Consider the following 62,035-nt stretch of genomic DNA (forward strand, 5'->3'; position numbering starts at 1 on the left):
TACTGGTACTGTTATATACAAAATAAAAAGGTCAAACTCAAGTACATTAAAGGTCACCATAAAACCCCTCAAAATGTATATTGGATAATGTCTTTTTTGTTTCTTAAATGCTAATAACGCTACTCGGCTAGTTTTTTTTTGTTTTGGACAGGAACGTTCTAAATGACATCTAGCAAACGTCAAAACGTTTGACTTGGAGAACAAAATGCAAACTGTATTGACTCTATTTGTAATCGCGTCGCGAGATTAGCTACGGAATATTTTGCAACTTATACTGAGTGATGAAAGCTATTTTGAATTAGAGATAAATAATAATAATTAATAAATAATACACCTACTGTAGGAAGTGTTTTTTTTTTTTTTACATAAGGCAAAAAACAGATTAGCTTTCATGCTCACATATACACTGTGTTATGAGGCGGAGCCAATCTAATGACGTCGTTGATATATCGCGTAAATTATGACAGAGTCATGCAGCGATTTTGCATGAATTTAAAAATTGATCGATTTCGATCCACTCGATCACATCGGTGTCAAGTCCAGTAAAAAAAAATCTATTTTGTACGAAAAGTTTCTCACCATGTCGTCTAATTTGGAGCGTTGCACCTTTACCCAACCTGAAGAATAGCTGAAAATAATTGTTGTTGCGTAAACATAACACAATTGTGGTCACACGCCAAACCAGATCATCCGGCATGCATAGTAGGTGGATCATTTTTATTTATTTTTTATTTTTCACGAATGTGTCCCTTTCTGCTCCCACTTAGCGGCTGAGAAATGCTAATTGGGGCGCATGTGTCAAAGCAAACAAAAAGGCGAAGGAGGCGGCAACGCGAGTGTGTCAAGTGAGGCGCCGTTTATTTTCAAACGGGAAAAGTGTCGCTTGATGATGCAGTCAACGGAACTCGAAATGTGTTGGCGTTTTTTTTTTGTTTTTTTTTTGCATATTTGTTTACCAGAGGAGTAAAAAAAAAAAAAAGTACATCAACTGGCCAAAACTTTAAGTACTCTTGTAGAAGTTTCCTGTATAAATTTGGCCTTGCCTTACTCCCAAGTAAAAAATAAATAAATTTGTATGCATAAGTAGTTGAGAGTGAGTCGTGTGGCATCCATTTTGACTTGAGTTGAACAAATGTGCAATTTGTCTTTTCAGACGAGATCAATAACCATCTCAGCTTCCCAGATGAAAAAAAAAATGAAAGACCTTCCACTTAAATGCGTCTTCATTCTTGTACTTGGCCCCACAAATAAATGCAGAAAGCAGCCCCGAAAAGGTTAAAAATTAGAATTTGCATGCATAAACGTGACTGTACCGTCAATGACATCTGATCATATTAAAAAAAAAAAAATCCCAAAAGTGACACAAAAAAGAGAGGTGGGGATTAGGAGGGTTTAATTGCATTGTCAAAAGTAACGAAACCTGTCTTTTTTTTTTCTAGGCGGCACACGTGAAAGCAGTCACATTCTTTTAATTACGTCCACTTATCTGATAGATGTGTGCAGATAGCTTGTGTCAAAGTTTGTCTTTATTAATATTTCTTGAAGACATATAGCGTACGTATCCTCATAGCGTGTCAATGTGAGAGCGGCCGTCATTGATTGGAGATTAGCGACGTTATTCTTTTTTTTGAAGGCGGTTCAAAAAAGTTTTGAGTGGGGAAAAGAAATGCGCGGCTCTTAAATGTGCACCATGCAAGCTGATTTATTCATGACCGTTAAGAGGTAGGCATTAACATTTTTTGTCATCATCATTTGGCCCATTAACTTTGCCGTGACGATCAGTGATAAATACTTAATAATATAAAAATTATCCTCTGAGAAGCCACCTACTTATACCAGCACCACGAAAAACTAAAAATAGTTTAAATACAGTGTATAAAGCTAAGAAATCATAAGTTACATTAAAAGCACAAATATATTGATAAAATAATGTTCCAAAATAAAATGGAAAAATTAGATCATGAATAAATGAGACATACCATCAAAAATAAAAAATCATTGACTGATGCAAATGAAATGGATAGAAAAATATTTTTTTATAAATAAAATTGAATTAAATATATGAAAAATGTATGCAATTGAAACAAGTAAATTGATAAACAGAATTGTTTAAATACAAAATACTTTTCAAAATGAAATTAACTAAAAATGCCACAACACATTAAAAAATTAAATGCATATAATTTTTCAAATTAAAATATTTTAATTAAAATCTTCACACACTGCCTCTCACCAAGACAGAAAGGGCGTGTATGATTGATTGATTGCAGATTCGGATGCGTTTCTATTTTCGGAATCTTTAAAACCCAATAAAAGGGAATAGTGGACGAAACACATGCTGGCCGCATTCTCATTCACATGCAAGCGTCTATAATGCAAACTTACTAATTACACGACGTGACAGGCCTTTTTGTTACTCGGTATAACAATTCACACACACACACGCACACACACTTGAATGCAGGCACATTATGAGCTTTCTCTCGGGACCCCATGACCCCCCCTGCTGGCCCAACCTAGACTCCTCCAAGGCAACCTTCAAATACAATCCTTCCTTTTTTACAATAGCATGCGTTTCCAATTTCATCTCGTTGCAACTTGATCTCAACGTGTGCTGAAATACAACATGAAGAGAAAGGCGATACAAGAGCTGTATTGAAGGCAATCATCTGCATCTTACTCAGGGGTTCCTAATATTTTGGTGACCCCGATTTTAGTATTTGTGCATGAAACATGCTGGTGACGGTAATAAGTCGATATATGTTTTTCATCTTATCTGTGTAAGGAGGTGCATATTTTGTATGCATCGTAATGAAATGCAAACATATATATATATATATATATATATATATATATATACACATATATAATATTGTGAAAGCTCAAAATGAGGATATCAGTACATTTTATTTTTAAAGTGTCGAAAACACGCAAAAATTTAAATTAAAATTCAAAGTCAAATTATATTATTCAGTCTTATTCGGGAAGAAAATGTGATTTAAAAAACAGGAATAGGTTCAAAACATTTAGAAGTGAAAATGAGAGTGAGAATCATTTAAATTGTGATAGGCACCTCAATTCTCTAAAAGTGGTCCTTCTATTTTTTTAATTATACATTCAAAACAAACTGTTTATTCATGAAAGCTTAAATTTCAATAAAGTCTTAAAAACTGTATCAACGCTCCTACTTGCATCAAGGTCATGATTTAAATTGTAAAAGGCTTCCCGTTAAAACTAAAAAGTCTTGAACAGTAAGGAGTCATCCAATGTGAGATAAAGACCCCCTCCCCTCACCCCTTCATCTCCCTCAACCCCCCCGACCCCTCTGTAGTGACGTCACCGCTCTCCGTCAATCAGCGTTGCAGGCTGCGGTGACAGACGCGGATGGACACGTGTTGTGTTCCGAGGGCGGTCCTTCCCTGTCGCCGGCGCTCATTAGCGAACCTTCTGTCGCGCGTAGCCGTGGCGAGCACTCACCGCCAAGTTTCTCCGTCCGGCTGCCGTGTAATAATAGTCCCGCTCATTGGAAGCCGTCCTCCTAAATGTTCATCCCCCCGCCGAGGCATTAGCGATGTAACCCCACCGCTGTTTGCCCGCTTTTATAAACACTTTGCTAACGCTTGGGAACGGCTGGCTAACGTAGCCGAACACACACACACACACACACACACACACACACACGCAATCCTGGTGGTGGTAGATTGGGGGAGCCCCTCCCCTCCGCATGCAGCCGCTGAAGAAAGGTGGAACCAATTCATCCGCCACCTCTTTTGTGCCGCTTCAAAAAAATAAAAATTCCAAATGCTATGCCGTCTTTAAAAGTATCTCTTACTTTGAGACTTTTGCGTTATAAATTAAATCTTCCAGGAAACAGAGTCAAAGAAACGTTTCTTAATTTGCGGGTTCAAATTCAGAGGTCTTTAAATCACGGTTTCTTGATCCGATTGAATGTTCTGGCAGGCTGTTTATGGCCCGCATGCCTCATGTTGGACACCATCAATGTAAATTAAAACCCTGGCAGACTCACTCAGAGCGACACTTAAAAATTCTCAAAGTAGACATTGTTTTTAGGATTAGTGTTTAAAAATTGAATGATACAAACGTTTGGTAACTTTTCCCCCCTCCATTGTGTGTGTATTTTGCGAGGCATTACTTGTGTTGTTTTTCTTCATTTAAGGCCATTTTCATCTTCAAATATATAATTGCACGTTTAAGCTTAAAATGGCATTTCAAGGTGAATGTTAATTGTCATAGTAGCTGCATCAGAACTCAATTTGGTGAAGGTACAAAAGGAAAAACTGCACACACGTTTTAAGATTGTGTTTCGAAGTTGTAAACCAAACGCTATTTTAGTTTGTTTTGACTATTGTTGCGTTCAAAACAACATATGACCCACAATTAATATCAAACAGTTCTTCTCTTGGAAATTAGCTTCTGACACTCTGTTGCGTCATTGTTAAAGCTGTTCAACCAATCAAGGTCTCGATTGACTTTACCACTTTCAAGTTATGAAAGTTTCAAGTTGAAGATCGATGTTAGTTATTGGCCAAGCGTACACGCTAGGTGTGTTAGCAGCTGTGCTAACTGGCTAAGGACAATCTTATCATCATAATACTTTGATAGTTTACTTTTTCTGATGGTATGAGTAACACTATTGCGGTAGTTTGAGTGACACACTCCAATATGACTAAAAATAATGAAAAAAGAAAAACATGAACAAAAGAAGAGCGTATTATCGTAACTGCGTGTGATCAGCGCAATTAGCTTGATGTAATTTCTGCTGAGTCACGTAGCTCACTTTTTGCTCTTCCTGTATATGCCTAAAAATGTTTTGGCAACAGGATTGCATGCATTTTCGCAGATAAATTATTCAGATTTGAAAATGCATGTGCAAATAAATGCTAAACAATTACAGTCCCCCAATCTGTTGCAGAATAGGACAACCTCTGCAAAAGTGCATGCTTGCAAATTTGGTGCATTGATTGTTTGATTTGCCATTGGGCTGGGGCGACACAAAATGGCCTCATAAAATATTTTTTTTAATTTTAAAACGCATCATCGTTTTATAACGTGTTTGCACTTTGCCCCCTTGATGGGGAAAACAAATCTTTCCAAAGGTCTAACCGCATCGACTCGAGTGTGTGTTTGTGCGCGTGTGTAGGTGGGCGGGTGTTGATGTCAAAGTGACGCCGACTGGTAAACACTCGGCGGCCGATTGACGGACAGGTGGGCTCCGACTTGTCAGGGTGACGCGCCTTGAAGGGGTGGAGTAAAAAAAAAAAAAAAAAAAGCAGCGGAGAGGCCGGCCCCGACTGCGCTGCGTTGTGTGTGTCCGTCCATCAGTGCGAGGCGCGCCGTCATCCTCCTCATCCACGCCGCGGAGGAGCTCTGCCGCCGCTTCTTTTTCTTCTGCTTCGTCTTGTTGTGCGACGCTTTGTTTGTTTTCAATTCGCCAACAATCATATTACCGGAGAGCGCGCGCGCGCCTGTGCGTCTCGCGGGCTCGCGCACGCCCAATGACTGACACGCCGAGCGAGCGCTGGCACTAAACGTGTCACTCTCTCTTTTTTCCTCCTCGCTCCCACAGAGTGTCACGGAAGCTCCCACGGGCCGCAGCACGGAAGCCCCCCACGCCCCCCGCCGCCGCCGCTGCTGCCGCCTCCCACGAGAGTTCCGAACTGTTCCTCCGTACTTCTGGGGCCGCTAAGGTAGGAAATAGTCCCGTCAAAAGAGGCTCTTTGAACGGAGGGGGCCCCCCCTCGCTTGCCTTCCCCGAGCCACCTCCGGTACATGCGCGCGGAGCCTCCCGGCAACTTCGCGGACCTCCCCCCCCATCGTTTTTTTTTTTTTGGGCGGAAATACTCACTACGAGTAATGAGTTGCAAGATCAAATTTCTTTGAAAAATTCCCAAGCAACGCGAAGGAAGGATCTACCCGAAGACTCCCGGGACTCGCAGCCGCTTTTTTTTTTTTTTTTTTGGTTGAGCAGTTCGAGGTCTGCATGAAAAGTCCAGCAGCGGCAGCATGCCGAGGAGGAAGCAGCAAGCACCGCGGCGCTCATCAGGTACGTCCCGGTGTTGTAAACAAACACACCCTCACACACTACACGCATTTTAATTGACGGGAATTAAACCTACTAGAGATGTCTTCGATTTATACTAAGAGTACCGCAGAACTTAGAAATGTATTTTTTAATGTAATTTTTTATGGAACATGAATACTTTGAGAAGTGTAATGGTAAAGTTAACATTTTATGTTTTATTTATTCCGGGAGCGTGCAGTTATTTTATGGACATTCAAATATATTTAACTAATATCTGAATCAGTGTCTGTGGTAACCCAAAAAGTCCTGACTTCTCATTAGTTCAGTTGTTTCCTCTTGTTTTCATGTTATCATGAAGCAAGTTCTCCCAACTTAAATGTATTTTTTTTTTCAGTTTTTAGTGTCAAAGCATTTAAAGTTAGAATAAAACAGCGCCCAAAAAAGAGCAAAAGTGTCTTATTTTCAGCTCGCTTCAGCATTGCCATCCTCGATTTGATGCTTGATTGATCGCCTGTCACGCCGCCGCCTTTCATCTATTCATTGGTAATAAACATCAACCGAATGGTTGGCTACGCATGCGGCCAGCAGCTGCACTGGATGGGTCACTCCTTTTTTGTTTTAGTTTTTTTTTGGGAACCCCACCTGACAAATTGAAAGAAAAGTTCTAAAACTGAGGATGAAAACAAGGCTATTAATTCCCCCAAATAAGGAAGGGTGGGGGTTGGTAGTTGAGGGGGGGGGGGGGGGCTCTTGGTGGGTACAAAGGGGGTGTACGGTGAAGAGGAGGAGGAGGGTGCTGGGGCGTAGCGAGATCACAGGGGAAGAAAAAGCCGGAAAAGCAGCCTCTTAACGCCGTGACCTGACCTCTGTGTTCGGGAGGTGTCGGACGAGCAGGAGTCACGACCCGATTTTCAAATTTATGAGGAAGTAGCCTAGCATGTGGGAATTGATTCTCGTTTAGTTTCACCAAAGTGGTTTTCATCGGAAAGATTGCACAAATATTACCTGTCTGGTTTTTGTGGGATCACGGACATAGTAGAAGTGATGTTTTATCCGGGGTGAAGAGAGTGACCGTCGCCCCCCCCCCCCACCCTCCCCATTTCCTTTGTTTATCCAAATGCATGTATCATAATGGGAAAACCGTGACAAACTATATGCTGGAGTCTGACCTTACACTTAGTGCACGTATGAACTTTTTTCTTCCTCAGTTTGTGTCTGAATAGCCTTTTTTACCTCGAGATCCCCCAAAATTGCTGCGTCAGATTCCTAACGGAAGCTCTGACAGCTTCTCACCTTTGCCTTCCACACGAACCCCAACAAGGAAGGATGTCGCACGGCATCCGTCATCAGAAAATTTGGTGACGTCAGTCGTAGCGCCATCAAAATGTCGCCCTATGCATGGACAGCAGGGTGAAGAATAAAAATATATGAATAATATGTTAAGAGAATTGCGGATATCGGCCACCGATACTCAAGTCAATCAAACCGTGACATTGAATCAGTCTTCCGGAGCAGTAGTTGGCGCTATAGTGCAGAAGTTTTCAGAATGATCATCTACTTTGGAATGATAGGTCTTTGATCACATTTTTTTTGGTCATAATGTTATTTTTTATTTATTTTTTTTAGCAAAAATACTCGAGTACTGTTAGTACACTGAATTGGTGAATACTTAGTCCGACGAGTATTGTGCTGGGAAAAAGTTCTCTTGGCCATCCCTGCGTATCTTAATCAGCTCCATAGATCTGATGATGTATCGTACATGATCAAATAATGCGCAAATTCCGACTCTTGATACATCAGTATTGTTCGAAAAATATTACACGATTGCGTCATGATTTCTTGGAGTCATTACATCCTTTCAAAGTCACTCTGACGTTCCTTGCCGGGCCTTTTCAGGCCTGCCTAAGTTTCCTGCGCGAGTCTCACGTCCATGTGATTGACACCCAAATGGCGGCGGAAGCCGTTTGAAGTCCACGCTGCGATGACCAAAGCCAAGCGAACGGAATGCTAAGCAGGCAGGCGTCGGCGAGGAAATGTGAGGTTAAGCAGACTTAATCAAGGTTGCGGACGCCGACACTTTGAACTGGTCGTGGCTGTAATGTCTAATTGACAGCAGGCTTCGCTGATGGAAGCGCTGCCGTTTGAAGAGCACGCCGCAAAAGAAGGGCGTCTCGGTGCCGAGTGGAAGCCGTTGACCATCGCGGTTGTTTTCACTCGGATTTGTTTGTGCGCAGCTTTTGATGTCTGGCGCCGGATTCCTTTGTGTATCTCCGCACGTTGGCGATGTCACCATTGTGTACACGCGATCAGGAGCAGTCATAGCCAAGCAAGTTTGTTCCGGATCTGATCCAGATGATTTAAATGTCGCCATTCACGGTGCACGGAACGATATTGAAGCCATGTGATTGCTCCCGGCCAATCAGCAGAGCTAGGCAATGATTATACGGGAAAAAGTTTAAATTGAAGAAGACAACAAATGACTTTGAAAAGGTCTTTAATTTGAGTAAACAAAATGAAAGTCAATCCTTAAATTATCATTCAAAGAGTCATAAATTAGTCCTTTGGCCACAAATGTAAAAAGAGAAGTTACTTAAGTAACTAAGTTGTCTTGTAATGCACTACATGATTTGAAAGTCATTTATTAAGTGCCGGAAAGTCATCACCAATTTAAGGCCATTTTACAAAATTGTTTTATTCTATTAAATTATAATCACGTTCACATAAATTAATCATAATTTACTGTTCTTAACTCATTTAATCCCAGATATTTTCACGAGAGGAAACCCCCCAATTGCAGCGTTTTTTTTGGATTTTGACTGAGTTAGCGAGGCCAACAGAATATTGTGTTCAAATGCTATAAAAACACGGAGCTATGATGTGGAAAAAAAAAAAAACTACGACGTATAAATACGTCTACGGGAGGCGGGGACTACGTTTTTGAAAACGTATATGTATGACTTATGGATTGAATGAGTTAATTAGATTGAATTATTTTGTCATCCTTACTTTATAACTTTCTCCCGCCTCATAATGCCGCAGTAGCGCCCACTCCAGAAACCAAATTTGGTTCTCACTGCCTGTTCATGCTGTCAGAATCTCCTCAAATCAGGTTGTCATCCGTTGTTGGACCGTAACCATTTTTTTCACATTCTAAACTCTGATAAAAACTTGCAGATAAGCTCCAACATGGCGCACTCGTTGATTTCACAGTAGGTTTTCCGGTCTACTGAGTGACCAACACGCATCCGAGCCTACAGCAGCGCCGTCCCTCCCAGGAGTGTGTTTACATCCTTGGCCAAATATCACCAGATTTGTCCCCTGACGAGTAAAACAAAAGCAGCCTCGGCTCCTCGAAAGGAAAGGGGGGAAATTTCAATGTGTGTGTGTGTGTGTGTGTGTGTCGCTTCCAAGAGACTTGGTTTCATCAGTCACAGGGATGCTTTTACACCCCGTAATGGCACTCGGGCCTATCTCCTTTATGGCCGCTGACAATACATCAGTGTTCCCTCATCTGGAACCACATTAGTGCATCTGTTAGTTTTGGCGACACATTTCAGCGCGGCGCCATTTGAGCACGATGTCCGTTTTTTTCTTTTTTAAGTCACTCTTTTTTTTTTTTTTTTTTTTGCTGCAGTCATTTGTCGTCATTTTCGTCAATATGCGGAAGATGGCTGATTAAAATCCACGCCGCAATGTCAAGTTTTTTTGGGTTTTTTTCTCTAGTCAAGAACAGGACGACAGCAGCCGGGCCTTTTTGCAGTACCGCCGAGAAACATCCAAATTTAGTGAGATTACTCCTAATGTACTGCATTAAAAGTTGAGCTTCCTATATTTGTCCTTATCACCCAGCGCCCCATTTTTGTTCAAAGTCCAAAAAAAAAAAAAAAAGCATGCCAACTCTCTCTTTTGCCAGCCACAAAATCTTAAATCAAAGTGCGCCACTCTTTGTAATGAACGTGTCAACTAATCACTCAAGGTGGCAGAGTAATTACACAATGACACAGATTGCGTTACAGTCACAGGAAGTGAAAAAAGAAAAAAACGCTTGACGAGCGACGGTCTCATTGTACGCTGTGAGGGCGACGGGTCGCAGTGGGTGCCTCGTGGTTCTTGAGCGAGGCACCTGCGACGTGTTCATGTTTGATTGTTGACTATTTTGCAGCTCTCTCAGGGTCCAGATCATTCAGGCGCCGAAATGGGCTGCAAAAGTGGAGCGAGAGCGTGATTAAATGGCGTTCATTTGCCGGCTCACGTGTCATTCGGCTTTTGTTGGTGTCACCGACATTATGCCGTCATCACTCTCTCGACGTGATAGTTTTCGGGTGCGATTCATTCAGGCCCCATTGAGTGTGCTGCCTAAACAGGCTGCAGATGAAATCAACATTGATTTTTGAGCTTGGAGAATTTTGTCAATTGGCTGTAATTGAATCCATCCAGTGTTTATTCATTCGGACCCACTTAGTTTGCTCCCTAAACGGGCTGGGGATGATGGCCGTGATTTGCTGAGCATTTGATTTAGTCAATGTTGATGTTTTTTGATGGAGGCATCAGGCAGCAGGGGGAGCAACAAATGTACCTGCAACCAAAATGGACTGTGCAAGGAAATCCTCAGAACCTCAAGCCAACTTGAATTTGCGCTTGTTATTTTTGTTGTTGTTAGCTCGCTCGCCGATGTAGCGCACGGCAGCTGCCACCCAAGGAAAGCGGCGAGCGTCACACGACGAGCGTCTCGCACGACACTTCTATCTGGACGCCATCCGATAATGCCTTTAATGACATTTGTCAGGGCTTGCTGGCGTGCTGCAGGAGGAATTTTGTGGAATACGCACAAGAACGCCGTGTGTGTGTGTGTACACATCGCAGAGTTTGTGCAAGTGTGATCCGCTGATAAGAAAGCATATGCAAAGTATCATGAAGGGGGTGACATTGACTGAAGGAGACGGTGGATATTCGGAGTTTCTGCAAATAGTGGTCGGGGGGGGGGGGTTATTTACTTAACTGCAGATGGAGGCGACCTTTATTTGTACACGTATGATATATTCCAATTCATGTCAGGTGAAGCTGGCAAACCGGTGGCAGATGCCACATTTTTCCTGATATTTAATGACCACCCGTTTTTGAGGGATGCTTATTTGTCGTCGATCCGACACAGCGTCTCCTTCAAAGTAGTCGAGTCCGAAGCAGAACAAGTCAACTATTCCTGAAATGTGTCCGTCCAGCTGGGCGACGACGTAAAGGCATTCGGGCCTCGCCGCCGCGAGGTAAACCTATCCGCAACTTTAATGAGGTTGAGGGGGGAAACAGGAAAGCCTGGCTTTCCACTCGACTATAACAAAAGAATCCTTGACAAGGAAGCAAGGGCATTTTGTCCTTTTTTTTTTTTTTTTAACCAAACGAAACTTTGAGGCTTGAATACGCCCTGCAGGTCGGACATCGTCACTAATCAGCCAAGTGTTTGATGCTAATTTGCTCTTTAAAGACATGAAAAGGACAACTCGAGTGAGTTCCGAGGCGCAGCCGCATGAGATCATTGCGCATTTTTAGGAGTGCAGGTTTTAGTGCGTGGGACAAAAAAGGAAGGAAAAGTGGAAGAAAAGTGATGAGTCATGATTTAGGGGAGACTTTATGGGCTTGTCATGACTGTTGCTTTGCTCGCAGCAGTTTGGCATTTTTACGATTGTTGTCCACTTTCGGCACCGTGTTACATTTCAATGTGTCCTTGTGCGTTTGGTGCTCACTTATTGCCACCTGATTTGTTTCATTGCTCGGGTGGGTTTTTTTTCCCACTTTTCCTTCATTTCCAAGTGGTGATTCCGTGAATTATAATGACAAAACGTAGGCGTATACACAACTCAGCATTCTTTTGTAATTTCTCTTAATTTAAATTTGTACATTAATCATAACGACAAAATTTCGCAATGTACGAGTTTAGTTCGGTTTTAAATGAGAAAATACCACGTCATCGAAAATACATACCGTACATTATCTTTACTGTACTGACGCAATTTTGACCTGATCTCAAAGTGACTAATTAAAACATTTTATGTCCTGTCTCAAAATGCCCTTTTTGCCCATCCAGAGTGTCTACTACATGCTACGCTCCACTTGCTATTGATGCTAGGCTAACCTTAGCTTTTCATCTCTTGGCTCCCCGCTGTTATCGTTCAGTCTCCACTTAACCAGAATCTCCACTCAATAATGTTTGCTTACCAACTTGGTGAGTTTATCGTGTTTGCTCTGCGGACCGCAATCGTAGTTTAACACGACAGCCAACTTAGCGCAACGGCGCTAAAGTCGTCCTGGTTTACCTGAGGTAGCCTCCAGCAGCCTCGAACATGTGGGAGGGCGAGGCGGGAGACACCAGACGGCGACAGTTGTCCCGTGTGATTGAAAGCTATCGAAAGTGACAGATGAACAGCACTCGGCAGCTGGGACTGCTGCCGTGATCGTGACAGGTGTCAATTAAGAAGTGGCAGCGCAGAGGCAACTGATGTCTTTTGCTTTTTTTTTTTCTATCTCGCTGTGAGCTCTTTTTGGGAGAAACGCTTTAGCCTTGTCAGTGTCCTTTGCAGCGCTAATCGATAGCCAGTGTGTTCAAATTTTTTTTTTTTTTTTTTTGGGAGACTAGCCTTAGTATTAGGCAGAGTATTTTGGAACTCATCACAACTTCCTGAGAAATAAACAAAAATCCATGCATCATTTTGACATCGGGTATAGTCAAGGGTAGGAATACTTATAAAATAATAGATCATTTTATATTTTCTGCAGATGGATTATGTTTCGATTTCTTTTGAAGTTCACGAAAATTCCAGAAATACAAAAATTCAGATGTGATGAAAACTCGGTTGTTCTTTGACGCATTTTGGAGTCTGCGATCACCTAATCAGATCAAGACATGTCAGCGGGACACGTCCACCCCGTCCGTAAGCAAACGCAGAAAATGCTAATTGGGCCTGTTGAGTGAAACCCTCAATTTCCCGTCTGATTTCTGTCCCGACACTTCGGTCACAAGCTTTCGTGTCAGTGACTGAAAGAATGAGATCGTCTGGATGAAGCAAGCCGCCTCCTCCTCCTGTAAAGCGACCGGCCCGGGACGCCCATTCGCTTCCCGTCAGGCACTGCTACGGTCTCTCAGCTGCCTGTACAAGTTATCATTTTGACAAGACACTCACTTGTCTTGCTGCAGTGTTTTGTTAAAAAATAAACAAAAATTGTGCAGCCATAAAAGCAGCACACACTAGCGGAATACAATGCACCCGTTGTTGGCGTCCTCTTGTATTGCTATCACTGTCTACGTTTCACCCCCTAAACTAAAGCATTGGTGTTTTTAATAACTCATTCAATCCATAAGACGTATATATACGTTTTCAAAATTGTAGTCCTCGCCTCCCAAAGACGCATTTATACGTCTTAGTCTTTTTTTTTTTGTGTCTTAGTGCCATCTTTAGAACACAATATTCTGTAGACCTTGCAAAATCAGTCAAAATTGTGTTTCCTCTAGTGAAAATAGCTGGGATTAATTAATATAGACGGCATATTGCATGAAAACCATAAAATTATGTAAAGCAATCAACTATTTTAATAGTGTGATTGAATGTGCGCCCTGCGGTAGTATTACTTGGGCTACATCCGCTGGGGGGTGGGGGGGACCTCTTTGCAGAGCTGCCTCATCTTCAACAAGCGCATAGATTATAGTTTGTTGAGTGTATTGGGCAAATGTGCATGCATATGAAAAAAAAACATAATAAAGTGAAATTCTCATTGGATTTGTTGAGTGTTTTCCACCAGTCTGCATTGGCGTTGAATTCCTCAATCTTAACAAGTGGGAACATCACAGCCAGACGACGCTCTTTTGAAGTCCAAAAACTCATGACTGTCACATATTTTCCGAGAGGCCATTTCCCTCCGTGCCAGGCAATAAAACATGTCGCTCGCCGAGGGAATCAAAGCATATTTCTGTTGGCGGCGTTCAACGTAAAAGGGAAGCCATTGATCGCTGTTTGCTCGAGGTTACACCAAAGTCATGGCTTTGTAGTCTCCTGCTTCATCACATTGGTCGGGTGCGGGGGGCCGCTAGAACCTTGAGATCCCTTGTCTGTTTGACGAAAAGATGCCACTACATAAACCCCCCACCCTCCCCTAAAAAGTTAAAATCTTCGTCTCAGACTTCCTACAGGGTACAGGCGGGGGGTCCTAAGCCCGGCTGTGTGCCGCTAAGTCGTCTGACCGAACAAACAGCAGGACATCTCTTTACCTTTGTATGCCATTTAGCGAGGACGCACATCAGTCGTCATTTCTGGGACTGACAGGAAAAAAAAAAAACGGTAAAATTACAGAAACGTAATTAGCAAGGCAATGCGTCCACTAATTTGATGTAACGACATCGTGTCAAAGGAGGAGTCACTTTGAAATGACTCGCTAATTAACAAGAATTGGATCGGGCTGATTAAGGGCATCATTTTCGCGACTTCTTTGCTCGTCTTCGATGCAAGCAATTATCCCGAGTTTTTTTTAAGGAATGTTACAACACTCTAAAAATTTTCAATAATAATCGATTGAGTGTTAAGAATTGATTGATTATGAGAAAAGCTGTAGTTTGTTGATGAATCATATTCGAACGCAACTGAGAGAAGTTGTTTTGGGAACGTTCATGACGCAAAGAGTGACTGAAGTACCCCCTCTAAAATATTTATTAAAATTGTTTAAGATTCGACGTTAATAAGGATAAGCAGTTCGAAAAATGGCTGTATGGATGACCAAATTAAATTGGTTACAAAATTCGGGAAATGTAACCAAATAATTTTCTAAAAACCGCATTTTCTAACAATTTGTTCATTGCAACTCTTGTGTTTGGTGTCACTAAACCATTTTCCAATTTTTGTTTTTCTTACCAGGCGACTGAACTATTTGATTTACTTTAAATGAAGAACAATTTTGGAGGACTTTAAATACCCAAATTTGAATTAGACCGCAGATTTTGTACAAAATCTTACGACTTACCTCGCAGTAGCAAACATGGGAACTTTATAAGAGTAAACCATAACAAAATATTTTTCCATAAACATTTGGATCATCTGACCTCTTGCTTCTTGCTGTGTTTTGTCTGATATACGCCAACAATTTGATAACGTCTTGAAAACCTGTCCTTAGCAGACATGGGAACTGTACCCAGATGTGAGTGGGCAACCCTACTCCGGGTCTTTGGATTTTGGGCATCTTTTATGTACGGAGTGAGTGCCTACTTGGGCCTAGACGGGTCTGAGTCTGTGAAGCCCCGGCAGGACAAGGGGAAGAATGAAAAGGGGGGGGGGGGCAGAGTGACAGCAGACAAGAAAGAATGAGAGGAGGGCGGGGGTGGTTGGCAGTGGAAAAAGAGGAGGCGACAGAAAGAAGTGAAAGAAAAATGACTTGAGCGATCGGTGAAATAAAGCAAGTGGGAGAAAAGTATCAAGGAAAATGAGGGTGGTTGGGGCAGTGGAGGGATGGGAAAGGGGGGGAGGGTGAAAGCATTTGGACGTCGGAGCAGAGAAAGAAAAAGAGAGGGGAGGATGTCACCCATGGCTGCCACTCATCACTCACAGCCTAATGACGCTGTTTTTTCTTTTTCTCCTCCCCCCCGCCAGTCTCCCCTCCTCCCCTCTTCCCGCCGTGGGAGAGAGGACGCTATGAGAGGAGTTGAGTAGGAGGGAGCTCAGCCTGACCAAACGGGGTCACTCAGAGTTCACAAGTTCCAGGTGGGGCTCTCCTCCGCCACTGCTCTTGTTGTGAAAACTGTCCGGACGGGGACGGTGATCGTTTACATGAGACGTCGCCGTGGAAAAAGTAGTTATTGTTTGACGGATTTTGAGAAGTGTCACAAACAGACGCTGTCAAAACAAGCCCTGTTGTAGAATGTGTAGTATGCACGCCCGGCCACTAGTTGGCCACTTTTGGGTCTGATCCAAAAGTGTTTTACGTTAAAGCTGGAATTAGTTCAATTGCTTCCGTGGGTCATTGCTACTTGTGGGCGACATTATTTTCCAGGCGCCCTTCTGATAATCCTCATGCCAATTAAATGTAACACCTTAATACTATCGGAACGAAATGAACGGAATATTTTGGAGCTAAAAAATCCCAATTTTCACTGAAATTTATGTTTTCTTTGAGAAGAAACACGTCAATGTTATGAAAGTAGTTGTATTTTCCCAAGAATAAAAAGTAACTCTTCACAAGTACAAATAATTGTTTTATTGGATTAAGACGTCATTTTATATTGAGAAGAAAGTCATATTCCAAGGAGTGAGTTCTAAAAGTCCGACTCAATTCAAGAAATAGTCGTCCTTTGTTTGGAAATATTCTGGGAATATTCTGGGATTTTCTTTTGGGGGGGGACTAGTGACTTTATTCCTGTAACACTACGCCCTCTGTTTGAAAAAAAAAAAAACTTTCTTCATGTATCAGGTTTATGTGATGATAAGTCATAAAACCTCAACGTTTGAGCCTTTAATTAGCCCAAAGCAAAAGTGGGGAAGAGACGTTGGTTTTGTTTGCATGTTTGTTTTACTTGCACACTGGTCCTCATTTGTACGTACTTTATGCAGTTTTTTAAAAAAAACATCTGATATAATGGCCTGCAAATTATTTTGAGCTGTGGGTGGTTTGCGAAGCCCCTTGGAGGTCAAGGGACCCCGGTTTAAAATCGTCGGTTTAAACAAGACCTTAAACATATACTTGGTTTGGATCGGACATGGTACTCGCGTGTTATTGTTTGTTTGATGCATGTTTGCGTGCGGAGAAAACACTTCCTTCTGGGATTGGCTCACTTCCCATCCCGAGCTTGTGTGTGTGTGTGTGTGTGTGTCAGCTCCACTTGTCCTCGCCGTTTCTGGGAAGCGTCAGCCGTTTAGAACTCAAACGGCCTGATTCCCCCCCCCCCCCCCTCTCTCTTGCTCTCACTCTCTCTCTCTCCTCCACCACCTCCCCCTCGCTCTCCTCCTCGCACCAAATTTGGGGAACAGCTGGGGCGGCCGTGACGATGATTTGTCTCCCTCTGCCCGTCCGCTTGACAGCTTTCGGAGCACGCACATGCTCGTACGCCATCGCTAATAAGCACACACACGGCGATACACACTGTAAGACACGTCGCCTTATACAGAGGCCATGTTTTTCCTGGCCGCTGCCAAAACACGGCCATTTCCTTGAAGCCGGGGCCAGCCGTACATCAGCGTGGGGCCTCCCGGCCCGGATGGCAGGGGCTGACAGAATGACACGTGTCATTTATCAAACGAGGGAGGCGTCAGGCGGGGGTCTCAGACGGGCTGCGTGACAAAGCCCTGCATCGGCGGCGGCGTTTAGTGTGATACATGCCCACAGACCATGAACGAAAGTCCCATTATGGCTCAAAAGTATGGACGGTGAAGCTCAAAATCCATAAGGAGAAACCATATGAGGAAAGAAAATGTTTTCAAACTCTTTATGAAGTATTCCTTGGAGCCTATTCTCACTTTCTTGCTGACGAGAAAAGGCAGACTTTCATATATCAATTTGAGAAAACAAAAAGACTCGCAGATTTCTCCGTAAAGGGGTCAAGCGTGCTCGCTTCAAGCCGTTTGTCACTCTAGCTAACAGCGACATATGAGAAAAACAGAAGTAACGTTACATATTTCAACATCTTCATTTTTGTTCATGGGAATTTTGTTATACCTACAAAATACATTACACAAGAGCAAATAACTGCAATTTTAAAACACGGCTATTACTGGCTATTAGTAGAAATTGCAGTAGTTGGGGGACCTTCTCTGCCTATTTTTTTTTTTTTTTTTTTTTACTGTTAATTACTCCTCAGTGCTGTACATGTTGTGGCACAACAAAGATGCTACACTCTATAACAATAAATTTGTCCTTTTTGTCCTCCAAACTGTTATCGGTTGTTGCAAATTGGAAGGCCAGCTTGGTGAGTGACGTGGGTGTCAGCGAAGGAGTTGACTGCACGTGAGCTCACGTGCACGGCTAGCTGTAACCTGGCTACCTGTTCGCCAGACTGCTTGTCGACTGCCCGGCCGTTAATTGTGACGGGAGCGGCTCGCACATGATTGGACTTAATAGCCGCTTATTTTTTGTCACCGATTGTTCAAGCTGTCGCGCTGTTTTACTTCTGCTTTGCAGTAGACACATTGCACTGGAGCTTCCTTTGAAAGTCTGAAATGGTTCCAAAACACCAAACATTTTCTCTCTCTCTCTTTTTTTTTTTTTCTTCAAACCCCAAGCCTGCGCTCTGTTCTCTTTGCATGCACGCCGCCACCACAGTCCCGCCATACGCCTCTCTTCCTCCTTCATCACGTCCTCTTCTGTGATCTCACCCTCACCCCGCCACATTCCCTCCCGCCCTCCACCATCGTCTCCTCTTTCAAGCGCCCGTTCATTTGTCTTCATAAGCCTAATTTATTCGCTGGGCCCGCAGACGCGCGCTGACACACATCAGTCCCTCTCCCACGCCGCGTGACGCACACTCCCTGGGCGCACACCTGACCTCCCAACACGCACGCAACGCGCACACACACGTCATATATTTTGTTCCCGCATCGCACGCACCCGCTTCACCCACTCAGGCCTTCCAAGCTCCTCCTCCTTTTTGCATTCCTGCACTTATGTTGCCATTTGTGTGTTTGTGCATGTTAATGTTTGCGTGTGTACACAAATATGTGTGTGTGTGTGTTGGGGGGGAGCTAGACGGCACTTTGGGCAGGGGGGGACAAGTCGTATTTTTCTGGCGTTTTCCACACCCGCACAGCCGTTGGTTGTCTGTCCGCAGTCGGATATTGTGCTCCGTTGAAGGATGGCTTCCTCTCTTCCTGCCTCGCTGCTTCGAGCCAACACACACACGCAGACATGCAGAGTCGCATACAGACCAATTAACTGGACACCAGCGCACCGGTACATCATATACTCCTCGCCCCTTCTTGTTCTAAAAAAAAAAAAAGAAAAAAAAAATCCTCCCATGCTTAAATGTTAGTGCTGAGACAAAATACGATTATTGGTATCGTTTCGTTTTGGCGTATGATCCAGTAACGATTCAACCTATGATAGCGAGTTTTATCAGGTCTTCCAATACAGTAGTGCCTTGACTTGCAAAATATTTAGTTTTCAATATAGATGATTTTTATTTCTATGCTTTTTACTTGCGAGCTCAAATTTGATATAAGAGTGAAATATTTATTTAAATTAACCAATGGAGTTATTGATGCAATCATCAATTCTTCTCTGCACACAGCCTCGTCTCGAGTTGGCTGGAGGCTGCAAAGTACTTATTGCGTAATCGCTTTCTTGTGATATTATTGAAATTGCTGGCAAAATATCGTGATTTGTTCCGTCAATGCATCGTAATGATTTCTTCTAATAAATGCATGATTGCGCAACTGTTTTACTCACTCTGCAACTCCGACCTCTATCAATTCGTTGCTCTATTTTATTTTGTTATTTGTGATCGATCCCTCCCAACTTAATCACGCACACTAATGTTGAAACGACAACAGTGAAAACTTTGGCTAGTGGAACGTCGGCCTTCAGCAGCACTTTGTCACTGGGTTAAAAAAAAAAAAAAAAAAAAGCTGCGAAAACTTGGCCGAGCATAAAGGATAATGGCTTTCACGGTGCACAATTGGCGGAATTTCCCCGGTGACACATGCGGTTGAAAGCGTTCAAATATTTGGGGACGTCTCGGTCGTCTCGAGTAGACTTCCACCCGGAGGCTTTTTGTGGTTCTAATTAATTTCCCTGAAGTCCCTTTTATGGTTTTTCATGTTCCTTTTTTTGTCCCTTTTTTATTTTCTTTTTTTTTTTTTACTGTCCCACAGAAGAAACACTTGTCATACTTGCATTTTTAGCAGTTATTTAATGGCCTTATTTCAAGCTAGATCAAAATAAATAGGGACGTGTCCTCGTTAATAAAATAATGCAAATTCCTGACACTTGAAGTTCATCACATTCACACCAGTTCAAGGGTTGAAAAATGCGACCAATCAAGCTGACTTAGCTTATTCACTCATTTCATTGTATTCTCTTCTTGCGAAAAGACAAATAATCTGCTTGCAAATCTTGGTCATGAGGCGAGTGATGTAATAAAACTTTTCTGTGTTCTAGCAACCTTGCTAACTGATGCTCACTTGCTAGCTGGAGTCCGGTGGAAGGCAATCAGAGTCTTCGCAATCACCATTGTCAGACTGGCAGCCCATTTTTATTGACATTTTCAAACTTTTTGACGGGGGCACTTTGGCTACTTGTGCATGAGCAAAGATTTTTTTACGATGTTAAATTGTTGAACCTTTGAATTGTCGCTTTATGAAGGATCCTGTTGAAATCCAGCCAAAAGAAACCGTTTTTTTGGACTGGCTCGCGTTAGAATAGTCACGAGCAGCTTTTTGGTCACAGATGTTGAGCAAAATGGTTATGTGGCTAAAAAAAAAAAATTTAAAGAATGTTAAGTGATTATTATACCCCCCTTGGATGAAGTCGAAAGTTCCAATTTTCTTGACATTTTACAGATTTTTATCTCCACAAAATACATCACTGCCCCAAAACCTAACCGCCATGTCTTAAACTATTTAGCACAAACATTTATTTAACTGGGATTATTTTTAGGTGTGCGTGTGTGTGTGCCTGTTTTTTTGCTGCTTTGCTCATCAGTGTTTTACGAAGCGAGTGTCCTTGGCGAAGGCTGATTGATGGCTTATTGTGGAAGCGGACTCAACTAGCTTTTGGCCCGACGCCATCTCATCTTAATTTTCATTGTGCTCGATTATTTCTTTATTTACATGTTAATACTCAACCTCTGATGCTAGTATCTATTTGTGCATTTAATTTTATTAGAGGTTATTGTTGTCGTTTCATTCTTCCTTCCTCGGACCTTAACTTTGTTTCCTTCGTCGCCGCTTGGGTCCCCTGAGTCGAAAAATTCCATTTTAACGCCTCTATTCATAGGCCAGGCAGAGGCTCCCATTTTTTTTTTCACAAGTCCTATTGTCTTCAAGAGTCGCAGAGCAGTTTTCCCCACCGTGGAAAAAGTTAAAAACTCGTCAGTCAATGCTTTTCCGCTCTCTATTGTCCACGCTGGCGTGGGTGATTTATGGTAATTATCCATCTTTTGGGGGTCATCCGTCAAGCGGCTTGTTGCTAGGCGATGGGAGCAGATGTTGTTTAGTCGCCGGCAAGACGGGAAGATGGTCCGGGGCAGCGCAGGTGAACTCAAACTGCGTGTGTGGTGTGCTGGGGTGGAAAGCGGGATGGGGGGGGGGGGGTTAACAAACGTCAACGTCAAGACGGCGCATTCTTAACCTTCAGCCATTGAAAGAACTGCTATCTGGAATAAACTACGTCCATTTGCAGTAAATTGCATTTAAATATTGACTTTTATGTTCGTATATATTATCAGAAAATATTAATAAACCAACTGGCTATTCTGTTATTTGTTTTTAATAAAAAAAAAAATAGTATCAACTATTTTACTTATTTTTATTCATTACTCATACTCAAGGCAAAAGAAATCGCAGTCTATTTTTTTTCTGTGTTTAATTATAACTTTGAAGACTATGATTATCTCCCTTTGCTGATTTGCTGTAAGTAAATTGCATGCTTTTAAGAGAGGCGTCCGTTTTCCAGTACGACTTGGCTGCAACGCAAACGAGCGACGAATGCGAGCGGTAGTGTACGGCATGTGTTTGTATCCGATACACACGTGTTGTTTGACCTACATGGAGTCAGCTGAGCCAATGTCTCACAGTGGCATCGTTTTTAATTAGCATTAGTAACGCTTTATGTGCACTTTGCCTCAAAAAAGCAAACCAGATGGTTTGGAATGCCTGTGCAGCACAAGAGCGCAGTTGTCGTTCCAACCCTCCAGTGTGTGTTCGTGTGTGTGTGTGTATACACATGGAGGTGGGGGGTTGTGCTTGTGATGAACTAATGGTTGTTGTTTAATCTCATAACAAGCGCTCGTTTCACAGTGTAGGGACAAAAAGTGGACAACTTAACTCAAGTGGTACCTTGACTGGCGTGTTTGATCGGTTCCGTCACCAAGCTCATATCGAAACTTGTGGATGAAATAAATGTTCCCCATTTAAATCATCTGTTCCAGCACGCTGAACGTTAACGAATATCCCGGTAAATAGGCGCACCAGAGGCGGGGCGGTAGAGCTCGTCCCATTCCGGGAATTGGATGCATGGCCACGTCAACAGTCACACAATGTCGTGTGGACTTCACTCGCTGTTGCGACGTCGGGACAGACGAGCTTAAGTCAGTCATCTTAAAAAGCGCTTCGGGTCCAAAATAATTAGCAGACCAGAATCAATCTTTTTAGTGCTATTGCTGTTTTTTTTTGTTTTTTTTAAATGAGTGATGACTAACCCTCCTTGAAATTACGAATGTAAAAACCTTTTGCTTCGCCTTGAAAGCATCAAAATATGAGAAACATTTTTTTTTCCCAACCTGTCCAACATCAGTCAAAACTAGTTGAGCTGTTATTGCATCAAATGCCCCCCCCCCCTCACCCCTTTCCTCGTTTTCATCGATTGCAATTATAAAGCAAAACTCACAAACACTATGTAGGACGAAATATTGATCCGACAGGCACTTTTTGCCCTTGTCTCGGATGTCATGACATTGCGCAGGTGTCCCTAAAAGAGCGTCCCGCGCCGAACCTAGACGTCGTGACATGCTCCGCGTCGACGTAATTGCCTATCCTGCGCGTATAGGACGAGGGAAGTAATAATGTCATTTTATTTACAGCCTCTAGCTCCCCGCAGGTCAGTGACACCCACTGATCAGGCCTGTCCAAAGCCATCAGAGGTGAGTGGCAGCAAATGGAGGGCCTGGTGACAAAGCGAAACGGGATAGAGGGGAAATAAGGGCTGCCCGTTGCGGAGGGGGGGCTCGCTAAACGGCCCGAAGGCGTGGGGGCGTTGGGCTGGAACGCGGCGGGTAAATCAGCGGGGGTGAAAGCTGGCGGAATTGGACATTAGCGCTGCAAATGAGAGGCGGGATTGCCCTCTTGGTCGAGACGACATGAATAAATGAAGATGCGTTACCGGCAAAAGGTGTGTGTGCGTGTGTGTGTGAAGGGGACGTTCATTGTTTTTGTCGCCGTGACACAAAATGGCTGACGTATGACAAGTGCTACTTTATTGGATCATAAAACACTTTGGACAAGCAGAATTAACTCAGTAATTTTCGGAATATTGTTCACGCAATTGCAGAAGGGAAGGGTGTCCAAAACTATTTGGACAAGGATTGTCCTGTATGTCGCGTCAAATCATCAATAATTCTTCAACTTTGTCAGGATGAGAAAAAAATGTACCTGCTACAATTTGGTTGAATTCCCTTTTAGAAGTTTATTCAAGTACAAGCTGTGGAATTTGCTCCAAAATGACAGCTTTGAACCAAAATGTCCAACTTCTTGTTCAGTTCCTTGAGCCTTTTTCCGCTCATCCTGTTACGACACAAATGTCTGCCAATTTTTGTCCGTCGGTGAAATTGTTGCTGGGGGCCAAGATTATTTGGCGTTGGCAAAGGAAATCTTGGCGATTTCGGATTTCCCATCTGTCTAGCATACGTACAATTTCCTAGGAGGACTTTGTCCAAAACAAGAGCCCTCGAATCTGACCAAAATGGCTGCTTGGGATGGTATGAATTTTTCGTCTAACTTTCCCGAACATAATTGAGGAAGTTTTGGGATTTTTCCTTCATAACCAAACAAGGAAGTGTAGAGTACGCAAGACAAAATGGAGTCCACTTCTCAAACAGACGAAGACTGTCATTGTCCAAATACCTCTTGACCTAAACCTGCGTGTGTATGCGTGTGTGTGTGTGTGTCGTCCCCTTTTGTTAATCTAGCATGTCAGTGTATGTGTGTGTGGGACCTGTTTTGTAGGACCTCACACATCTCCCTGCCCTGGGGGAGGTACTGTATGTTGTTCTTTGTGGTGTGGGGGTGTTGTGGTGCCCCACTGTGGTGTCACCTGTCTCCAGCAGGAAATCCTGGACTGTACGTAACAGAGACGGGCTGCACTCCAAACACACACGCAGATGGCGTTTCTATTTACAACACACACACACACACACACACGTGTATTTAATACAGAGCGTCATCGTCATTAAAGTGTGGGATTACGCTGTCTGTGTGTATTTATTGTATTGTTGTTACGGAGTGGTTAGCCCGGTGTTTATTGTTCCTGTTCCTGCACACGAATGGGCGTTGAACATTGAATCAATTTATTGTGTTGTCGCCTTTGAACGATGCAGTGGCGCATAATTATTTCTAGCGTTGGCGTTTTGGGCCCTCGAATAATCTTGTCAGTCTGTTCCAGGTATCACTTTTCTAGATGCTTTTAGCTTTTGTTGTCGTCTCAGGAGGGTACATCTGAGGCTGTGGACTTATGAGGACGTAGCAAACTTTTGACAATCTGATATCAGGACACATTTTGCGAATTGAGTGCTTTGTGATAGTTCACCACCCTAGCGGGCGTAGCTAACGCGTGGCAATTTTTTTTCGCTAACCTATGAAATGTGCGTAGCTCACTCTGTTTTCGCCAGTGGTCTGGATTGGGCTTTTTCATCTGCGGCGTCATCCTGCCGATTTCTTGTACTGGCGGAGCCCACCGTGTGAAAAACAAGCGAGACGATTAAAGCATTTTTTGTGGTGTACGGACATATCGGCAAACTCCGCCCCCTCCCCCGTGCCCGCCGACAACCAAGTAATCACATTTCATAATTGTCTTGATTTTGTCATCTGACGAGAAACGGTCAATCTTCGATAACATGTCCCTTAACACCAGAAGTGAAAACTCTCTTGTCCTCCCGAGTCTGTCGGCTGTTGTTTCACTTCATTCCCACATCCTCCCCGAGTGGGCTTTGTACATTTTTGACTGACAACCACAACAGACACCTCCATTTTAACGCCCCCCCCCACCCCCGGCCCTCCTCCCTCGCCATCTTTTGTTCCGCCCGAAAGCAGCCGCGTCAGCATCTTTCCCCATCTCTGATTGCCTTATTAGCCGGAGGTGGCACTCGCGGCTTTTATTTATTTATTTATTTATTTTTGTCATACACAGATGGTAGAGAGGAGTTTATTTGGGGTTTTTGTCATCGTTTTTTTTTTTTGTTTTTTTGCCCCTCCCTACCCACTTTCACACTCCCTCCTGAAGTGTGGTTCCCCCCCCCCCCTTTTTTTTTTTCCACCCACTGTGTTTGTTGCGCTGTCAGCTTAGCTTTGTCTTTAAATTGAACTTGCCCCCTCGGCTGTTGCATGGCTTCCACCGCTGAGATGAGCGCATATTCAATGGGCCCAAAGTTTGTGAATGGCCCAAGACGAGTGTAATTATAATGGTTTATTTTTAAGACCAAAACGGATGTGTGTCGAGTCGTTCTGCGTCGGACGCACGCGGAAAGAGAAAAGAGGGAGGGGTGGTTGCAACTGTTGAACCTCCAGCTTTTCCCAGCCAGGCAGCTGTGACTGGCACCTCACACACATCAGGTATTATGTCCACTCCTATTACGGGATGGAGTGCAACACGCTGTTTGAAGCTGACAGCACATCTGCCTCCTCGCTGGAGACTCATTCTGGCACCTCAGACAAGCATCTTACCCGTGATGGATTTTGGGGGAGGGAAAGCGAAGGGCTAGGGGGTTGCCTTTTTTTTTTGTTTTTTTCCCCCTCCCCTCCTGGAAATATTTAGTTTCTTTACAATGTCGCCTTATTTTCAGTCAGGCGTCTTTCAAAGCGCGACCAGGCTGTCATGTCCGCTGGCGCTTTTCCCTCGCCTCACGCTGGGAAGACTTCCACCGCCGCTGCCAAGTCCACTCCTCCCTGCCAGCCACGGCTTGGCGAGGCGGACGGAACTGGCATGCTCTCCCGTCCTCGCACTATCTCCATTACTTTGGAGGCCAAATTGTGCGCGCACGTCCAGTCAAATCGAGGGATCGTGTCAGTTTTCCCGTGTGAGCCAGTACGTTTGATCGGGTGGATGTTTTTTAGTTGTAAATCCATCTTTCAATCCATCTTTTTCCTTGCCAAGTCGCAGAATTAGAGGGTACAGTATCGGCAGTATCAGTTAATCAATCGCATTTTTTTTTTTTGTTACCTTTTTTTTACAGAGGTGCATCTGTCGTCTTCAGTTAGTTATGCCCTTTAAAGAATATCACAAATATTTAAAACAATTTTTTAAAAATTCCCCTTTTAAAAATGGAGGTTTCCATACATCTCTTATGTCTCTAATCAACACCCTCAAAAAGCATCCCAAATTCCCTTGTACACTTATCAATTTTTTTCTTGAGAACTTTTCAATAAAGTCAAAACTCTGTTGTCGTTTTTGCACGGACTCCTTATTTTCGTCTGTTGATATAATGACCATGTGTCCAAATACTTTTGTCGATATCACGTGTCAAGCCTCGGGGGCCATCGAGCCAGCTGCATCAAATAATGTGGCCCTCTAAAGTTAATAAAATATGCGTACTTTATTTCGATCTGAATGGATTGCTTGTTTTCGGGGCGGCATTTAAAAAAAAAAAAAAAAAGGCTTTCACCAAACCTCTTCTTAACAAGAATTGTAATCAGTTGTTTACTCAAATATTTGCTTACCACATGACCACTGATTCAAGATTTTCATAATTATAACTTTTTGCGATGTAAATGAATTTCACACCCCTTGTCTGTGTAGTTTCATTCACAACCTTCAAAATAATACAAAAGACTTTAAAGGTGCGTGGAATTAACAAAATATTGTTTGCTGCTTTCCAGCTTACGGTCCCGAAGACGAGTTCGGATCGGAAAAGGCCGATGAAGAGGAACCCCTTCAGGATGACGGGCTTTCTCTGGACGGACAGGACACTGACTACTTGTTCAATGACGAAGAGGACGCCAGAGATCGCTTCAGTTGCCAGAACTCGCCACTCAGCAACGGCACCAATCCGGACGCCGGCTATGCCTCGCCGCTCAGCACGGCCAGCGACCACCTGGCGGACCTCAAGACGCCGCCCTCGGTCAATGACGCTGGGCAAAAACTGGAGGAGAAACCAGAGGAGAGCGCCGAGCCGCTCAACGGCCTCTCTTTGCAGGACAGTTTGGCCAAAATGAAAGCCGTCTATGCAAACTTGATCTCCGACGCCTCTTGGTCGAGCATCGCTTTGGACATGCTGAAAGGTAAACAGGACGACGACGTCGTGCCCAGCAAGAACAACAAAAGTGAACACGGCGAGAGCAACGGGATCCCAAACAACCACAGCCAAGCAAGCGTCCCGTCAAAGAGCAGATTGAGCAGCACCTGCACGAGCACTAATATGACGACCAGCAGCACCGCCACATCGCGAACCGCATCCAACAACACCGGCGTCAATTCAGGGTTAGCCTACGACTGGCACCAGGCAGCTTTAGCCAAAACCTTTCAGCACACGCCCTACCAGCTTTTACCCGAACCGAGCCTCTTCAGCACCGTGCAGCTGTACAGGCAAAACAACAAGCTGTACGGACCCGTGTTCACGGGTGCAAGTAAGTTCAGGTGCAAGGACTGCAGCGCAGCCTACGACACCTTGGTGGGCCTGACCATCCACATGAACGAGACGGGCCACTACCGCGACGACAATAAGGACACGGAGGACGATCGGGGCAAAAAGTGGTCCAAGCCCCGCAAGCGTTCCTTGCTGGAAATGGAGGGCAAGGAGGACGCCCAGAAGGTTCTTAAATGCATGTACTGCGGCCACTCGTTTGAGTCCTTGCAGGATCTCAGCGTCCACATGATCAAAACGAAACACTATCAGAAAGTGCCTCTGAAAGAACCGATGCCGGCCCTCACCTCCAAACTCGTCCCGCCGACCAAAAAAAGAGCCTTTCAAGAGTTAATGCCCCCGAGCTCCCCCGACTCGGTGTCCTCCGGCGTCCCGCTCGGAGAGACGCCCAAAGACCAGAGGCTGACCAATCCATACGTCACGCCCAACAACCGCTACGGCTACCAGAACGGTGCCAGTTACACGTGGCAGTTTGAGGCGCGCAAGGCGCAAATTCTCAAATGCATGGAGTGTGGCAGTTCCCACGACACCTTGCAGCAACTGACAGCGCACATGATGGTCACGGGCCACTTTCTCAAAGTCACCAACTCGGCGTCTAAAAAGGGGAAGCAGCTCATTTTAGATCCAGCCTGCGAAGAAAAATTTCAGTCCATTCCTTTACCTCCGACGACCACCAAGCTCCCAGCCCCCAATGGGAAGTCGCAACCTGACTCCCCTTTGCAGCCGGTAAGCCCCGAGGAGGAAAATAGGGAGGGCGAGGAAGAGGAGGCAGAGGAAGAGATAGAAATGCCATTGGAACTAGACAAACAAATTAAAGAAGAGAAGGAAGATCCACCTGAGAAGTCAGATAAGCCAGAGAAGGCAAAGTCCTACCAGTATCTCAGAGAGGAAGACTTGGAGGAGGCACCTAAAGGGGGGCTGGACATCTTGAAATCGTTGGCGAACACAGTTTCAAGTGCAATCAGCAAGGCCCAGACGGGCACCCCGACGTGGGGCGGGTACCCCAGCATCCATGCTGCCTACCAGCTCCAGAGCTCCCTCAAATCCAATCTGCCATCTTGCGTGCAGGTTCAGCCTTTATTCAGCAGCAACCCCCTAAAGGTAGCGCCTTCTGACTTGCTGCCCGGAAGCCCATCGTCATCGCCGAGCCACAAGAACAACGTGCAGGCCATGGAGAAACTAGTAGAGAAAGTTACCGGGAAAAGCTCGGTGAAGAGTGAAAAAGAGGAGAAGGGCAGGTCTGCAAAGTCACCGTCGCCAAATTGTAAAGACAAACGGGTTTCACCCAATCCGGAAAAGTCTTCAGTTGACAAATCTGAGACCAGACGCAAAGAGAGTAGAAAATGTATGCAGATCAAGGAAGAGACATTGTCACCCAAAAAGCTCGTCAATGACTCCCGCACCAACCTGAGTATCATCACCGACCACTCCCCGGAACAGCCCCTCGTCAACCCCCTCAGCGCCCTGCAGTCCATCATGAACACCCACTTGGGAAAAGCCGCCAAGGTGACCACGCCCTTCAGCGACCCCTTCGCTTCGCTTTACAAGCTCAACGGCAAGTCTGTTCTAACGAAGCCGGTCGAGCCGGTGGTCGAGTACCAAAACAATGACCAGCCCATGGATTTGACCAAATCGAGAAGCACCAACGGAGCCCCGGTGAACTGTACCACACCAAACCGACAAGCGAGTTCCAAAAGCGTCTCCCAGTCGTCGTCCCCACTCCTCCGGGAGAACGCTTTAATGGACATATCGGATATGGTGAAGAATCTGACTGGCCGCTTGACACCAAAGTCCACCACGCCGTCCTCCGTCTCGGACAAGTCCGACGTCGACGGGGGCACCTTCGAGGACAGTCTGGAGGAGCTTTCCCCCATCCAGAGGAGGAAAGGCCGGCAGTCCAACTGGAACCCGCAGCACCTCCTGATCCTCCAGGCGCAGTTTGCCTCCAGCTTGCGGGAGACCACCGAGGGGAAGTTTGTCATCAGCGACCTGGGCCCCCAGGAGCGGGTGCACATCTGCAAATTCACCGGTCTCTCCATGACCACCATCTCGCATTGGCTGGCCAATGTGAAGTACCAGCTAAAGCGGACAGGCAGCACCAAGTTCCTCAAGAACATGGACTCCGGCCAGCCGCTGTTTCTTTGCGGCGACTGCGCCTCCCAGTTCAGAACTCCTTCCTCCTACATTCGCCACTTGGAGTCCCACTTGGGCTTCACCCTGCAGGATCTCGCCAAGCTCTCCATAGACTTCCTGGAGCAGCAGGTCGTCAGCAGGACGGACGAAAAGACTCTAGGCCCATCGGAGTTCACGGAACACGACGACGACGACGGCGGCTCGCTGAATCAGTGCAAACTGTGCAGTCGGACCTTCGTGACCAAGCACGCCATCAAACTGCACCTGTGCAAGACGCACGGCAAGTCCCCCGAGGACCACCTGATCTTTGTCAAAGAGTTTGACAAGCAGTGACTCTCGCCCACCTTCAATCTGTCGAAACAGAGATCCGCAACTGTACAAAGCGTCGTCACAGCACACCCGGTAGCTTTACCAATCGGTGTATTATTCGTTCTTTCCATTTGAAGTTGCCAATAAAAAAATCAAAAGAAATAAACCGTGACGAATTTTATTTGTTGTTGCCGGGGTTGGAATGAGTGGAACTATGGAGGAGATGATTTAATATTCTTGTAAGACGGATGAGCAACGATACCGCAAAGCAATGTACACAGTGGTTGTTGAAAGAGTATTTAACTGTTAACTGTCATCTTCGGTTTGAAACAAAACAATTTTTCATGAGCAATTAATAATGGAAATAAAGAATGATGCACAGATTTCTACGCCACATAATGTAATTACTCATTCATGCATTATGGCCATGCAACGGGAGCGAGGGGGGTGGTCTTGTACCGTTCCAAACTTAAAATGTCCGGGGTGATGTAATTTGTACCAAAATGGTGCCGCTGCCGTGTCGTCTCCAACCGATTGCCGCTCTCGCTGGCGCACTAAATCTTTTATGAGCCTTTGGGAATTGTCCATCTGTTGTTTTAAAACTGGACCAGCGCTCCCCTGTTTCTGTCACGGTCAACTTGCGTATTATTTATGAGATTGTTTGTGCATGTTTTAATGTAAAGCAGCGGGCAAATGAGAAGCGTTCAATTTTATTTTTTTTTTTCAAAAGAAATTGACAGCCTATTAAATATAGTTGAAGGATGCTCTCCGGCTATTAAAGAAATGGAAAAGAATGAAGAAACAGCAACAAAAAATATCGACTGAATTGTTTCAATATGTACAGCATTTGCATTCGTTGGAATAACTGTTGTAAAATGAATGAAGTTGCGTTGTGAATAATGAACAAGCGGATGTGTGGGCATATCTTGCTCGTTTTGATTCCACATTATTTGTACTGTGTGAATTTTTATAATGTTATTTTCTAGACAAAAATGGCTGCAAGTGTATAAAGTTCAGTTTTGGTTTTCTTTTTCCTGATATGTGGTTTACACAAAAGCACTCGTGACAACGACAAAAGAACAAAATTCTCAATGTTTCTCCTGACGTTCCTCCTGTTAATTTGCAATGATGCTTTTTTTTTTTTTTGGTTGTAAAATAAATGCCATGGTTTCAACTTGAACATTGTCACTGTGTAGAGTACATTTGAAAGGTTTGACGACAACAGAAAAAAAACTGATGAAAAAAAATGTTAGTATCAACTGCCTAAGGGAGTAAAATAGTCATGTGACGGTTGAAAAAAACAAAACAAATTGACCTCAATTTAAATATAACCGTTTTCCCCCAAAAAAATTCCTATTCAGTAAGTTTGTGTTTTCTTTTAATTTTTCATGCTATTAAGGACACCTGATTGACTTTTGTTTTGACTTTCAGAACCCTGAATTTGTGTATGCGTATGTTTATGGAGCAAAAAATAATAATCCCTTTATAGTGAGGCATTGTAGATAAAATAGAGAGAGCGCTAAATGAGCTTGTGACGCGTATGTTTGACGTGCCGCTTGGTTTTGCCGTTCAGCACCTCAAGGCACCTGATGATAAAAAACGAAGAAGCCGCGCCGCATTTCCACCGAGGGCATTTAAGTCGACATGGTCCCGCCCCGCCCCGCTCTGCTCTTGAACGCTCGCCTCAGGCGTCTTCACTCCCGAGAACAATGAAGCTTGCCGTGTCTCTCCGAAAAAAATGGACCCCCACCGCCGCCCTTTTCGCCAACTGGGATCTGATGCCTTTTTTTTTTGGGTGCTCAGAAGTCCCTACCGCTTTGGCCTTGCAGGGTTTGAGGGCCATTCAGAATGATGGTTGCTTGAAACCCCATTTTCGGGCGCCCGCGGAGCTGAAAACATCAAACTTCAAAGAGGCAAACATTTCCAAAGGATCGTGTCAAGTTTTTAGGTGAAAAAAAAGAAATAAAATAAAATGAAAATAAAAAAATGAATATATATATATATTTTTTTAATATATATATATATATTTTTAAATAAATATATATATTTTTTAATAAATATTTTTTAAAGAAATATATATATATACATATATATATATATATATTTTTTTTTTTTAAATATATATATATTTTTTTTAATTTAAATATATATATATATATATATATATATATACACATGAACACGAAATGTGATTATTTGCATATATGCAGCTGAAATGGGTAGCCTTTAACGTAGCATTTTAATAAATAATCATCGCCTTTCTAAAAATATTTTCGGGGGTAGTTGCGGTAGTGCACAATATGCGTCAGTAATGCGGGCCAACATTTTTGTCCTTCAAGTTGAGTCAAAGATTTTGAGGTGGCGTGGATTCATCTGATTAATTATTTCATGACCGCAAGATTAATGAGAAAAACGTGTTGAGACTCGCAGAGCACATAAGCCGGAATACTTGCATTACTTTAACTTTTAGACTTTAACTTAAATTAAAAGCTAGTGTTGCGACCTCTACTGATGTCTTTTCAAATCCTGATTTTTATACTTTGACTTGAATAATGAACGCGAATAGTTTTGACACCTCATGGTGTTAGTTTTTTTTTTTTTAAGAGAGCGGTCTGACGGCGGAAATTGCCAAGTGATTGAGCATTAAAGCCATCCAATCGGTGTAGTTGTGAAACATAATGCGATGGTCTTCTTTTTTCAAATCTGTTTCCAAGACCTTCCTTCTTCGAATTTTGTCATCTTTGCCAACAAGCGAGTCTTTCATTCTTTTGTCTGTATCAAGTCACGTGAGGAAGTGGCAGACAACAAAACAATAAAGCACCTCGACACGCCGAGTGTGAGAAACCAAAGTTTTCCAAATCACCAAGGACGCTCGCCCTGACGAATCGCCCCCGAATCTCCAAACTGTCAGGGGAACTTGTTTTTTTTGTTAAGATACCACGCGACATCATATGTCAGGCAAGAGGAGGCTCTTCATTCAACAAGTGACAACGTGGAGAGTAATGACACCTGCCTGAGCGGCCGATGGATGGAGCGTTTATGCTGATACATCACGGACCTGGGCGGAAAAAGAAAACAATTTGAAGGCCAGAAAATTTGCTTCACAAAAACGGATCACCCGCAATAACGTCAGCTCGCCAGAGGTTTAGCAGCGGTGTTGTTGTTTCCCAATGGAAATGTCTTCATGCTCCCTTCCCGCCAAAATGTCGCTTCTGAACGTTTGACAGACTTAGCAACAGTAACTAAGGGAGACGAGGCCTCATAACAAATGAAAAATGGCGACATCCACCTGGAACATGTTGACTTCTGAAGGTTCGACAATTGTGCGCCCGTCTGTTCTTGCTGGCCGTAATGTCGGAAAAATATGAATTGTCGGAACGTGTCACATGAAAAGTAGGTTCCCGATGTCTCCGGATGACCACAATGCAGACGGTGACATCACCCTCTCTCGGAGACATTTGCACGCGTGATACAAAATAAATAGGTTACAACTGTCGCTGCTGCCATTTGCTCATTATTCCCGACTATTCCTGGTCGGAGGGATGTCAAACGCGTTTCATCCGGCAGCCTCGGCGGACAGTGTGACGAGCCTCATTCACGTGTGGTCCAAATGCTTTGCATGAGAAAGGGGCCCCCAAACTCTGGCAAAGTGACACTCGGCCGACAAGCCGTCACCAGGCGGCTGTCATATTAGGCGGCTAAATTCAGGTGACACCCATCCGGCGGCCTCACCCGGGCCGACCTGACACCGCTTCATGTTCCCCGCTGTCTTTTTCTGAGGGGCTTTGTTAGCCGGGGTGGGAGTGGAGAGAGGAGGAGGCGGGGGGGGCGCTTTTAATCAGCATGACGAACCCTTCCCTGTGCGCGCGCACACACACACGCACACACTTTACGTGGGAGTGGGCATATGCTGAGGGCAGTGGGCCGGCCGGCGTGCCATCATTAGTCCAAGGCGACGCGGCGAGCTCCTGACACATGTCGACGGGAGTTTTCATTCGACCTCCACAAGGAGCATCCGCATTATGCATAAAGGCGACGGCGAAGCGCCACTGTCACCAGGCGGGAAGAAGACGAGAGACGGAAGGAATTTTATTCGGGGCGGAACGCTTCACGTACAGGAGGTCCTCGGTGCACGCCGATCTCCACCTGCAAAGTTTTGAGGTTGCAAACGGCACCAAACAGAAAAGCCATGGCTTTTTTTTAAGCCATGGCGTCATCAAACGTAAAATAATAAACATATGTATCCACTTATACAGTGCTACTTTTTCGGGACTTCTTTTCTACTTTTCAGGTTCTTCTCATCGGCCACTCGGGCAGATCGTTCTTGCGCTCGCATACAAGACTCACCACAGCTTGTCTTTTCGATTCTTGCCCATCTCTGACCTCTTTCCACCTAATCGCCTCTTCCTGTTTGCCCGTCTCCGGGGCTGTTCAGTGTGGTGCTGCGATTACAATTTTGCGGCCAGTGGAGATGCAAACGGCTCCGGAACACCTTCCCTACAGAGACTCTTTGTGTGCACTTATTAAACTCTCTTCCTACTTGGCTGTTTTTTTTTTCCCTCTGGAGCTGTTAGATTGTACATTAAAAGTCCCATGCCACACTTGTCATTCCCCCCCCCCCCTTCCAATCTTTGATTTACTTTCATTGAGTTTGCAAGATAATTAGAGTCGGAAATGCCTTTTTTTGAAGCTATTATAGTCTGTCCAAAACGGCTGTCAAATGACATGGCTGCATTTCTCATTATCTGACATGTAAATAAAAATTGCTCTATTATCATCGCTGTTTTCTATAATTCGAGTGTGGAAAAAAAAGGTTTTGCGCTTATGAGTATGTCTCTGCGTCTTGTTGCGGCCAATGTCGTGTTTTGATTCTTAGTGGGCTCTTTAGATCATTCAAGCATTTTATTGATTGCCCACTCGTCGCATCGTGTTACTTTTACCCTACTGATGTCATCAAAGTGTGTGTGTGTGTGTGTGTGTTGCTATTGATGGCATGGGACTTGTAAAAGTTTGCATATTACTGTTTTTTAATGTCCTTAAATTGGAAATCGCCATAGCATATTTTTTCCTGTTTAATTATATAGTAGTAATGTAGTAATTACATAAGTAAGACGTTTTAGTTGTGAGCATAACTCCATAGTCCAACAAAAGTACACAAGTATGTTTGTTTGTTTTTCCTCACCATCCCGCATATGTTCCTTTTTAAAAAGGTTTTCATCATTTTTTTGAATAAGATTTCATAAACCCTAAATGAAGTCCCTATCGTTTATCTGGAGTTTGACATCTTTTAATTCACAGCTCTCCACCAGTCACGGCGGTGGAGGATGACAAGAGGGCGGCGACAAGAGAAAGGGCTGCATCACGTTGCAAGGATCGTTTCTCATCATCACTGTCGGTGAGCCACAGCTTCAGCGTCTTTGTATCGTTCCCGTCCAAAGTTGTCCGGCCTGAATTTGTCTGCGTGTGTGTGTCCAAGTTTGCCCGTCGTTACCTTAAGCAGACCTCGAGAGAAAGACATGACAGGAGCACGTAATGGGAAATAAGACTTTTGACAATCATTGGCTGTCATCACATCCCGATCGGACCTGTCAACACGCGCACGTCGCCAGCCGACTGTCATCTTCCGAGTTGTGTTATTTACGTACGCGTAGCGGCGACGCACGCAAACGCGTCAGACGTGTCGGGAACCCTAAAAATAAGACACACTCGCTGACACGGTGTGCAGTCTCCACGGAGACCGCCACCAAGGGAGGGAAAAAAATGTGTTGACTCGATTAAGATGCAACTTTTTTGCGTGTCCTTTGAAAAATTGTCCAACTAAAACACGGGACAGTAAATATACGGCCACAAATTGTCATGATCTGCATTTGTTGTTTTTTGGGGGTTTTGTATTTAGTTTCGTGTTTTGGCCTTGTCTATTGTGTCCACCTGTGTCAACCAATCAGGTCCTTCCAACCCTCCGTGTCTTGTCCAGGTGCTCCTCGTTGTCTCGTCAATTTGTTTGTATTTAGTTCCCTGGTTGCGTTCACTTCTTGTTGCTCCGTTGTCTGTGTCACTTGTCCTGTCAGTGTCCAGGTCTGCGGCCTTCCTGCCGGTCTCGTCCCGTTTAGTTAAGTCACGTCGTTGTTTTCTACTTCTATGTTCTTTTTTTGATTAAATTGCTATTAAGTTTCGCTTCTCTGCGTTTGGGTCCTCCTCTACCTCCACCTCAACGAGACACAAATGGTCGAAAAAAAAAAAAAAAAAACAAGACCCAAAAAGTGTAATCATTTCATCTTATAATGTAGCAGCTTGAAAATAAATGGATCACTTTTTTTTATTTATTTTTTTTCATGCAACAGTTAAGATTGTAACTTGCCAATCGGTCCTTGGTCCTTTTAATTCTGTGAAGCACGTTGAGTTATCTTGCATATGAAAAAAGCTGCCGAATAAATATTCAGAAAATGTGTTTTCATTCATTCCATCTGAAGTGGAGGGAATAAATATAGTGTACTCCAAAAGTCTTTTTTTAACGCTTTTAAAATGTTACTCGATGCTGAATTGTGATCTTAATTATTATTTTTTAATTAATATTTTTATTTATTTTTTTTTTGCAGGAACAAAATGCTCTCCCGCCTTGCCCGAAGTGCACGTCGTGGAAGACCTCCGTCCGGTGTTGACATTCTGGGAGGTACCAAAAAAATTTTTTATTTTTTTTTATTTTTTTATTATTGATGCTCAACCCACAAGCTTGCAGATGGCTGCCAGCCTGTTTTTAATTTCCCAGAATTCCCTCCCACTCAGACGTCACGTTTTGTTTTGCTGCGCGATTATTAAGCGACCAATTAAAAATGACAAATTCAAAGGCTTTAAACAAATATGCAAATATTCCGTCATCGGGCCGATAACGGCGTGCCTCTAAGCTCTTTTAGTCCGAACTGCAATTTTCCTGATCCGCCGTGACAAACAAACACAGGCGATAATCCTATTATATGTATTTTTATGATATTTTTTTTTTTTCTTTAATGCTATGCTTTTTGTTTCCCTTCTCCGGTCGCTCATGTGTTGTTGTTTTTTTTGTGATTTTCAGAATCAATTTCCACACACTTGCATCCCAACGCAGTGTTTTTTTTCTTCCGCATTGCTGTGATTCGGGGATGACCGCTGCCCGTTTAGCATCATTTAGCATGAGTCGATTTTCTCCACGAGAAGCAGAGGAAAAATAAGTCTTGTCTTTTTGAAACCTGCAAAAACAACTTTCAGTTAATTGCAAAACAGATCACGAGGTGAGATTAGTTTTAATTTGGAGTTTTTGGGAGGAAAGATCCAGAATATTGTGAGTTTTTATTTTTTGATTTGTTTTTGTAGTCAAAAAAAAAAATACCACTCTTCAAGGAATAAAGTAGAAATAGTTTGAGAATATTCATTTTCCCCATGACAACCAAATCTTATTTTGATGAAATACCAAAAATACATAAAAGTAAAAAGTGAAAGAATGAAGTAATTACCCAATGAAATGACTCCTCAGCTTCCAAAAATTTGAAATTGTATCAAATTTATTTTATTTATTGTCCATAAACGGTGGTAATTTTACAAAAATAAAGACCTAATTGCAAGAGAAATCCTATTCCGACAAAATAAATCATTTGATTAAATAAAATTGAATAAAAATGACAGATTTTACCACACGAAACTTTTGTCGGGAAGTTTAGTAAATGTGAGCTGAAATCGTTGTTGTAATCCTGCTGAAGTTTTTTTTCTTTTGTCTCGTCTGGTCAGTTGAGCGCTTTTTGCTCGTCGGAGACGGACGCAAAGCCAACTTTGCGAGTACGCGAGAGACGGGCACTTTTAAAGGAAGCTTTTCGAAACGTTAAGCCCTAAAGTGGTTCAAAAAAAAAAAAAAAAAAAGAGAAAGTGAGTGTCAGAGGAACTTTGGCATGACGACGACACCTTCATTTCCCGACTAATACCTGAACTAAATACCCCCGCTCGTTCGCAACGCGCGCCCTTTAATCGCAGAATAACGGCCTCGGGGTGTGCGTGGTGGTGAGGGGGGGGGCGGCGAGGGGTAATAAAAAGTGACAATTAAAGGATCCTCACCTTCGCCTGCGGCGTTGAAGAAAAGTCTACTTGTAATTATTGTGGAAGTGTTTGTTGGAATCTTAGCCGACAAATCCTTGAACCCCCGACGACAGAAGACGCCAAGACCCCTTTCATCTCGGGGGGTGAGCCGCTGACAAGCTCCGGCGACGCACCTTTCATTGGGAATGTTTTAATGTCTCGTCACGCTCCGCGCGCCCTCCGCTTCCCGCGTAGGCGACGTCGCTCGTATTACAGCGAGTTCAAGCAACTTCTGAAGAGCAGCAGTCCAACTTTAAGCGGCGCTTCATTTACTCAAGAGCTTTCTTCCATCGTTTAAAACGTTTTTTTTTTTTTAATTCCAGTTTTATAATAGCAGAGATAAACTAAATAAATCAAATTCTGCAAGTCCATGTACGACCAAATCTTCAGATTATCTGGAATTTTTTTCGGAGCAGCTAAATATTTTAATCCACGGGCGGCCATTGTTAATTTTGGGGCTACGTGACAAAAGGACGCTATTGTCTTCAGTGCAAACAAAAGTACGGCTAGAATTAACTTTTAAAGCACAATTATTTATTTTATAGCGCGCATGTGTTTGCCAAAGAAACCAAACCCACAGACCGAACAAAATAAAGTATTTAATCACCCCCCAAAATAGAAAATACATAAAGTTAGCATAGATGCTAGCTAGAGAGCGTTCCTTCGCAGTTTTGTCGTGGAAGTCACTGTAAAATGTCCGCCGTTTTCATTTCCAGTAAACAATCTCATCAGTGGCATCGTTGGATGAACGCAGCCACTTAATATCTCTTCATCTCGTCCATATGGTGCAGTGGGGGGGGGGGGCGGAGCCTCGTGTCCTGTGGTGAGCACAGTGGGAGGCGGGGAGGGGGTCCGGACCTGTCATCATCGCCCGCCCGCACGCCCATAACCCCTCCGTCAGACCTCAAAATCTTCCCGCTGTCTCATTAAGAATTAAACGTGATGCCTTTCAATCCTCTTAGAAACGTCTGAACTGTTTGCAGACAAGCGCGATGTGCTCATTAGCTAATTGATTGAAATAAGTCGACGGTCTTGTACGATGACGTTCAATACGTTTGATTTTGTATCATTGTGATGTAGGCCCCAAAATAATTTATTTACGGCGTTTCTCTCAATGAATCTCCTCAACTCACATAAACAGTAAAAAGGTGCCACAAGCACTACTTTTGTGTAAACTCCTCAACTGAACGTAATTCCTTGGCACTAAGTAGCCACTAGATGGCGGCAAGGTATAGTTTTGTCTAAGTGAAGCTCCCTCGCGCTCGAGCATATTTTTAGCCCAAATGAAGTGCCAATGGCTTGGCTCGGTTTTGGATTAACCGTTGAACTCAACTTGAAGGTGTCGCCAATTTCCCTGGATGACATTCTCGTCTCCTCAGGGTCAAACGAGACCCTCAGCAGCCTCTGTATCAATTATGAAATATTTGAAGCGCGTCTGTTGAAGACGGATGCCGTTATCATTTGAGTCCGAGTCGCTTTCCATCTGCATTTGTCACCGGCGCGCACATTTCGCACTTTTCAATCGGTGCGTCGGAATGCAAAAATAAGCGATGTTGTTGGAGATGCGACGCGACGGGACTATCGGGGGGCTTTCGATCAATGCGCAGCTTTTCTCTCTCCAACTCTAGCGACGCACGACTCGCTCATCAATCTTCGAGCTGGTGCGGATGACAGTTGCCGTGGCTGTGCGATCAAAAGTTCCGCGTTCAGGTCAACCAACGCGCTATGGATGACTTTGAAGGTGTTTGCACCTTAATGTGCCATGCAGCGTGGATTTATCACATCCATTACATACAATGTGGTGAAGTAAACAATTTCAAAACGTGTTTTTTTTTTTTGTCATAGATAGACTGTGCTGCTCCTTGTAATGGGCGTACGTTGCTGACTAGGGGGCAGTATATTCTGGACATATCGATGCTAGTTTCCTTAACCGCCGTTGTGTTCCCGAAAAGATTGACAACGTCATTAACTCATTCACGACCAGCCCAGTAAAAAAAAATGGATTTTGACGTATTTATCCGTCAATGGTATTGAATGAGTTAAGACAGTTTAGTTTAGTTTTACTGGAAATGTATGGTGGTAATATTAAAAAAATAGTCATCATTTAATGAGGGTGAAGTTATCGTTTAATGTGAAGCACGGTGTCATTTTGGGAGATGAGGGACAATTTTTTGTTTTAATTTAGGTATGGAATTTTCGGAGGATTCTTTCAGAATTTTGAATAATTTTATATAAATCGTCATCTTGCAACAATGTCGTAGGCTCAATTTTACTGGCGGCACTTGTAACTGCTCTGAATAACATATTTTTATGAGGAAAGATGCAATTTTAATCAGAATTCTAAAATAATTTTATTTCTCGAAAAAGTCTGGAATAAAGTAACACTTTAATGAAAAACAAACATGAGAGTAGAGAAAAAATATTTGCAGAACAGTTGCCCTAAATTTAATTTATAAATTTATAAGTAAAATTATTATAATATTGGTATTTTTGTTGTGCTAACATTGTGAGATATATATATATATATATATATATATATCATTATTCATCTCAAATCTAAACACGACAAATGGATTCCTCTGGTCCACTCCCCACCTAAATCGGAAGATTAATGAGTCACTCTTTGGCTTATAATTCAGAGTTCATCCTCACATACATCATATTTTCAAGCACATAGATTATGAGCGAGAGAACATTTATCATGCGACACGCAAACACACACACGCATTGGGCGCCTCCTTCACATCCAGTCATTGTAATGTTCTTCGCAGGCGTCTCCCGCGGAGCGTTAAAGTGCTGTTTGTGCAAACAGAGCAGAGATAATAGTGGGACAAAAGTGCGCATTCCTCACACATGATCGTCATTCATCACAATCGTCAAAGCGGGACACTTGTGCCACGTTTTGGTGAGCACCGGCGACCAAACGCCACGTCGAGTTGCACCTTAAATGTTTGGCTAGTTTAGAAAAAGTTTGTAATTTTTGGGGATTTTCTAGACATTTGCTGATTGCTAAAAAAAAAATAATAATAAAATTCCCCAACACAATTTCCAAAGTATTGCGTTAGAAAATTAAGAGTGGGGCCTCGAGTACCGAATAAAATTTGTTCCGTGGCCCAAAACCTTCGTCAACCGAGGTAGCGTTTCCAATTGAAATCGTAAGTGGGGATAAACGCTAAAAAATAGCGAGAAGCGTGACCGTCCTCAAGAAACGAGTGTTGGCCGAGCTCTCCCTTGGATTAGCCAACGCAAACGCCACTTCATCAACTTTGCCGCCATTTGCGGCCTCTCCAACATTAACGCTGCCTCTCAAAATGATCGACTGCATTATTTCCTAATCTGGCCGACGACGCCTGATAAGAAAGGCAGGAAATGGAGCGCCGATGCTGATGTGACGTCGCCTTTTGCGTAAATTGCTCTTTTCAGACGTCTGATCGCTCGATGGCGGCAGATTGAATTCTCTCCAAATTGGCACGGCCATGTCACACGCACACGCGCGCCCTCGCTTCAAATGAGCTTTGAACAGAGTCGTCGTTGGCTTATGCTAATCCGTTCCATTTAACTCTCGTCACTTCTTTCGCCGCCGTCTATCGAGGGATGGCGACCTGTCACTCGCGGCATCGGGCCGCCCTTAATTAGATCGCGAACGATGCCGGGAACATTTTTACTTTTTTCTTTTTTTTATTTCAGTTCACAGTGGACAGCAATTGGCACAAGTAGCCTACCTTATGTTGGAGTTAAAAAGACATAAAAGTTGGAGAATAAAAAAAAAAAATTACATTGTGACATTGAATAGTTAATATAATTATTTCAATAAAAATAATGCCAGAATTTCCATATTTGTAGTTTTCATCATGTGAAAAACTACAAGTATAAAAGTCCAATTTAAAAAAAATTCTATATGCGTATTTAAAAAATATAAAAACAATCCGTCTCTCCTCCAGGTGTTGTCAACAGCATCAGCCACCGGGGGGCGCCACAGTGCAATCTGGACCCGGGAAACAGACAGTAAAGCAAGCAACTCGTCCAACTTGTTGGTTGTTGTTCTAAGATAGCCCCCCAAAAAATAAATAAATAAATAATAGCCTCAAATGATTTAGGCCCAAGTGAGGATGGCGGTTCTGCAAAATGTATGAATGGATTAAAAAAAATGGGAAATTTAATTGAGGAAATATGAGTAACCAATCCAAACATTAACCTCTTTGTTCCGATTTAAAATTGACTTTTGTGTCTGGATGAATGCATTTTATTCATATTTAAAAAAATAAAAAAAAAATCTTGCATAATAGCAATCACATCAAACAATGCGTTTAGAAGTCTATTCCATATTTCAAATGGATTAACAAAATATATATTCCAATCAAAGGGGAAAGTAGCAAAAGTACAATTTAAACACTCATGTAGATATTTTAGTTGAAAAAAAATCTGAATTAAAAAAATTTTTTTTTATACATTTGCATTATGTTACAGTGGCTTGCAATAATAGAAGTCATTCTGGCGGCACTTGAAGCACTCAGTAATTTGGAGCAGGTGTTTGCTGGTTTGAGAACGACCACTATAATTACTTTATTGAAAATAAAAAAAAATCTAAATAAACTCATGTTGTGTAATGAAGCCAAACAATGACATGCACATGTGACCTTGCTGTCATCTGTCATCCATTTCCCAGAACAAGGTGAACACTTGCCGACTGGACGCCGTGTTTGTTGGCAAGGCCGACACTCGACTGCGCCGCCGCCGTCCTTGCGCGGCGACCGATCCTTCTCCAGTCGTTTCCTCCCCCGGCGTGTGTGTGTACCCGGCGTATCTGTCAGCTGTCAGAGGCGGGCCGCTGATACCGAGACCTGTCATTTCTCGTCAGCCTGCGCCACTGAGGCCTTTTGCAGCTGCCTTTCTCCAGGCTACAGGAAGTATGCGAATGCGTGTGTGCGTGTGACGGTTTGTGTGTGCTTGCTGATGACAGGGAAGGGAAATAAAAGGCAGTGTGGGAATGATCAAGGCCAGGCAGGAAGTACATCAGACTGTAAATATGACAGGAACTAAATGTTCTCAGGGACCTCTAGCAGCCTCTGGTGGTCACCTGCTGCAACTGCAGCGCTAACCAGCCTTCCTCCAACAGGATGGTTTTTCTTCACTTTCCACTTCCCTTCAATGTTTCCCGCCCAAATATTCTCGCTCACTTAGTAAAAAAAAACTTTAATATGTCAAATTTTTAAAATGAGTCATTTATGACGTCATGTGGCTGTTTTTGCTCTGAAAAATGAGCATCTCTAGTCTATATGAATAGCCTGTAATCGGCAAAACATTTCCTCCCGCAAGACTTTTGGATGGATGTTAAGTGTGAATGTGTGAACGGTGATACCTGCTGTTGCATTGGAATGTCTTGAGCCACGTTGCATTGATCTTGACTTCACTGATGAACAATTTGACAACTTTAAACTTCCAGTCGTGATGCAGCGAGTCATTTGACTGGTGTTGCTTATTGTATTGATTTTTATTTGATTTGATATTTTTTCTTTTCCTCTTTCGTGAGGAAATGTGGAGTGAGCGTCCGTTCGACTTTGTCCTCCAGATGTCTGCATGAACTCCGGCTGCTCCCCCGACGCTGTCGCCTGGCATCATCGCTCTTCGTTGATGCAAACAATTAGGTAATGAAATATTGATTTTTATTTTTCCCCTTTCTTCTTCTCCTCCCCCCCACTTTGATTCATATTCATGATTTTGCTTTGATAAATCTCCCAAAGTTGGGAGGGAAGAAGACATTACTGTGTTCATTTTAATGGATATAAACAGTCAGCACAATCCAATCACAATGCTTTCTAAGAAACAAAATTATGAAAGAACTATGACTAAAAAAATGGAGAAAACAAAGAAATTAATTTAAAAAAATGTATATTGTTTATTATTTATTTATTTATTTACTTTAATTTTTAAGATGATGTACACAGGCATTAAAAAAAGATAATGTATAGTAGTTTTTTTTTTTAAAGATCAAGTTGTAGTAAGTAAAAAACATGCATAGTCAGGTGTTTATTCAAAGACCATGTTTATTAAAAAAAAGAAAAAAAATGACACCATCGCATTTTAAAAAGACATGTCCTAAAAATTGAATGAAAAATGATGTGTTTTTAATGAATGCCTTACAAAACATCGGTAGATACCTCTGGTGGATATCAACAAAAGGATTTATTGGAAGACATGTAAGGTCAAGTTTAGTATGACATTTTTAGTCATGACAATGTGTGTCTTTTGTTTTTATTGATTCATTTTTTCAACATGACTTTCACAAAAAATATGTATGAGATGGCAGTTCAACGATTTTAAATTGGTGTCACAATGAAATAGTCGTTAGCACACCTGCCTCACCGTTTTCATGTCGGGTTTTCAGGTGCTGTCTTGTGAAGAAGGCTCACCCACGTCCACGGCGACTTGGGGGAGCCGTGTCTCGAGGAAAGGTTGCTCTGAAGACATGACCTCCCCTCATCGGATCGCAATCAGGTTTCAATTTTTTTGATGTTCTATTATTATGAAGTTGACAAACAAGTAGGAAAATATAAATGGCATCCGAAAAGTCACAGATCTCTGTTTCCATTATCACACACGGTGGCAGCTGTCACTCCGATGAGCCCAGTTAGACAACATATGTCAGGCCGCCACGTTTGCTGACACGATCTAGTCTCGGCGCACAAACCTCGACAAGCACTTCTCCTCGACATGATCTCGGGTGTCTGACAAACCCGCTCGGAACATGACAAACGCGACGTGACAACTGCTTGCTTATGAGCCCTTGTTTGCTTCACCATGACAGCGATACCAAAAACATTTTTTATAGTTTGAGGAAAATCAGAAATGAAATGGATTAGTTTGTTTGTGGAGTCGACCTGATAAAAGGACTAAACACATTTGAAAAAGTATGTCAGTTGGCCAGAATCTCAAATCGAAAGCTGTATGGCCAAAATAAAATAAAATAATACAAAATAATATAAAAGAAAAGAAAAGAATAAAATAAAATAAAAATCAAGTAAAAAAAAATAAATAATATACCTGTCCATGAAGGTAACTGAAATATTAGCCCAGATTTGTTCACTACATTGTTTACTTCGCGTTATAAACGTTGGAAATAACCCAATATTTCTTATTCTTTGGTTTTGCTGCCACCTTGTGGCTAGACCTGCGAATTGAAAATCAAGTATTACCTGGTTAAGCGACGAGTGCTTCCTTTACTTGTTAACAAAACATCTTAGCTGTAAATGAGCTAGCAAGCATCAGTGTTGGGCTTGAGTTAGCGTTGAGTTTTTGCTTTTGTGGTGCGCTCCCTCCTGACACGTTCCTTTCATGTGTCATGACGAGGCTTTCTACTGCATCAGCAGTCACATGAATACTGCTACTCCATAAAAGTTATTCACCATTTTCTGTCAACAACAAATTCACGAATCCATCTCTCGTACCAAACTTGTTAGACTGCAAAGTGTCCTCGCGCAGAGTTTTAGGTTCAGGTTCTAAACTTTTCGGTTGGTCAGACCCAGACAATTTCTTAAAAGGCACATAGAAGACTTGGAGAAGCTGTTTTATGTATTTTTTTTTTTTTAATTGAACATTTTCAACTACATATATCAAGTACTTAAGAGTGTTTCAATTCCATTTGGAATAAACAATTAAATAAAACTATCTTGTACAAATTATGAAACAAAAAAAAGAAAATTGAAAGTCAGTACCCGTCACTCTCAAGTCCCGCAAATTTGATGGCTTTTTGTTTTGGTACAAACACATTTTGTCTATGGGACGTCAATACAAAACTACAAGTATAAACACACTAAATATACGTCTGCAAACACAAAACATAAACAGAGGACTGATGTGAAAACAAAAAAAAATGTCTTAGTACCTGAATTATTTCTGGTGACAATTCAAAGCTTGCTAACTGTTGGAAAATCATTTTGGAGTTCTCCCCTTTCACACAATTAATTTTTGGTGAAAGCATTTCTCATTTCCAGTAGTTTTGCTTCTACTAATCACATACACACATAAAACGACAGATGTTTTTCACAGGACGATTACCAAAGGGATACTTTATCTAATTGGTCCCATTTTCAGCATTAAAAAGTTCATCTAACGTCATTTTGCGTCCAATTAACACCTTTAAAAACACATTTCGCCGCTCGAGGTTGCAAATAGTGACCGTAGCCTTTAAATGAGTGTGTTGGGAAAAAGGGGAGGCAATTAATTTTTATGGGAGGTTGGGCCACTATTCGAGGAAATATTGTCTTTTTTTTTTTTTTTTGTGGTTTCCGGTGCATCATATCACGTTTGCAAGAGAAAGATGACTTGAAATATGTCCAAATAAAGTCACTGCAGGTCTTTTGTTAAAAAAACAAAACAAAATGTTAAGCATGTTCAATGAATTTGCAAGTTCTTTGTCAACAAATAAAATGAATAAGATAGAAAATAAGCACAACGAATTGTGTTGGCATACATAAAGAAAATGTGAAAAAAAAAAACAGGGTACATCAATTTTGATCATTGCATATTTTTGGTCTCCAATCGGCGTCATCCTTCCCAACTTTTGGGAACGTTCGGTCGTTCAGGTCCTCATCTGTTATCTGTCCGCACACAAAAGCGAGCGTCACTCTCGAAATGAGTCCTCCTGATTCCGCTGCGATGTTCTTCTCGTCTTTGATAGTCTTCACGTTCCTTTATGGAGAGACCCTGAGGTGGAGGTGGAAGTGGAGCGGCTGGTCACCTGCGGGAAGACGGTTCAACTTCAGGGCGTATTGCATCACAAAAAATGGAATTCAAGAGGGAAGCACCGACAGGTAGAAAGCAGCTTTTGATGTCTCAAATAACAAAGCAACAGATGTCGACTGCACATTTTGAGACAGTTTTCCAGGTATTGCCGTTTCAAATTATTTTTCATGAGCAAACTCTAGCCAGTAGAGACAGAATATTTACCATTTTTCCTATCAACAAGTGTATCTCAGTCATAGATCTGTTTTATATTTATTTATTTATTTTTAGAATTCTGTGACATCAGGTGGGAGGATTTAGTCACAAACTGTCCACTAGAGGGTGCTGAAACTCCACAAGAAGAAAAAAAAAAACGTAATTGAGAGAAATCAAATTTTTTCTTGTACTATTTTTTGTGATGCTTGTAATTAATGTAAAATGACCAAATATGGGTGTTATGTTCTGAAATGATGTGCTAAAGATGGAATTTGGCTTTGCAAGATATGCCAATTTTATTTAGAAGTAAAACGGAGTTAACTGAGTTAAAATATTTAATCGCGTTCATTTTTAAAAAAAAATAATCTCGAGTTAATGCTTTAATTTTGACAGCCCTCGTAAGAAGCCAAACTTACTTGTTTGGAAGCTTCAGGGGAGGGATGGACTTCATTTGCAAAATGTCCGTTGAGCCGCAACATTGCTGCAAAGATATAAAGATGGTGTTACAAGCGTCATGAACATCGTGCGGAAGTTTGCTCCTCACCTTGGGGGTCCATCCTGGGGTCCACAAAGCCCCAATGCTGGTAAAGAGTGGCCAGCTCGTGAGGACTGGAGCTCTTCAGGAGGTTCACCACGTCAAAGTCCGTGGGCGCGTCCGCCACGGCGCCGGCGCCAACGGCGCTGGCAGTGTCGCTCTTGGCCTGAGCGTAGAGCAACCGTTCCAAGTAGGCCCTGTGGCCCCACATGCTCATGGCGGCCCACAGGTCGGCCCCTTTGGGACTCGGAGAGGGGAGCCTCCGGGGGTGGTGCCGGTCCGAGTTGGACGACGCCCCACCGTGACTCAACATGAAGCCCAGGCCCTCCTTGGGGAAGTTTCCCTCCGGCGCCGTTCTTACGGACGAGGTCGCTTTCCCGACGCTCTCCGCCGAGCGCTTCCGCTCGGACTTCACCCTCGGGCGTGAATCCGGAGTTTTTGCGTCCTTCGCCTGAGGCTTGGACTTGGCACCCGGATGGCTCTTAGTGTCCGCCTGCTTGGCGCCGCCGCCAGTCGGCGGTTGCGTGCGCCGGCTTCGGGGCGCGGGCAAAGTGGGGCAGTCTTTCCCTTCGAGGAACGGCGGGGGTCCCGTGCGTCTCCACTTGGAGCTCTTTGGACCGCGGGAGCCGTTAGCGCACGGCGCCCACTTCGGGGCCGCTGAGCTGCCGTTGCCCACCCTGTGCGACACCCGTTGATGGATCCACAGCACCTCGGGGTAGCAGGTGGCGTGGGAACAATACGGACACCGATGCCTGAGCTGGCATTCTTTTTGAACAGAGTGCTGTCCTTTATTGTCCGCCAGCGCCGACAAGTTGAGAAGGCCGCCCGAGTTGCCGCTCGTCTTGACTTCTCCGTCGTCCAACGTCTCCGTTTTGATGTTCAACTCGCCAGGCGGGCCGGGGTAGGGGTTCCAATATGGCTGGCAGAGCAGCGCGCTCCTTTTCCTGAGGTAGTCCACGTAGCCGGAGGCCTCGGAACTACTTTGGCCGGCCGCTTTGTCCGAGGCTGCGCTCCGTTTGCCGTCCCGGTGTTGCGCGTGCACGTGAGACCTGAGTAGTGAGGCGTCGGCTGCGTGGAAGTCACAGTGCTCGCACAGCAGAGGCTTTTCATCTGTAAGGCAGAAACGAGCAAAGAGTGGTTGCAAAATACAATAAAAAAATTTCCATATGTGATGTAGACACTAAATTCTGGTGTTTTCTGCATTTAAAAAACAAGACCAAACTGTTTTAAAAGACAACAATTACCGCACAGTCAAAATAAATCCTGCCATTTAAGACACATGCTGTAATTACAATATATGTCCACAAGAGGTCTCAATTTTTTGTCCACTTTAGGAAAAAAGTATGTTTTTCATATTCTAGTCATTTTTTTTTGTATTTAATAGTTTATTGTAATATTTGCAATTCATTAGAACAACTTGAAGGGAAAAAAATATTTTGCTGGGTCGTGGGTATATATTTTTTTTCTCCTCACATTTGTCATCTTTTTTTAATAATGGTGTATTTCTTTTTCTAATATTTATTTTATGACATTTATTGTTCAATACTGAGACACATTCCTTTTTGTATGGAATGTAGTCCTAATAATTTTTTTCAGCTAATTTTCAGAATTAGAATCAGTTTTGATGAGTGCAGTCAAGTGATAATTTTTTGTAACTAATCACCCCAAAAATTGCACGATGAATTACGATTAATTTGCAAGGCCCAGTGGTAAGTTAAGCACGGTGTTTTGTTCTGAGATGATGCGCTAAAGATGGACAGCTAATATGGTATATAATATAGTATTTTTGAGGTAAATCAAACTGAGTTTTTCAATTAATCTCCAGAATTAACGCATTAATTTTGACAGACCTAGTTTTTAATCCCTAATAATTATTTTTAGGAAAGAAGTATTTTATTAGGAGCAAATATTTGTATTTTTTTTTTTTTGCCTTTTCTTACCTTCCCGCTCCTGATTTCCGTTGCCGCGTTTGTCTTTGACGGCTCTGTGTTGCAACGCCTCGTAAAAGGCTTGCCCAAGTCCGTTCAGCAAGATGCGCTCTTTCTGGCCGCTCTTCTTCTCCTTATCAGCTTGCTCAAGGCCAGCGTCGCCCTTCTTCTTTTTGGCGCTGGAAGCGGGCAAGTCGACGGGCTTCCTCTTCTTCTCCGACTTGGCGGTGACGTATTCGCCCTTGGCCGTGTCGTACGCCACCTCGGCGTCGGCGAGTCGTTCATCCCCGCCGAAATATCTGTCGGCGGCTTCGATCAGTCGCCCTCTTGTGGCTAACTGCCAAGCCTGGTAGCTGCACACAGGATCCAATTCGGGGATTCTCCGGCCCGGATTTCTCTCCGGCCGGGCTTCCTTGAGTGCGACCCGGGTGAGACCGAGCCTTTCCAAAAAACTGTCCTTTGTCACCTGCGAGGCCTGGAGGTCTGGCGGCGCATCGCGGCTCTGTTTGTGTAACCTTTCGTGCACGCGCAAGGTCTTGCGGTCCGCGAAGAAGTGGCCGCAGGAACCGCAGAGCTCGTAGAGGCACTCGTCGTTGACGAGCGCGGCCGGGTCTTGCGTCACGCCGTTGACGGCGGCGGGCGGCTCGTCACTTTTGCCGCCCCGCAGCTGCGCCTTGACCCGGTGGATGCGCATGTGGCTCTGCAGGAACCAGGCCTGGCGGAAGCGCCGGCCGCAGATGCGACAGCCGTGGTCCTGCGCGCTGCGGTGCCGCTTCATGTGCGACTTGAGCAACGGCGCCTGGGGGAAGTCTTGGCCGCAGATGCTGCAGGAAAAGGCTCCGGGGTCCGACGGCTCCGCCTCCAGATCTTTGTCTTTTTTCTTACTCGTTTTCTTTTTCACCATCTCCACTTGGGCCGGCCGGTCGGCGAGGCCGAACAGGCCCAGCTTGTGGCTCCTCACGTGCGCCTTGAGGGATCCCTTCTGCGCCGTCCTGTGGTCGCAGTAGGGGCATTTGTAGGGCTTCTCGCGGGTGTGCCGCCGCATGTGTTGCGACAGCGAGCTGAGGAGCGGGAAGCTGCGGCCGCACACGCCGCACGTGTGCCCCGAGGCGGCGTCTTCCTCCGTCTCGGAGTCTTTAACCGGCGCTTCCTCCTGCCGCTTGGCTTTGGCATCCATCGATCGCCGCGTGGCTCGTGTGACTTTGCCAACAAGGTTGCTTTCAGAGAGCCGTCGGGTCGTCGGAGAAGGCGTCGAAAAATCTGGAACGCATCACCGCTTTGAGGTCATCCGGCCATTCTTCTCCAAAATGCAAACTCGAGTCAACCTGAAAAACAACATTGAAATTAGAGCGAAACAAAGAATCGACTTCTCATAGACGTGGCCGTGTAGCACGAAAGCGACGGCTGCAAATTCGGAAACACAAAAGAGGTTTTAAGACGGTTGGCCAATGTCTATTACGAATATAATTTTTGAATAAAGTTTTAGCATCGATTTTATTTTATTTTTGTTCTAATTTTTGGTGGGTGGCGGGGTGATCTAAAAAAAATATTTCTATTAAAATCTCCAAATGTAATGTATCAGCAATCACTTCTCCCGTAATCAACACGATTCTTCACGATCAATTGGACTCATCGATTTCCGAGCACTTTCAAGAAGCGGCCAGTCCTTTGTTGTTGTTTGTACTCAGTTTCACTCGGCGCACATCGCGTAAGCACAAGCTTGGCACCGACAATCCATTTAGGAGCATTTGCAATTACAGAGGACTCGGGTCTAACCTTTGTCCCTCAGCAGCCGAGAGGCGGCTGTCTGCATGTATTAGAGCGCCGGCCTCTGTCCAAATTGAGCGCGTGAGGCCAAGCATGAAGAGACGTATTCATTCCGGGGCCAATGAGGATGGGCCCTCGGGGTCGGCACACTCGAATTCACGATCAATAATCCATTATGTCCAAACGGCGGCGAGCACGGAAACGCGCGCTTGCGCCGGGGCTAAGTGCTGACATGAGAGTCTTGTCTGGCGGCGGCATGTTAAACGTGGCTGTTTCACGAATGACTCCGATGCTTTCTGCGTCGTCTTTTCAAACTTGTGGGCGGGGCGGGGAATAAAGTTCCAGTCGCTTTCAGACACGTGCTTGCGCGCACAATGGTGCGTGTGACCGGGCCAAACACACGGAGACCGTTTCATTTTGGGGGCTTTCCTGCGACACAACGTCTACTCGACGGCTATCCGGGCAGTAAAAAGTAAAACCTGCTATTGTGTCGGACGCGCCAGAACTGTCACATCGCTTCACGTCTGCGCCCCCACCGCCCTGGGTTGGGGAGGGTGAGGGGGTGGAAGGGGGTCATTGTTCGAGCGAGAGAGGCGGCAAGAACAACAGACGACTCGGACCGAGTGCGACCAAGGTGATTTTTTTCTAAATGGGGGGCTAGAGGCTCGCTCGTGTCTTTCTCGGCGCGACATCTGTCCTCGAAAGGGGGCCGGAGATGGGCGTCTGACCCGAACGCGGCAGGTGTTTGCGGACGCCGTCGGATTAGCGTACGGGTAATGTGGCACGCCGTCCTCCGAGAAGGGGGGCGGGGTGGATGCGCACGGGGAACTGGAGGGTGGCAATTAGGGGGTTAAGGTTAAAGCACAATGGGGATGAAGTCAACAGATGGGAATAAACAGGCCATCAGTCTGGGGGGCTTCACCACCGCAGCACTAAGAGCCTTTGTGGAAGCAACCTAGAAAAACTCCTTATTATGCCTTCAATGTCACGCCGACGTCTCGCTTCAAACAACATCAAAGGATTCACTTTGTTACCGAACAAGTTGGGAGGCCGACTCAATCGTAGGCAAAAAAAAAAAAATCGTTTCAATACAGTATCCGAATACTTGTTTTTGTCGAGCGAGCGATTCGATGCATGGGGAAGCCATGTTCAATCCAAGCTGCTATTAATCAACTTTTTGGCATATTTGCCGGTTTGGGACGATGGGGTGAACATGGTAATGACGTAGACTGTGACGTTAGCGCCCCCCCCCCCAAAAAAAAAATGTTTGACGTACTTTATTTTTGTTTTTTTTAATAGATCCTAAATATTCGCCCTTTGTAAGTTCAAAGAGTGTTTTACCATGATCTCATATCGACTTATTAGTTGAATAGTTTAGTACTTGGGAGCGCTAATTCAAAATAATTGTTGAATAAATGTGGTGCTTGAGGTGTGTAATTTCTAACATATTTACGATTTGATATTTTGCACACGTTTTATTATTTTCATATATTATTCAAATACATCTGAGTTAATTCCATATTTATTGATTCGAATAATTTATTTTATTTTATTGCGATATTCACAGAATTTGGGGGTTATTGATATTTAATTATTTATTGTATCTATTAGAGGTTTGTTTGAATTATTTTTTTAATATATATTTGTTCAAATCTGTGTGTGCCTGCCTAATGAACACGCAAGTCCACTTCAACTAAAGCTTTTGGGATGGATCCAGTTTGGACTGTGGCGTGAAACAAGCTATTCAAAAAAGCAATATTTTTTTTTATTTAACTTTTTTAAAGTACATATATTACACACACACACACACACACACATTTGATGCATGACTAAATGCAGCCCTCTTTTTCCCCCCTCTCTCTCTTTCGTGTCCTTTTCACCTCATGTGCTTGTAGTGCCTTTGGAGGTGTGCTAAGTAATGTCGCTCTGGGGGGGGAACGCTCCTATCTTTTCACGCCCCTTTTCTCTCCCTTTTCTTTGGCAGATGAATAGGCATGTCCAGTCAGCTGTCCTCGCATTGATTCATCCTGACGTCCCACAACCAGCTCAGCACAAACTCCCCGCGGTGAGACGGCCGCCTGCTCTCATGTGCGGGTGAGCATGTTCTCGCATGAAAATAGCCACTGCACCAAAACTGCCAAGGACTCGAAATAGCATCATCGGCGAATAGGATGTTTGCGAGTCATCCAAAATGGCTCGAGTGGCTATTTTTAGAACCGCTTTTAATCGTACTCAGGTACAGTATCAAAGACGTATCGGCGATAAATGTTTTCGAGATGAGGTCACCCAACAAACGGTAGCAGCAGGCCTGCGCCAAAGCGACCGCTGACCGGAGAGAGCGAGCACGTGACCGTCCTTATGCTTGTGTCCAGAGCCACGCTCGTTGGCTCGCTAAGCCGCACCTCGCAGCGACTCTTTTCGGACCAATAATCCTGTCTGTTTTCATCAAGCCGCATCAAACGAATTGACATTTTGCTCGCGAATGTTGTGCAAATATAAAGTCATTTGCTCGCTCCTCTCCAAATAATCCCCCAAATTTACAGCCGGCAACAATAACGTCGATGCCAAACACGGATCATGTCCTTTATTTGTGGCAGCCAACGGGCTTGTTTTCGGGCGTCTTTAACATTTCTACCGTGACAAATGAAAAAAAAAAAGCATAGGATGCTGCCAAGACGCTCGCCTGTACTCTAGTCGGAAGGGAATTTAGAGTATGTTTAAAATGAGCTTGCGACGAATAAAAATATTAAAACTGTCGCCGAACGTTTTGCGACATTGAACAAACTCAAATGTGAACGCTACATTTAAAGCTGCTGAAAACACTCGCAGATGACCAAAGAATAGCATAAACTTGCAAAGACTGAAGACGAGCGATGTCAAGAAATAACTAGCTGGGCAAACGCCACCAAAGAATTAAATAAAGAAAAATAACAAAAAGTACAGACGACTAAAGCTTACTTGTGCATCAGAAAATGTTTGGAAAAGACCCTCGGAAGATTATCATCTCAGACCTGCTTACAGTGAACACAGAGTTGAATAAAAAGGTCATTAAAAGAATGAATGAAAGAAATGTAATTTTTATTTTGTTTTTTGGAGGGGGGGCGACTTGTCTGATCGTGCACTCGAGATGACTTTAAGCGACGTGTCCAACACACCTGATTCCAAAGTTTGAGTTTGTTGTAGGAGGGCGACGTCTAAAACAGGCCGGACGACGGCTCCGGAGGACCGGACTTGGGCGCCTCTGACCGACAGCACACCACCCACAAAAACTCACCACCTTCGACCGACCGTCATGAGACTCCACCCCAAAACCATATGTCTGTCGCGCCAAGACACAAGCGTGGGCGGCAGCCAGACCGCAATCAAACTGTCAGAAAATATTCCTGAAAAGAGCATCGTCGTCGTCGAAGAAGTGGAAGCTAAAGTTACCGTAAGACGAATGTGTTTATTTGACATCATTTATTTTTATTGAGATGTTTTACGAACACTCGACATTTCCAGCAAATGCACACGCTTGAGCGAGCTTCCTAATAGTTTAGCGTCGCGCGGCAAAATCACAAAGTCCGCCGTTGGGTTGAGCGCACGCAACTAAACATTCGCGCGCCGAAATATCGATCCGATCCTTTGTTGACTTTGATCAACACGAGGGAGGGGGCGGGGCCACATTCTTATTAGGCCAGACTGTACGTTTGCGCTTTGGAGACATCCCACATATGTTCCTTTGATGACTTTGGTCTCTCGTCAGTTAATGCAAATAACTCTGCGTTCTCGATAATAATTTCCCACCGCTTATGTATCCGCAAACGGGTCCTCCTACGCCAACAGCGTTGCGCCGGTTCCTCGAGCGACTTAGCGACAATGAAGCCGGTGTGGGCAAACAGCCTCATCTACCTAAGAGATTAGACGGCCGCCGGCTCCGCAGTCCAACTTGTGCACATCACCCCCGCCCGCCGCTTTGTCAACCCACTGTGCAGTTACACAACATGCACGGGGATTATTACTCTTTGCGGCACTCGGCGAGCTGCTCCGCGAGTGGCCTTTTATCATGAAGTGTAAGGTCGCCCGAGGAAAAGCGAATTCGAGCAAACATAGCAGATGGAACAACTTTATTTTTCCTTAAATCGTCTTTGGAGCAACTTTTGCCATTGTTGACCCCCACTCTCTTTTCAGCGTGGATTGGCCGGTGTGGGAGACACTGGTGTATAATCTGCCGGCATTAACTTGCTCTCTAAAAAAAGCACTCTCAACAGGGATTAGATTATCGCGGCGAGGTCTGCATCGACCGATTCTCTCGGTGGCGCTCGTTTGCCTCCTCGGTTTCCATTCTGGTTGAAATGTGTCGTAGAATTTAAGAGGAATGAGAACGGTGTCACACCAAAGCTTTTCACCGTCTCAGACCAAAATAACAAAACACGTCAGAAGGAAGTATTGGAGTTATTTTGATTGTAGGGTTTAAATGTGAGCTGTTTGGGCAAACGGGGAAACTTTGCAATCACTAGAGCGTCGTGGACGAAGGGGAAACTTTTGAGAAAATGTGACTGAGCATGATGAGAAAAACGACTTTTGTAAAAGCCTGAAAAATCTCGTCATTTGGTAAAGCGGCGCTAACTTTCCTTTGAGTGTGAGTTGATAAGATGTTTTCCAAGGGTCTTTTCCAAATGTCAGTTTTCTGATTTGCAGGTATCGTAAAGACTGGACAACCTTCCCAAAGATGGACAGATGAGTGAACACAAACAAAAATGGAAGACGACCAAAGATCAGGGCCAAAAAAAAAAAAAACGAGCCAATTTGCCCAAAGCTGATGGAAAATGAATATTGTTGAAGTTTAACCAAGACGAGCGAGCATGTGCAAATAAGAGTTCAAACCGTTTTCGCTGACCAAAGACAAATGCGGGGGATTATTAAGTGCAAAGATGAGAGAGTGAAGTCAACATGTTTGTCTTTGTATTTGACCTTGTCATAATCTGTTGTCCACATCAAACCTCAAGTCCAAATGTTTGTAATCCCAGCATAAAAATGTCCTTTCCGCGAGCAGCGATGTCGGCGACGATCGTGACAAAGTAAGAGGATACGCGCCCGCGGCAAAGCAGAAGAATGGCAGCCGGCAGCGGGGTTTGGATTAGGTTTCCCCGCCGGGGCCGCCGCATCTTTGACACCGCCCCGTTGCTCGGGAGTCGAATAGCGCTATAGTAACCCGATTCCCTCGCGCATTTGTCCAATGTCGACCGGGCCCTCGGCGGGGTTGAATAGAAGAAAGGATGGGCGCACGTCTTAGTCATCGTCGCCACCTTCCATCTTACTGTGCACCATTAAAAAAAAATAAGAATAAATAAAATAATGAAACTCAATCAGATGTAACGGAGAGAGAGAGCCTAAGTCATAGTTTTACTGCGTTCTCCCGACGCTCGATTGCTTGCGGCATAATTCGGTCGTACAGTGCACCGACAAATGAAAAGTACCGCTTCGAAAATGTTGTTCAACAAGCTCGTCCAAAAACTTGCCAGACTTCATCAAAAATCGAGCTCAGTTCGAAAAAGATGAATGCATTTTAGAAATCCATCCATCATCCAAACCGTTATCCCACGCAGATAAATTGACTATTTAAGTAAAATTATCTATTAATTTTCAATTTTTTTTTCAGTCAACAAATCCGACTAGTTAGTGGCCCCACCAAATCGATTTATTCCTAAGAAAAGAAACCCAACCATGAAGCTATTTTTTTGGTCCAGGTCTGCGGGCTTCTCATGCGGTCCTCGGGGGTCCAGCTGGTACCCGGCGACGCCCGTATGGTTGCGTATGCTTTTTGAATTCAATGAGGGGAATGAAGTCAAGCAAAGATAAACGCAGTTAACAAATGTGTCAGCCTCTGCGGACGTGTTGATGATGGCCTTGCCCCCCCTTCACATCTTCCTGTCTGCTCAATCTGTACCCATCCCCCCCCGCGCCGTCCCCTTGTCCAGCCCCGTGACCCAATCTCCATGATTAAATCATTTTTCTTTAGCCCAAATTCCCCCCCCCCTCCACATCAACCCCACTGCCACCATCCCGAGCCTTCTCTCTCTCTCTCTCTCTCTCTCTCTGTCTCTGTCTCTCTCTCTCTCTCTCCCTCTCTGTCTCTCTCTCTCTCTCTCTCTCTCTCTTCTCTCCTTCTCTCCCTCGTCTGGTAGATGGCGCGCACCCTCCTCTATTGATCGTCATGCTGAGGAGATTACCCTAATAGCTGGGATTACCTCCCCACATGTTGGGTTGGCCACATGCGGCGGGGTTGGGCGGGGAGAGGAGTAGCACCGATGAGTATGGAACAAGGAGGAAGCGAGGGGAAATGTGAGGCTTGTTTTGAAGGAAAAAAAAAAGATTAATTGGAATGATGAAATGAAGATTATTGAACACACCTGTAGAAGGCGTCATTCATAAATTGTTTGCACAAGGAATTGAAGAGTCAACTGTTACGCTCATTTGTATTCTTTTACAAACCAAAACAGCAGCACTTAATGAACTGTTACACAACGTGAAGACTTTGGCGACGATTAGCATTCTTACAGGACTGGTCAGTTATGTGGTCGTCATTTAAAAGAGTTACAAATTAAAAATAATTAAAAAAATGAATAAAAATAGTCAAAGATGGAGGCGATAGGACAATTGTGCATCCAATCACTTAAGAAATTAATCTACAGTCTCACAATGATCAATGCGATATTCAAACTCTGGCCGATCTCCAAAAAGGTAGGAAAAAGTAATCAGGTCTTTGAGTAGTTTTAATGTCCACTTTTCAACAGACTCCTTTCCTTCAAGACCCGATTAATCGAAAAGGATTGGCAGATGAAACGTATTTGCAGACTCCGTTTTGTCCTGGCCGCCTCAAGATCAATCAACAATCCCAAATTGATTCCAAAACGTAGTGAGGGATTACCGTACATAAAGGCTGCATCTTGTTCCCAACTTTATTTCTCACCGTGCGCTATAATGTCATTCATGTACTTGATTACGTAAGTATGTAAAAAGATCGCCATGTACCGTATTTCTTTAAATATAGCTTTGTTTTACTCGATTCGTAGTCAGGTTGCAAATGCAAAGCTGTTGTCACTTTCCTAACCTGGCTAAATAAAGGCATTCACATAGCTCAAATGAATTCACCGTTGGCTTTAATGATATGAGAAACAACGGTTTTTAAATGTTCACACACACACATTCCATACGAATTTGAACAATATTGGCCGGAGAAGTGTCAGGTAGCTCTATTCACGAAAATAGCGTGTCCATTCTACATCATCAAAAGGCAAACTTTAGAAAATAGCTGTCACTAATGTTGTTTAAGAGTAAATATCGGCTCCTGTCCTTGCAATCGATACGACGACGACAAATTGGCAATTTTCATTTCTGATGTCTAAACCTGAAGAAGAGTTTGCAAAAATGCATACATTCATCTATTTAGGGTGCATAACTTGAGGTCATGATTAACTAATTGTTTTTAAATGTTTACAGATAATACCTGGAGGCAGGAAGTTATGCACGGATGAAGCTAAAATATCCATCCTCTTTTTGTTCCATTGGGTCAGGCATCCATCCATAATCCCACAACGATCAAAGAATAGTCCTAAAAAGGGTCGGATCACATCTGTATGGAGCCATCCAATTGGTAGACTTTCTCGAGTTGTTGAACTCTAGTTTCCATGTGGCAACTGTCGTGTTTCTTTTGATGTTTTTCTCTTCTCATGCTCTTACATTTTGATGGCCCTTCCCTTCCCGTCCCGTCGCCGCTCGCTAATCCCCATTTAAGACTGTGGAAACAACAAGCGCGACACATCATTGCTGGCTTCACCCTCCCCAACCCAAAACCAATCACCGATAGTTTCAGCACGTTCAAGAGGGGCTTTTATGAAGATATTTCAAAGAGATGCGGGAGGGGGGGGGTCAGCCCGTTAATCCACCGCCACAATGGCAGCCTTGTTTGCGCTAACTTTGTTGATAATACGCAGATGGACGAGGCGAAAACGATAAAACCGCGTTGGAAGTCCGGAGGAGGAGGTAAGGAAGCTACTCGTCCCGGGGCAGAAAAAAAACACAGCGAACTCGTAACGGCAGTCGGACTCAAGCGTTCCTTACCTCGCTCGGAGCGCTGAAGGCGGAGGAATCCTCTCTCTCTCTCCCTCTCTTTCTCTCTCTCTCTCTCCCTCTCTCCCTCTCTCTCTCGCTCTCTCTCTCTCTCTCTCTCTCTCTCTCCCCCCCCCCCCTCTCCCCCCCCCCTCTCTCTCTCTCCTCGTTCACAATGGCGACATACTTGCTGCTCTCGTAACTTTGTCGCCGGCGTCGTAGTCGAAATCACGGCCGGGTAGGTGCACCTGAGGCGGCCGCGATGGTGTCGTCTCGTTCCTGGAGGCGAGTGACTCGAGAGATAACGTTAATAACTGGTGAGGCTGAGCATCTCCGCCTGGTGGCCGAGAGCGTGCGTGCGCGAGTGCGTGCGCGCGCACGGCACCACGCCAGCAAGTGGACAGCGCGGGTTGTGTTCGCGGTCGAGCCGCTCACTTTTTCTTTAACTTGTTTCAGACGGAGAACAGTCTTAAACTCATTGTTGATGACTATTTATTTGTAAAGTGACAGTGCAATTTAAAGAAAAAAATAATAATTAAAAACAACCATATATTCGTGACGTCACTAAATATCAAACCGGAGAAGTCGATGGATTCAACGCTCCAGTACGAGATGAGCACTAAATCCAGCAGATGGCGTCGTTAAGAATAATTTATTACGATACTCAACAACAGATGGCCTTCTGCCACTCTAAAAAGTCTTTTTAACACCTTAGAAAAAAAAAACAATAAATTGTACCGTGTCAGGTTATTGACATATTTTCATGTATTAGTAAATAATTTCGACATGTAAAAGCTTGCATAAGACTTATTCCACCATGCGTCTAACTCGTGCGTTTTAGAAAAAAATAGTCCACTTGTTGCTTTGTCTTTAAAAAATACGTATAGTCTATTTTTTTATTTATATTAGCTAAACCCATGCCACCCCTCCCCCCCAAAAAATAAAACTATCTCTGATATCAAAATAAATAAATAAATAAAAGGAAATAGTCCAAAATCGATTACCTTTGAAATTATTGAAATGGAGTGACGATACAGGACCCAAACAGTAAATTAAAATAATTCATGACTATTAAAACAGGAACTAAATGCATAGAGAAAAGCTTAATTGAAATAGGTTTGGTGTTTTTCTGCCTCTTTATTGTATGTGTAGCAATATTAATATTGTCTCAACGGAGATGATCTAGATTTAGAAATGATTCGTATCATGGCAACATAGTATCCATGCAATAGAATTTCTTGTGCTTATTATTCAACATGATTTAGTCGGTTTGAATCGAGGAAATGGTAAGTACTTGTTTGACACTTGGATTGGAGAGAAAAAGGGAGAGGAAAAAAAAAAGAAAAGTCTCACAAGATGAGCATGAAACCCGCTAGATGGCGCCATAATGAAAATAGAATGCAATTCGTGACTTTTACCTCGAAGTGACAGCATCACGCGGTCAAAGGAGTTGTATATTCACATTAGAACGACGAATATATTTAGTTATTTCATAAATCACTTTGTGGCGTATTGAACATTTCGAAACAGCTAGGGCACTGAAATGTAGCAGTCCACAGGTTGCACATGACGCAAACGGCTTTGTTTTGTCGATTTGACCAGGTGCCATTGATCAGTTGGTCCAACCCGAGCATCTCCTTCCGCTCATTGCCGCCTAATCTCATTTGGGCCTTCGCCGCTGATGTTGTTTCCACGATCAACGACCGGTAACGATGACTCATTGCAACCACACCGGCATATAAATAGAACATCACAACCGATTGCATAGTCCTAAAATATTGTATCCGTTTTTTTTTTTAACCTAGAACTCCATCAATTCGATACAAAATATATTAGATGCAAATATGAAATAATGATCAATGTTAATGTAAGTAATCTGCCCTAAATCAATCTAAATGCAAGGAATGAACCCAGTCCTAACTGAGTTCATCCATTCTTGTAATAGAAAATTGTGTGGACCGTGATGCTGGAAATGGCTCGATAATCTTCGTACGTTTCATGGATCTCCAAAATGTTTGATTTAAAATCTACGGAAGCGTATTGCATTCACTTGAGAAAAAAAATACTCTGAAAAACAGAAAAAATACTCCATCAAACAGAGAAGAAAAAATTAAATTAAAAAAAAAAAACAGGCCCCAAAAAAACTAAAAGAAACAAGTTTTTTTTTCTCAAGTGAATGTAATACGCTTCTCTAAAAATTTATTTAACAAAACTTTATTTAACAAATCCATTTCAATGGGTGAAAGTGGAGTAGAACAAATCCGTATTTTCAGTCATTAATTGAAAAGAGTATGATACAGATTTATAGAAAGGTAAAAAAAAAGAAATATGTTGACCATTGACATTTGCAAATTCTCATTTCTTGAGAACCGGCTGATTTAACAATTGTGATTGCATCATAGGGAGTGCAGCGGTCATCCCGGGTCATTTCCAGCGAGGAAAAAGGATGGGGCGGAGCGTCAAGGGCGAGATAATGGCATTGTTGCAGTCCACCGCCTCGGAGATAAGTTCCACGGCGCGCGCTGCGGTCGGACAGTTGCGGGCTGGAAAAAAAACACAAGAAATATCTGCAATCGGGCTCTTTAGGTAAGTTGTTCTTTCAATAGATATAATTGTTCAAATCCCTTTCTACTGTTACAATCTTAATAGGATAAACAAAGTAA

At 43.7% G+C, this 62,035-nt stretch overlaps 3 protein-coding genes across 11 annotated transcripts in view; 2 read left to right on the forward strand and 1 right to left on the reverse strand.

The window, feature by feature from the left end:
- The first annotated feature begins 5,901 nt into the window (after positions 1-5,901).
- Positions 5,902-31,194, forward strand: LOC148321430 (teashirt homolog 1-like). The gene is made up of 2 exons (XM_088278572.1): positions 5,902-6,064; positions 26,809-31,194. The coding sequence occupies exons 1-2, from the start codon at positions 6,025-6,027 to the stop codon at positions 30,036-30,038; spliced, it is 3,270 nt and encodes a 1,089-aa protein (XP_088134698.1). The 5' UTR covers positions 5,902-6,024; the 3' UTR covers positions 30,039-31,194.
- Positions 31,195-45,693: 14,499 nt separating this feature from the next.
- LOC148321431 (zinc finger protein 516-like) lies at positions 45,694-59,739 on the reverse strand. Of its 3 annotated transcripts, none has more exons than XM_088319297.1 (5): positions 59,560-59,739; positions 49,527-50,839; positions 47,596-48,696; positions 47,468-47,532; positions 45,694-46,851 (listed from the first exon to the last, which is right to left on the reverse strand). In XM_088319297.1, the coding sequence occupies exons 2-5, from the start codon at positions 50,689-50,691 to the stop codon at positions 46,795-46,797; spliced, it is 2,388 nt and encodes a 795-aa protein (XP_088175423.1). In that variant the 5' UTR covers positions 50,692-50,839; positions 59,560-59,739; the 3' UTR covers positions 45,694-46,794. The 3 variants fall into 3 exon arrangements, with proteins under 3 accessions (XP_088175423.1, XP_088175422.1, XP_088175421.1); XM_088319296.1 differs by lacking the exon at positions 59,560-59,739 and adding an exon at positions 59,385-59,487; XM_088319295.1 differs by lacking the exon at positions 59,560-59,739 and adding an exon at positions 58,771-59,374.
- The window catches only part of LOC148321432 (relaxin-3 receptor 1-like), a 17,026-nt gene continuing 1,786 nt past the window's right edge, over positions 46,796-62,035 (forward strand). Inside the window, exons 1-4 of one of the 7 annotated variants that reach the window (XM_088319299.1) lie at positions 46,796-46,924; positions 53,266-53,375; positions 60,975-61,078; positions 61,775-61,958. The gene's annotated coding sequence lies outside the window, so the exon portion shown is untranslated. Of the gene's footprint in view, positions 46,925-51,864; positions 51,916-52,892; positions 53,376-58,561; positions 59,307-59,542; positions 59,690-60,974; positions 61,079-61,774; positions 61,959-62,035 lie in introns of those variants that run through there. The other 6 variants (XM_088319301.1, XM_088319300.1, XM_088319303.1 and 3 more) reach the window with 6 other exon arrangements.

Source organism: Idiotropiscis lumnitzeri, chromosome 16, assembly GCF_059441095.1.
Source record: "Idiotropiscis lumnitzeri isolate Australia: NSW breed Sydney's pygmy pipehorse chromosome 16, RoL_Ilum_1.0, whole genome shotgun sequence".
Lineage (NCBI taxonomy): Eukaryota > Metazoa > Chordata > Actinopteri > Syngnathiformes > Syngnathidae > Idiotropiscis > Idiotropiscis lumnitzeri.

Bases quoted from the DNA above. Each gene is read 5' to 3' on its own strand.
- LOC148321431 (XM_088319297.1), bottom strand. From the start codon at position 50,691: ATGGATGCCAAAGCCAAGCGGCAGGAGGAAGCGCCGGTTAAAGACTCC. The intron at 47,533-47,595 runs GTGAGGAGCAAA...ATATCTTTGCAG, and splicing joins CCCCAGGATGGACCCCCAAG to CAATGTTGCGGCTCAACGGA. The intron at 46,852-47,467 runs GTAAGTTTGGCT...GTCTTCCCGCAG, and splicing joins CCCCTGAAGCTTCCAAACAA to GTGACCAGCCGCTCCACTTC.
- LOC148321430 (XM_088278572.1), top strand. From the start codon at position 6,025: ATGCCGAGGAGGAAGCAGCAAGCACCGCGGCGCTCATCAG. The intron at 6,065-26,808 runs GTACGTCCCGGT...GCTGCTTTCCAG, and splicing joins AGCACCGCGGCGCTCATCAG to CTTACGGTCCCGAAGACGAG.